We start from the raw sequence: 72,089 nt of genomic DNA, 5'->3' as shown, positions 1-72,089 counted from the left end.
AGCTTGCCGTACCATTGCAAACTCTTAGGGAGAGCAGTTGTGTGTTTTTCCAGGTCAGAAGCCCCTACTCATCGCCAGTTGTAGTGTCTTCCCCAGCCCTGGAGCATACACATAGATTACACCACACGGGAGCTCCGGTTAAGCATTACTTTATATTTTAAGATTCACTCTCCCACTGCGCATTACATCATACTTCCCATAACCATACACTTACACCTCCTTGCATATCACATAGTTTCTGTTCAAGGTCAGCTCCAGAACCCCATTATCCTACTGCTTACAGTACCAATATGCTACATTCATCACTCTTCGAGTAGACATGGTCAAGTAGTCAAGAACTAACTCAAGGTAGGAGGCATTGGACAAGTCTAGTCTTGGAATGGTACAGAGTTCTGAGTACACAATCTGTTTAAAATATTATTTTAATGTTTTTGTTCTCAGAACGCTGAATATGTCAATACAGTTCGTGTATAAGCAGGAGAAAAACGCAATACACAGCAAAATTCCAGTGCAACACAATATTGGAGAACAATAGGGTCCATGGCTATGCACAGTATATATTGTTTGAGGTCACTTAATGATTGTGAACATATGCACAATCCTAAAAGCAAACAACATAATAACACAACAAAACAGTTATGGAAATGATGGCAAGAATAAGCAATGATTGCAAATGTATAATGCTTGTGAACATTAACAAAATATGATTTCCAAACACTGCAAAACAGAGGAGTTTCTTTGGCATAAGTGGTGTTCCTGAACCCCTAAAACAATGCAGACTCAACCCAATTCAATTGCATTAATATACACAGCACCCATTCTCGGGGTTGGTGCCTCTGAGATCTTTAAGCATGTTTACTGAGTTTAATGTTAGTGGTGTCCCTCACCCAAAATGGCATTATCTGGACCCTAGCAGCTCCTGACAATGGTTCCTCTGTAGGGGAATAAACCTCAATAATGAAGGAGAGGCCATAGTCTGGCACCAAGAAATAGATTGTAAGCCTACAGGGACAAAGGGCCACTTTCTCAATTTGGCCGTCTGTCAAGCTGACCAGATACTGGATCAAGGCAACAGGGATGTCAATGAAGAAGTAAACATAATAAGAGCTGTCTCTTCTGCTCTTGTAACAGTAGGTTTCTAGAATAGTGTTCCTCTGGTCTCAGTTGAGGGGCAAAGAAACCTTCAACGAGTTATGTCCATGTCTCTGGAGTCTTTGGGCTGGCTGGGAGTTTCCACACCGGCATGGTCAGTAGCAGAGCAGGTCAGCAGACCTTTATCTGGGTTTTATAGGCTCATTCCTAGCCTGTAGTAAATGGGTGTGGCCTTCCTACACATCCAATAAGCCCAATTGCAGGAGCTCATGCAGTTCCAGATCCAAAAGATGTCCAACATGCTGAGCAATAACCCACTGCAAGTCAGTGCATCTGCCGGATTCAGAGGGTCCAATCAATCAATCAATCATAACACTTGTATAGCGCGTTACTCACCCGGAAGGGTCTCAAGGCGCTTGGGGGAAGGGGGCCGCTACTGCTCAAACAGCCAGGTCTTGAGTTGTCTCCTGAAGGCGATGTGGTCCTGGGTCAGCCGAAGGTGGATGGGGAGGGAGTTCCAAGTCTTGTCTGCCAGGTAGAAGAAGGATCTGCCTCCGGCGGTGGCTCTTCGGATGCGTGGTACGGCGGCGAGGGCGAAGCTAGCGGACCGTAGCTGGCGAGTGGGTGTGTGGAAGGTCAGGCGGTCGTTGAGGTACTTGGGGCCCAAGTTGTGGAGAGACTTGTGTGCGTGGGTGAGGAGCCTGAACGTGATCCTCTTGTTGACGGGGAGCCAGTGCAGGTTCCTCAGGTGGCCGCAGATATGGCTGCGTCGAAGGATGTCCAGGAGGAGTCGGGCGGAGGCGTTCTGGATGCGTTGTAGTCTTTTTTGTAGCTTGGCTGTGGTTCCGGCGTAGAGGGTGTTTCCGTAGTCCAGCCGGCTGGTGACGAGGGCCTGGGTGACCGTCTTCCTGATTTCGAGAGGGATCCATCGGAAGATCTTGCGGAGCATGCGGAGGGTGTGAAAGCATGAAGAGGAGACGGCGTTGACTTGTCTGGTCATCGAGAGGGAGGAGTCCAGGATGAAGCCCAGGTTGCGTGCGTGGTCTGTCGGCTTGGGGGCGGTGCCCAGGGCTGGGGGCCACCAGGAGTCGTCCCAGGCGGAGGGTGATGGTCCAAGGATGAGGACTTCCGTCTTGTCTGAGTTCAGTTTCAAGCTGCTGTTCTTCATCCACTCGGCGACGTCTTTAATCCCTTCGTGGAAGCTGGTTCTGGCGGTCTCGGGGTCTCTGGTGAGGGAGAGGATCAGCTGGGTGTCGTCGGCGTAGGAGATGATGTTGAGGTTGTGTTGGCGTGCGATGGCTCCGAGAGGTCTCATGTAGACGTTGAATAGGGTGGGGCTGAGTGATGATCCTTGCGGAATGCCGCAGATGACTTCGGTGGCCTCGGAACGGGGGGAGGCGGACTCTCTGTGTTCTTCCAGCGAGGAAGGAGATGATCCACTTCAATGCCTTCTCTTGGATGCCGGTGTTGCTGAGGCGTTGGACTAGGGTGCGGTGGCAGACAGTGTTGAACGCGGCGGAGAGGTCCAGGAGGATGAGTGCCGCTGTTTCCCTGTTGTCGAGAAGGGCTCGGATGTCGTCGGTGGCTACGATGAGGGCGGTCTCGGTGCTGTGGTTGGCTCTGAAGACGGACTGCGAGGGGTCGAGGGATCCATTCGTCTCGAGGAAGGCGGCAAGCTGTCTGTTGGCGATCTTCTCGATGACTTTGGCAGGAAAAGGGAGGAGCGAGATGGGGCGGAAGTTTTTGAGGTCGATGGGGTCCGCTGTTGGTTTCTTCAGTAGGGCGCTGAGCTCGGCATGCGTCCAGCTCTCCGGGAAGGTGGCGGTGTCGAAGGAGGAGTTGATGACAGTGTCCAAGCCAGTCATTCTAGGTCATAGATTCTCTCCCCAACTAGGGAGGTCATTTGGATAGCGGGCGGATCGCTAAAAATCTCCACCCACTTAGGATTTCCCCCTTGCCACATTGCCATGGGGGGGGGGGAGGCCCTGGCGGACGGAAAGACCGTTCACCGGTTCTCTGCCCGGTCGCAGAGTCGACTGGACTGATAAGCTGCTAACATGGTGGCGGTTCCTGGGAGACACCACCATCCATATTAGCATATAGGCGGGGTTGTGCCTTTCGTGGTGGCGTTGCTGTCACGGAAAGGCAGGCGGTTTTCACCATAGGGGGCCCATAGCGGGCCCCCAGGGATTCTACGGGGTAGGGGGCACAGGAGGTTACCTATAGTACCCCCCTGCAGTTCCATGCGCAGCATGGCAGGCACCGCGCTGTGCCTGCCACGTTGTGCATGGAAGTGCACAACATGCCTTCTTGGCATTGCGGAGGGCGGTGCTGAGAGCACCGCCCTACGCAATGTCAAGAATGCAGGATGTGCCCAGTAGTGTGGCGGGCGCATCCTAATGCCATCAACGGGACCCCCGCACCTATGGCGGGCGGACCCATTCTCCGGAAGCCTGGGGGCAGACAAAGTCCGCCCGCCATCCTAATGACCCTTATTGAGTCTAGGATGCTCCTAGAATGTATTGGATTGACTACTGTCTTCATGCACGTAGTCTAATACATCTTTCAGGAGGCTGCTTTGGCAGGAAACTTGAGAAGCCCCTTCTAAACACCTATGGGAACAAAGAACCAGCAGAGAAAGAGGAAAGTAGGGATGGAACTGTCCACTGCAAGCAGCATCCATACTCCATCTTGCAACTGTCAGTGTTACAAAAATTAATGTTTACAAATAGTTAAAGGAAGCTTTAAAGTTGAGTGCACCAGCAGTGCGTACAAAGCATTTACATTATGCATGTGTTCTGATGATTGCGATCAACAGTGCAAATGTTATACCCATAGAGTGCATCACATCCCAAACTCAAAACAATACAGTATGTCCCCTGTCTACTGCAAGCCTCTGATTTTAGTTTACACAAGGAAGCCAGAAGGCATCTTGCCTGGTGCAGCCACTGCACTCAAAAACCTAAATTGCTACCGGTAAAAAGACAAAATATCGAATTTAAAATATTGAGATGGCAAAATATCGAGTTTTAAATATCGAGATGACACAATATCGACTTTCAAAAATATAGTGGTGCAGAATATCGATATGCAGTTAAGAAATATCGTTGTTAATAATATTGAAGTTAGTAATATTGTCAGTCATAATATCGTTGCTAAAAATATCGATTTCTTTTTTAGGGTTTTGAAGTCTTAGTATATGTGTTAAAAGTATATATTATTTTTGTAATGTATGTTTGAACTTTATGTTAAATTATGTTTGCGTATTTTAGTTCCGTAGCGGGTTGTGGGTTAATAGGGGACTAGGATGGGAAGTAATGTAATTATAATATATTCATTAAGATTTTTTTAAATTAATTAATTATATGTTAATTGATTTTTGCTGAATTTCATTCCATAGGGGGTTATGGGTTTATAGAGGAATAGGGTGGGAAGTAATTTAATTTAAATTAATTACTTAATCAATTAATTAATTAATATTGTTGTGTTTAATAATTTATATTGTTAATTGTGTTAATTAATTAATTCGTAATTACCTATAAATTAATTATTAACAATTAATAATGTATTGGTAATTATGTAAATTGTGTTTAAAACAGTTATTAGATAGTAAGTATTAATTAATTTGTTAATATGTTAATTGTGTACTTTTTTAGGGGTGCATTGAGGGTTGTAGGATTAGAGGAGTAGGGTGGGAAGTAATTTAATTTTTATTAAAATGTTTAATATTTTTTATATAATATTTATTTAAAGGTATTTTATAGTGTTAATGGTGTGAATTAATTTATATTTGAAGTTTATTCCTTTTATTGTAAATTGTTATTAGATAATTATTTAATTGATAATTAATTATATAATTCATTAACATTTTACAAAATTGATGGTGATGTTTATAGAGGAATATGATGGGAGGTATTTTTTTTAATTAATTAATTGTTAATTAATGTTAATTATATTGCAGGAGTGGGACTACTAAATTAAACCCCTACGCTATCCAACACTTTCCCTACTGCTGCACTCGCTGGAGTGGGAATAGTAATTTTTACACTGCCGCTATCCAACACTTTCCCTACTGTTGCACTCACTGGAGTGAGAATAATGGTTTTTACCCACCCACTATCCAACACTTTCCCTACTATTGAACTTCCTGGAGTAGGAATAGTAATTTTTACAGTCCCGCTACGCAACTCTTTCCCTACTGTTACACTTGTTGAAGTGGGAGTAGTAATTGTATCCCCTACACTATGCAGCATTTTTCCTACTGAAATATTTATATTTTTAAATAATAATTTTAATTATTTAATTTTGTATATATAAAATTACTTTATATATTTATATTACAGGTTTATTAAGATATATATATATATGTAATTATAATTTTAATCATGTTTTTTAACATTTTATAATTAATTGATTATGTATTGCTATTATTAAGTTAATAGATATATTTTTTACATTATATTTATTATTTATTAATTTTAACAATTTTTAAATAATTCTATGTCTTCTTTAATTATATTTATAATTTTATTAATTTCATATTATTTTTAATACATTAAAAAAAACAATATTTTATACAACTATATTATAAACAACGATATTTTTGTATCAATATTTTAGTACTTACCTGTATGGAGATAGGAAGTCGATATTTTGTCCATCAGTATTTTGACCACGATATTCTGATACCTTGATATTTTGACTGACGATACTATTCCAGTGATCCATTCAGCAAGTGGCCTCTCAGAGTACACCAAAGCATAAGGGGCACCGATTTGCACTTCTATGGGTCCCTTTGGATCATGGGCCACACGAATCCATGCAAAAAAAGACAGGAAAACATTCAGTGACAAAGGTAAACTGGTTGTGCTGGATGGGTTAGAGCCTTTAGTCTTTACATTATCCATTTCTATGTATCTGCATTGTTGCAAATAGAGATAGATATCATTAAAAGGTATCACCGAAGCCTCATAAACATCTTAAATAAAATATGCCGCACACTCACTTTGTGAAGTTGCAATGTTTGCAGGCCTATTCTGTGAGATAAATTTCACCCACAAAACTGGGACATATTTCTCAAAAAAACTGTTTGATGTTATTTTAATTTTTTTATTTTGTGCATTCAGGGTAGCAAGAGAATTGTACTTGACAAGGTTTTTTGCTTTTTCCCTACAAATCCTTTTTTGAAGAGTCTGTAAACTGCATACTTAAAAAAAAAAAGCCAACTTCATGATGGTGGAAAAGTTGTTGAATTATTTTTAAAAAGTCACAGTGAGAAAAATGGCGGTTGCCCAATTTCAAGTACTTTAATTTCTAATTGAAAACCGGTCTCTGCCAGTCATGGGCTAACTGGTGTCTTAAATTGTTGACCAGTGCTATTTTATCACATTAGTCAGTCAGTGGTATATTGCTTCTTGTCACCGAACATTTAACGGCATGTGCTGCGATCGGCTGAAAATGTAGCAGCCTCTGTTAATATTTGTTGAAATATCGAAAGTAAACAACAAAACATAGCACAATAGCATGCACAAAACAACATAATGATACAATTAGGACATAACATGGCAATGCAACAAACAAATGAAAACAGAACGCAACAATACACACACAGTACATTGCAACAAAATCACACTGCAATAATGCCGCAAAATCAGCACAAAAACCGAGCACATCCCCACCACAACAAAAATGAATATTCCCAAACATTCTTGTCACACATTATCATCTCTAGAAGCCTGCTTTCCTAATAATAGGAGGTAAAAGGTGTTTACAGCAAGAGCAGCAATACATACTGCCAAGGACATGAAATAGTGGCAGTCAGAAATGTTACAGATCGAAATTGTGCTGAGCCTCCTAATAAATGTGAACCTTGAGATAGATAAATACTATCGGTTGCGACAATAACAATTCTATTTTTTTGTATGGCGCTCGCTATTGCAATTTTGTTATTTCAGGATTTGTGTATAACAAATGTCACTGTTACTTTACTCTACTACGTCATCAGTTTATTTACCGTGAGCTGAGATGGTTCTGACGAGTCCGTGTGTATCTTTTTGGCTCATTCCCATGTTAACCAGGTTTAGTAAATCTGGAAATGCATCAAAAACCATGAGTTGTTTGAGAACACCCACGCAACGCCCATGGAACGCCTCCCTTGCACTGAGTAATGCGATGCAGAAATGTGCACAGCATTGCATCGCTCCAGATTTACGATGCTATTCAAAGTTACTCAAAGTGTCTTTGCGTGGCTTCATAAATCTGACTTCGAGGTTTGCGTCATGTATGTACCATGTTGCGTGGTACAAGAATGAATGCAAACCTCTCATAAATATTCCCCTCGGCATCCGTAGAACTTTCCGATGAAGGCTGACATCCTACTCTTGAGTTTGACTGGTGGTGACTCAGCAGTCCAGGGCTATTATCCAGTCACCCATGTCAGCCTACAGCTGGAAAATGTGCCAGGTTTATTTCTAATGCTAAATTTAGGCAGGTCTGAGATCAAAGCAAAGGAAAAAACAAAAGCAAGCAGCAGAGGGATTTGAAGATTGTGTGCGTATCCAGTGAAGAAATGCTGCCAAACCCGTTTTTCGGGAGTGGCCAAAACAAATACCTCCTGTTCAAAGGTGGTCCTGGTGCATTCTTCAAGCAGTCCATCAGCACCTGTGCACACAAGCAGGCCTCTTCTCACAATGACGGAGTTACCTCACGACATGGTGAAATGTCAACAAAATGCACACAATCGCTTTTATGAGTGCGGCCTGTCACCCAGCCAGAGCTTTCTCGCGAATTAAATGATGAATGAATGGTGCCTTGGCATGAGTCTTCATATACTGCGAGCAGCATCAGTGTGCTGAAACGTAATGCACTTAACCTTATCACTGTTACTCACAGCGATTGCCAAGTGGACGAATGTAGGAACATGGTTAGACTGGGAATAAAAATCCGCCCGGGCACGCTAAAAAAAAGTGCCCCACTTATGCATTTTGCCTTTCGCAAAACACTGCTTTGACAAAATTTTATTTAAAAAAAGAGGGGAGGGTGTATAAAATAGTGCACTGGTGACATACACCTAAAAACAAGGGAGGCGGAGGAGGAGCTTCGCAGCGCCCAAGATGGCCGCGTGAGCTCAGGGCTCCAGTGCACCCCGCCCCCCGATATCTATCCTGTCCGAGATCCTGAGAATAATTGACGGGGAAATGTTGCTAAACGCGTGAGGAGACGACTGCCGTTTTCAGTTTTCCTCGAGACCCCCGGGAGCCCGAGAAACATCGTCTGAAAACTTTGCGGCCTTCAGAATTGGGGCCCGGGACCTGGAGTTGGGGGCGGTCCGGGCTCTAGTGCAACAACAGCGGGGTCTGCCACCGGGAGTCGCCGGTCCGTAACTCCATCTACGGGAATTGTTGGCGCTTCCCTCGCCAGTGGAGAGGGGACATGCCCGTACGTGGTCGCCTTTAGTCGCACCTCTTGGCTTGATAGTGCTCCTTGTGCCTCGACTTGAGGCGCTTCGCTCAGATCACGATCGTTAGCAGTGGAGTGAAGTGACTGGGATCGGGTCGTGGCCGCTGGAGTTCGGGCCATTATACTTGCACTGGCGTACTAGGACGTATCTGAGGATCGTGTACCCCTGTGGTCTGGGGTTCCTCCTGTGTCCGTTCCGAGATGGTGACCAAGCCGGACCTCGATAAACAGCAGCCGAAGAACACCAGAGGTTCCCGAACTGTCCAGGTCAATAAGATGGACCGTTATGCGCAGCCGAGGAACTCCCTTGTCGCCCTCGGGAAGTCGCAGGACGGTGGGGGGGAGTCATCGGGTCAAACTACGGAACTGACGATGTCTGACCTAATGGCGACTATACGAGGGGTCGAAACCTCCCTGGGTAAACGTATGGAGTCGCTGGACCACAAACTCGATACCGTGACCATCGAGGTTAACCTCATCAGAACTGATCTCACTAAGACCAGAGAGCAGGTTAAATCGCTTGATATTAAGACGGCGAGCTTGACTGATGATGTGGCTGAGCTTCAGAGGGAAGTGAGGGGCCTCAAGGCCTCTAGCGAGATGGTGGCCCGCAAGCTGGACGATTACGAAGGACGGGCCTGACGGAACAACGTGCGAGTAATCGGGATACCGGAGAAAGCCGAAGGGCCTGCCCCGGATTTGTTTATGGAGGATTTAATCATGAACCATTTGAAGCCGAAGGGACTCAGTAATTTCTTCACGGTGGAGCGGGCTCATAGGATCCCCGGAGGTAGACTACAATCGGGGGCTTCGCCTCGGCCTATGATCGCCAGGGTCCTGAACTTCAGGGACAGAGACGCTATCCTGCAGACGCCGAGGACCAATGGGCCCCTGAAGTTTGAGAACTCAACCGTGAATTTCTTTCCTGATTTCCCGCAAATGGTACAGAGACAGAGGCAGAGCTTCGGGGGGGTCAAGCAGAAACTTCAAGACTTCAAGTATGCCATGCTGTATCGGGCCAAGCTTCGAGTTGAGGCGGGCGAGAAGGTCTGGTTCTTTGACAATCCTGAGATAGCATCCGACTGGGTTGAGAGCTTGGCCCGCAAGACCCCCCGGGATCAGGACGGTGGAGAAGAAGAAGCTCCATGATGGCAGATACTCTGGGTGACGCAGAACTTTATTTGGGCATGGCGTTAACAGCGGAGTGGGAAAGGCTTTCAGATAGCTCCCACTGTTATAGCTGCATTTCTAAGAGTTAGCTTCAGATTCATGGGGTAGGCGGGGCACCGATATCCTCCTCTGATCTATTTTTAGATAGTCTTTAGTTTTATTATGGGGCGACAGACACACTGCGAGTTGGGGGGTGGTAGCCAAATGCAGGGGTGCAGGGGGGGGGGGAGGGGAGGTCGGTATAAGTGTAGTTTGTATTTTTGTCGTTCTGGGTCTTTTCTTTGCTCAGGTGGAAACGTAGTTTTGCTATTTGAAGTACATGGGTTCGGGGAGAGGTGAGTTTGGGGGATCGGGGATCAAGGTGCTAAGCTGGTACGTCAACGGGTTGGGTGATAAGATCAAGAGGGGGATGGTCAGTCAGCTAGTCCAAAGGAACTCCCCAGACGTAGTCCTGCTCCAAGAGACTCATTTAGTGGGGAACAAGTGTAAGACCATGCACAGAGGTGGTTACAAACTAGTAGTACACGTTGGCTACACGACTGGTTCTGGGGGTGTGGGGATACAGTTCAAAAACTCTTTCCCCTTTTCTGTAGTAGATCAGAGAGGTCATTATGCTGGAGTGTCGGGACTTGTTGGGGGTCATGCAGTCACATTTTTATCGATTTATGTTCCCCCTGCTCTCTAGGCCGAGACGTTCCGAGATTTGGGGGCCATCTTTCTTACCCTTCCTCTTGGTCATCTGGCATTGGGAGGCGATTTTAATTCGGTGGTGGATGGTGTGATTGATCGGCCCCCCCGCGGGTGCTGTCACAGGCGCAGAGATGGTTGTCTGAATTTATGAGTACGTTGGGACTGATTGATTGCTGGCGCGTCCGTAATCCCAGCACGACACACTACACTCATGTTTCAGCTGCACACAGCAGTCTCTCATGCTTGGACTACGTCCTCCTCCCAGCGGCGATGGCATTGTATGTGTCAGAGGTCAGGCATTTGGGGAGGGGTGTCTCTGATCACTCTCCGGTCTGGTTGTGCCTTGCACTGGAGCTTCCGGCTGTGGGCAGGATAGCTCCAATAGAGGCTTGGCGGCTGAAACACCCAGTCATTGCGAAGGAGGTGCGCCACATGTCCGAACGGTACTTCTCTGAGAATGTCGGATCGGTCGATTCCCCCAGTTCGCTGTGGGAAGCATTTAAGGCGGTGGCCAGAAGGGAGGTGTTATCCATTGTCTCTAAGAAGAAGAAAGAAGTGTTGGTTGCGCTGCTCGGGAAGGAGGAAGAGGTTCTCTCCCAGGAGAGGCGGGTGGCTGAGACTCCCACGGAGACCGGCCTCCACCTCTTGAGTGTCTGTGAGGAGGAATATAGGAATCTTGCTAGGGAAGGAGCCTTAGCGCATCACAGTGCAACGCAGTGCCGTGTGTATGATCACGGAGACAAAGCGGGCAAGCTTATTGCCTGGCTCGAGCGAGAGAACGTCCGTCCCAACTAGTGCCTGAATTGGAGAGTCGGTCCTCTGGTAGGCTTACGAACCCGCAGACTGTGGCCGATGAATTTGCGAAATACTTTCAAGAGATCTATGCCGCGGGAGACAGGTTTACAGAAGTCGATAATGGGGGAATGATCAGAGATATAATTATGCAGAGTTTATCTGAAGAAGACCGTGATTTCCTCGATTCTGCGTTCACGGATGACGAAGTTGCTCAGGCTATCCGTCAGGTCAAGTCCGGCAAAGCCACTGGCCCGAACGGCATTCCGGTCGAACTATACAAACTCAGTGCCAATAAACTTGCTCCCTATCTGAGGGCAATGTTTACCGACAGTAGAGACCGGGGTGTACTCCCATACGACCAAAGGGTGGCCAATATCGTGCTCATTCACAAGCCTGGCAAACCTGCGAAGGTATGTTCTTTCTACAGGCCCATTTCCCTCCTGAATGCCGAACCCAAGATCCTGGCCAAATTGTTGGCCACCAGACTGGTGAAAGTGATCTCCTCACTGATACATCCGGATCAGTCAGGGTTCATGCCGCGGCGCAGCACCGTGCTGAATTTGCGCAGACTCCATAGTATATTGGGGTCGGCCGGTCAACTGCAGGAACAGGCGATCATGGTTTCCCTGGACGCCTCCATGGCTTTCGACAGAGTGGAGTGGCCCTACCTATTCGCGGTGTTGGCAAAGATGGGATTTGGCGTGAACTTCATAGCTTGGGTACGGTTGCTTTACGCATCCCCGCTGGCTAGAGTGGTGGTCAACAACAGTAAGTCGGAGGACTTTGCCGTGGGTAGGGGCACCAGACAGGGGTGTCCATTGTCCCCATTGCTTTTCGCGCTAGCTATGGAGCCACTGGCGGCTTGGGTGAGATGGGACCCCTCGATACGGGGCATAAGGTGGATGCCTGAGTGGGAGGACAAGATCTCCCTCTACGCGGATGATGTCCTGCTCTACCTCACGAGACCTAAGACCTCTCGCCGATATTTCCTGGATCTTCTTGAGGTCTTTGGGAGGTACTCGGGACTGGTGATTAACTGGGACAAGTCAGTGATATTTACCCTAGCCGGTGGCCCCCCTGAACTTCCGTGGTCCTGTCCCATTAGAGTAGAGACAGCAGGCTTTAAATATCTAGGGATTTTTGTCACACTTGATCTGAAGCAACGCTTTGATCGTAATCTGGTCGTCCCACTGGCGCGGTGTAAGACAGACGAAGAACGCTGGCGCGCCCTCCCGCTATCCTTGATTGGTAGAGCCACTCTCTTCAAAATGATGTCCTTGCCGAGATTCCTTTATGCCCTACAAAACTCGATGGACCCGGTGCCTGCTTCCTATTTCAAGGGGATTGAGTCTTTGCAGAGACACCTCCTATGGGACAGTGGAGCTCGCATAGCCTTTAACAAATTGACCTTGGCATGGTACGACGGGGGTATTGGTCTCCCTGATCTGCGCAAATATTATTGGGCCTCACAGCTAGCTGCCATCAACCATATTGTGTATGGCGTGCTAGGCGACCCCGGTTACACCATGGATCGTAGCCTTTCCCCTGGTGGGGAGATCGGCAGGGCGCTGCATGCGAGGATGGGCAAGTATCCATTGATTGGTCCGACTGCTCATGCGGTGAGGGTTTGGCATGTGGCCACCAGGAGTCTCGGATGGGCTGGGAGGCTCACGCTTTCCACCCCTTTGTTTAACTCGGAGAAGCTGGGGAGCCTGTGGAAGTCGAAGGGGTTCGATAAATGGCACCTTCTCGGAATCTCCCAGATTAAAGACGTCTGGGGGAAAGATTCTATCCTGCCGTTCAAGACCTTGGCGGCCCGGTATAGTCTGCATCAAAACGAGTACTTCTGGTACTTGCAAGTGAGACACGCCTTGGTCACGCATGTCCCGAAGGGTGCTGAACTCCCTGAGGCTTCCTCCCTTGAGGACCGGGTTCTGGACGGCCACCTGCCTGAGAAGACTACATCCCTCATTTACCAAAAACTGATTAATAATATCGGGGACCCACTCGTGAAGCTTAGGGCGAAGTGGACTGCAGACGGGTTGGAACTTGATGAGGGGGACTGGACTGAGGCCGTGTCCTCTCCCAAGGTCGTGGCAATACAAATGAGATTGCGCCTGGTTCAGCTGAAAATCCTGCATAGGACTTATGTGACGGGCATGCGTTTGGTGCGAATGGGACGGGCTGAGAGTGGAGAATGCAGGAGAGAATGCGGCGAGGTGAAGGACTGGGTTCTTTTGGACCCAGCGGTGCCAGGGCACAACACCTGAAACCTTCGTGGGTAACCTGTTCCGGCGTACAAGTCACAGAGACACGGGACACTTCCTTCGGCGTCAAAGAGTCAAGGTTTATTTACTGCAGGGAACACAGAAGTCACAGGAAGTACATCGAGTGTAGTTCGGGGAGACTGCTTCAAATTGGTTATGTGGATCGCTCCTTTTATACAGTTTTTACCCATAGGCTAACATTGAATACAAAGGTTTACAACTCAGTTCCCACATCGAGCTCCCAGAGGGGTCGCTTTGGTCGCTTTGAAAACACATAAGGTCCGGAACATAACTGCGGAAACATTTGGCGGTTCCCAACTGTAAAAACCCATCTTCCCACCATTTGCAAATTCCAATCAACAATCAAGTAGATCGAAACAGGAACGAAGACAGGTGCAGAGGAAGACGGAGACAGTGGGGAGATCGGAAAGGGTGTAAAAGGGGAGGTGTCGGGAAGCACGAGATACAGGCATCAAAGGGACGTGCCTAATGAGATGCACGGCTGAGACAATAAGTCCGTGCGGCAAGATGAGCCTTGAGCGGCGCCACCTGCCTTACAGCAGCAACCCCCTCGTCATAAAGACACTTTCAAAGGACATGTGTCTTCCGCAAATATCTTGGGAGTCCCAGGGTCGCGAAGCGGACAGCGTCCGTTCGCTGACTACTTGAGGGCAAGAGACAAAATGGATGCCGTATCTAAGATGGAACCCGTGGGTACAGATAAAAAGCCCACGTAACAAACGAACGGCTTAAGTTAGCACAGCGAAACTGCGCACACTTACTAAACTCGTCATTTGCGGTTCATAGATACCAGACTCGACCATATTCGTACGAGTCGGAAACACCACTTACAATTGTCACGGAACCTCAGACGCTCCTTTTGCCCTCATGTAGGCAAGCACTAGTCGGAATCATATTCGATATTCATCAGACCATCAAGATGTCGTTGTAGCATAACTCTGTCCGACCGAGTCCCCTTGGTAACAGGTGGTTGTCTCATACACGTTGTAGCACAAAGGCCACATAAGGCAGGGCCACACTGCACACAAAGGCAACACGTGAACAGGAACACTACCACAACTCCAATGATCATCAGAATCTTCCAACCCCAAGTCGACATCAGGCCCCAAAACCAACCGAGTAACGTCCAATCCCCTACATCCACGTGTATGGATTCGGAGATCTTATGCAACTTCGAGATGGCTTGATAGACAGTAGGAGCATTATCTGGAATGAAAATGCAACAGCTCGAATGGATCACTTTACATACCCCACCGCGATCTGCCAAAACGACATCTAAAACCATACGGTTTTGTAACGTCATAAGTCTCTCCGCCTGAAGTTCTGTGGTGATATTACCAAGGGCACTGGCAGTAACATTAGCTGTCGATTCTACCACTCGAGTCAAATGTCTCAGGTTCCTACTATTAACCATAGGTCCCCAAAACGGGAGGAAACCCTTGAAAAAGTCTCCTGCCTCTTGACCGGCAGTATCCTCTTCGCTAATTACGCCTCGTACAACTCTAGTCTTATGGTAATCGGCATCTACAGTGAACGTCGGAGGCAACAGATTTGCAACAAAACATGAGCCCATGAAGTCTGAGGGCAACCATGTATATGCACGATCATGACAGATGAAGTACGTACCCTTGGCAGCCAGAAACACAGGGGTCGGGGACATTGGCAGAACGTAACTTTCAATGCAAGCACTTACTCCAAGTGAGGCTTGCGAACCACGACCCACAAGACAAAGATTACCAGTGTGGGGTACGACCCATATTGGAGGCGAGCTTTTAAGCTGCTTTTCATTGGTGAACATACTATATTCCCCTCTACTCAGGACCCTATAGGCTTGTACCTCTTCCTTAGGGATGAGAAAAGCATCATGGATCTCATCTTCCAAATCCTGTATTGCCATCGATAGCACCCACTGGTACGAGGCAGGTCCAGGTTTGGGGGAACGTTCTGGAGAGGGGTGGAAACCTAGTGCGCTTCGAAGCATTGTTTGGAATGCTCGAGCTGACCCTTGGGAACTATACGGTAACACCAGATATGGAATTCCCTTACCCGTAGTATGTGGCATCAACCCACACACCCAACAATTAGTAGTGTTAACCACTAACTGATGCTGGTGGAGGAGCTGGATAAAGGAATTGTTGCGGAATTCTACACGTCTAGCCTGTTCGTGTTCCGGTAGGATGTGAAAGGAATGGGGAGAAACAGTAGTAGCAGTAAAAGTAAGATTAGGGTAAGAAGTAGGAGTAGGGGTAGGAAGTAAAAAGTAAGACATAGCGTAATACACCCCACCCGCCAAGAATGCAGAAGCAGTTAAAAACAATACAAACAATTGGAATACAAAACATTTAGTACGACTGAGTTTCTGCAGTTTGACTCTATACGCCTGAGCTCCTTCCAAATCGTTCAGCTTCGAAAATGCCATTTCCCTACGACCGTCCGCAACGTTTCTTGACGCACTTCGTTCTGTGCAGCAATGGTCAATCCCCAGGAGTTCCTAGGAACCGACGGCCTTTAACCTAGCGTCAAGGCCTACTGTCCAGAATGAAGTACGCGCGCGGCCCTACGGCCCTCAATACACAATATGTATTTAATTAGCACAATAATTCAGCTGTGGAAGGAAAAAGATACAAAAAATCTTAATACATGTACAAACAATTTTTCGATGATACGAAATGTTCAAAGTTGATCAGGGGAAACGAGGATATTGCAGCTATCAATTTCAGCAAAGCAAGAAATTTTATTAGTCCTTAATGCGAGAACGCAAAGAATATCGATGTTTCCCGGGACGTATCTGCTCGTCGAACAAAGGATCCGTTGAAGAGACAACGTCTTGCTGATCAGTTTGTTGATTTGGTCTTGAGTCTTTTGCTGACAATGTTTCAACAATGGCTTTCTGCTGCGCTGAGTGTTCACCAACAAGCTGTGCGTCGCTAAAAGGTACAAACGCCGGCAATGTTTCTGTTTCTGTCGACGCAATGCCTTTCCTTACCCACGGGTCTGCCGGCAAAGGAATAGGGACTCTCTTACAATGGGTAGCATGTACCCAATTCTTCCGCCCCTCAAGACGAACGGCAGTCCTCGTGGCCAGGAGCACCTGGTAAGGTCCAACAAAGCGGGGGTCCAGATTCTTCTTGCGTGAGAAATTACGGGTGACAACCCAATCACCGGGCTGGAGCTGGTGGCCTGGACCCTCCGTCTGCGTCGGCAAGGCGTCGTAAACCTGTTGATGAATTAACCTCAGTTTAGCAGTCAAGTCATGTAAGTAGTCAATCAACATCGGATACTCAAGATCAACAAATATTCCTGGCCTAGGAACCCCCCACACATTCGCAGGACGGCCGAACACTATTTCATAGGGACTCAGCCCTATTCGGGAGTGTACAGTCGCCCTAGTTGACAGTAATGCTAGAGGCAAAGCGTCAGGCCACGAAAGTCCAGTCGTAGCCTGAATCTTCGCTAGCTTTAGTTTAAGGGTGCCATTGTACCCTTCAACCAATCCAGCTGACTGGGGATGATTGGCACTATGGAATTTCTGATTAATTCCAAGGCCCTTACACACACTCTTCATCACACTTCCAACAAACTCACTTCCGTTATCTGACCACACGACTCTAGGCATTCCATACCGAGGAAAGTATTCCTTCAGTAGGATTTTCGCAGTAGACAAAGCAGTATTGTCTTTGAGGGGATAGGCCTCAATCCATCGGGAGAATGCGCAAACCACAACCAAAACATATTTCAAGTTATTGCATCGCTCCATATGGATGAAGTCCAATTGGATCACCTCAAAGGGATACGAAGAAGGAGCAAAACTGCCAGGGGGAGTTGGGGTTCCTTTGCCAGGATTGTACATTATACACACCATACAATTCTTCACCAGACGTTCAGCACACTTTGTAATGCCATCATTCTTCCACACATCATCCAACAACTTGCAAATACCTTTCGCGCTAATATGTGCTAACCCATGTGCCATTGTCACAACGGCCAGCACATACGCATCAGGCAACATCCATCTTTTCTTATCTGATAAATCAATCCAACAACCATTCGCATCCAACTTTCCCGTACTTTCTTTCCACTTCGTCTTTTCCGTATCGGTGGCCTCATTCTGAATTGCTTTCACGCTCTCTATAGTATTCTCACACATACTCGATTCTGTAGGCCACCTAACCGAACTCGTCACATACATTCGAGTGCTAAGGTTCCGGGCAGTCTCCTTAGCAATCTCATCTGCAAACGCGTTACCACGACCAACATCATCCGTCACTTTACGATGCGCACTACACTTAACAATCGCAACTTGAGCAGGCAAAGTCAATGCATCCAAAAGATCGTTCACGAGCTGGCCATGCTGTATTTTCGTGCCATGCGACGTGAAGAAACCACGCTCTCGCCACAATCGTCCAAAGCTATGCGCTACACCGAAAGCGTACTGGCTATCGGTGTACACATTCACACGTTTCCCTTTCGCTAATACACATGCTCTAGTAAGAGCAATCAGCTCTGCAGCTTGGGCAGAATTCTGATTCAATCTCGCAGTCTCAACAACAGTATTCAACGTCACAACAGCATAAGCAGTAGTTACATCACCATTCGGCAATTTAAAACATGACCCATCCACATACAGGGTGCCGTCAGGGTCTTCCAATGGGGTGTTTTTAAGGTCCACTCGACCTTTTGTTTCCTCTTCTGTACGCAAGTAGCAGTCATGTTCTGCTACTTCTTCTGACTCTGCACTAATTGGTAACAAAGTTGCCGGATTTAGGACATTACAACGTTTTATGTGAATGTGGCTTGCCAAGAGCGTCAATTCGTACCCAGACAACCTCGCACTCGTTAAGTGCTGAGTTTTCGTACGATTCAAAAGAGTATCGACTGCATGCGGAACCATCACCGTAAGCATATTATCCATGACCAATCCTGCTGATTGTCGGATTGAGACCGCAGCTGCCGCAGTTGCTCTCAAACAACTCGGCAATGCTCTAGCTACCGGGTCTAAGGTCGAGGAAAAATATGCACATGGACGTTGCTTACCACCAAAAGGTTGCGTTAAGACACTCAACGCACAGCCTTCTCTCTCGTGAACATATAACGTGAACGGTTTGCTGTAATCAGGGGTACCTAACACAGGAGCCGAACACAATGAATCACGTAATTCAGAAAAACTTTTCTGACATTCTTCCGTCCATGGTAAAGGAGTTGAAACATCCTTGCACGTAAGAGCCACCAATGGTTTCGCTAGCAATGAAAAATTAGGAATCCATTGCCTGCAGTACGATGTGATACCTAGAAAGGCACGTACATCTCTTTGGGTTTGTGGCACAGCCATTTGCGCAATCGCTGCAATTCTCTCTGGGGTCAATCTCCTTCCCTCCTTTGACAATAAGTGACCTAGATAGGTTACTTCTTGACAACAATATTGGAGTTTAGAAGGTGACACCTTGTGATTTAGCTCACAGAGATGTTGCAGCAACGACACCGTAGCAATTTTGCAAATGTCCTGAGTATCAGCAGCCACCAATAAGTCGTCGACATATTGGATTAAGGCCGCACCAACCGGCAACCGAAACGCATCCAGTTGTCCCTTCAAGGCTTGACTGTAAATCGATGGACTTTCACAGTAGCCTTGAGGAGCGCGTTTAAACCGGAAGCTACGTCCACCAAGAGAGAAACCGAAAAGGTCCCTGCTCTCTTCGGCGATCGGGATGCTGAAAAACGCATTTTTCAAATCAATCACCGAAAACCATGATGCAGTAGCTGGAATCAGAGTCAGTAGCGCCGTGATGTCAGGCACAACAGGGAATTGAGGAACCACAATTTTATTTACCTCCCGTAAATCGATAACAAAACGATAAACAGGCGGTTTGGTAGGATCAGTACGTTTAAGAATGGGCAGTACAGGGCTATTGCACACGTTTCCCCGAGTCTCCTCAATAACATCTTTCTCGATCAAATCATAGATGATCGCTAACAAGGCTCGTTCACCATCAAGGGAGATACGGTATTGGGGAATACGTGGCAATCGTACATTCGATTTCAACTGAACAACATAAGGGGAGATATCAAGTAGGCCCACATCGTTTGGACCCGTCGCCCACAAAGACGCAGGAAGAGAATCCAATTCCGGTGGAAGCTTATCGAGGGACAAATACATGGGAGAGACCACTCTCTCTCCTAACGTAAGCTTTACACCCGCAGGAGAACAATACAAAGTCGCATACAAACGTTTAAGCAAATCCAGACCCAAAAGATTTTCACCACAACCAGTGGTCAAAATCAACGGAGCTTCGAGCTCACGAGGCCCAATCTTAAGGGACAAAGGGCGTGAAACTGGATTGCTAACGGGGGCGCCAGAGAATCCAACGGATACATTTGTTAAGCCAGACAAAGGTGCGCCAGGGAGTTTCGAACGCATAATGGAACTTTTCGCTGCACCAGTGTCCAACAGAAAAGGCTCAACGACGCCCAATGTAGCAACTGCGACGTAAGGCCCTCTCTGATCAACCGGAACTGATACCACTCCCTCTCCTTGTCTTCGGCTGTCCTAGTAATTACTGTCGTCAGTCCCCTGATCGACGTAATAATCGTCTACATTGTACTGCGCAGATCGTCCTTGCGATGATCCACGCTGATCGAAACAATTATTAGAATTCGACGAGTTGTCAGAACGGTCGTTCTGAGTACCACGACCTCTACCGCGTGATGCATTCTGGGAACCACCACGGCCTCCTCTAGACGAATTACCGCTATTACGATCGTTTAAAGCAGGACAATCAAATTTAATGTGTCCCTCCTGTCTACAATAAGCACATTGATTGTACCCCAACGAAGATCTGTTGAAAGAGGAATCATTACGCGACTGCGATCTATTCGATTGCGACTGAGATCTATTCTGCTGAGACGCATTCTGATTAGAACGCGGCGGATACGCTTGTTGTAACAACACTTTAGTTTTCAGCTCTTTTGTCTTTTTATCAGCTCGGTCATTCTCTTCTTTCTCTCTATTTTCATAATATTGTGCCGTAGCCAGAATCTGAGCTGAGGTAGAAACGGCCCACGCACTTTCTGAATTCTTCAATTTATTGCACAAGTCGGGCAATAAGTTCGATACAAATTTATCCACAAACAGCCTTTGTCCACCCTCAGTACCCATATCCTGTCCACTATGATCAACAAATGTTTCCTCAAACCTCGTAAAGAAGTCTGAAACACTCTCATCTTTCTTTTGCTTACAGGCTGACAACTTATCCCAATTTACCTTCATAGCTGGCATAAGCGTTTTCATTAACGTAATGATTCGCTGGGGAAGAAGTTCAATCAACTGGTCGGGTTTAGCAGCAGCCACTTGTCCAGCGTCTGCCGCTGTAATGGCAGCCCAATCACCACCTAATTCATTTGTGTGATCTTGGTGACGAATCTTAGCCCATACCGGTTGCGGTACGACATTGCCAAACAACATGTCGATATCGGCAAGATTCATTACCGTAGCATCCACAAGCTGCGACAATTCTTTGTAATACCCCGCAGGATTTTTGCGAGGATCAGGCAAAGTTTGTTTCACCTGAAGCACTTCCGATCGTTTCCATGGGAGATGTATCCATACTCTCTGGAAATGTGCCGCTATTATGTTATTAACATCAGTATTATCAGCAGGTACCCAAACCGGCGGAACTTCACGCATAGGGTATTGGCCAGACTCAGCTTGTTGGCGTTCAAGATCCTCAACAAACAGTGCGTGAGGAATAGGAGCGAGGCGAAAAGACAGCAACTGCTCAAGAGCACGTCGGACATTAGTATCGACTATCAGTCCAGTTGCGAACTGAAGCCGAAGATTAGACAGGGCGGTCAGCACCTCGTCAGGCGCAACAGCCGCTATCTGATCATGCAGGAGTTTACACATTTCGTCAAACACATATCTCTGAGTCGGTATGTTGAATTGACTAAATGTTTCAAGAACAACTCGGGGTGGATTTCTCTGCGGATTGTCTATCCAACCCATCGCCATATTGTATAGCGCAGCGCGTTCCCTATTACCAGGAAGCTGACTACGCCTCTGAGGTGGACCATCAGAACCAGCGGACCCAAAAACAGGTCCGAGCGACTGAAAGAAGCCAGCCGCAACGGGAGAACTGCGATTACGAGTAGAGGGACAAGAGTAAGACACAGGACTAACAAGAGGAGGAATAGAAACGTTAGCAACAACAGGGGTTAACAACACAGGAGCAGTAGCGTGGGTAGGAGTATGTGGAAGCGGAGGAGCAGTAGGAATAGAAACAGACACAGGAGCAGGAACAGTCGGAAGAGCGGGTGCAGGTTGAGGAACGGGTGGAGGAATAACAGGTGGAAGAACAGGTACGGCAGGGACCACAGGAGCTGCGGTACCCTGTACGTACGGAGGTGGCGACTTCATAAGATAGGACATTAAAGGATCCTCAACTGCCTCTTCCTTCTTATCCGACTCCGTAGGCAAAGCAGGATAGCATTTATCTATGGTCATACGTTGTAGCCTCTCAAACACTTCCTTATCCTTATCCTCCTTATCACGCTGAAACTGCTCAGCTTTCTTCACAATGGTAGCAACATTATCTCGCTCGCTACGTTTATTCTGTCTGATTTCTTTCTGTCGGGCTTCTTTGCGCCACAACCGAAAGGCATCAAACATGGCCGGCCTAGATTTACGTTCGAACAACTTTATTTCCAAATTATCTAAGATCGACGCTTCGAAGCTACCGTGAGGTGGCCAACGAAGATCGCCGTCTTTCTTTGTATATTTTATCCAATAATCGTTAAAAGCAATCGGGCCTAGCCCATGTTTGCTATATAAGTCATAAGTAGGAGTTCCAACCGGAGGTATCGGACACGAGTCCTCCAGCAGGGAATCCGCACCACAAGGTCTACAACAACTGAACAAAGTACTGCGACCAGGCATCTTGCACACTAGCCGAGTTTCACAAACTTCAAGGGTTACGGGATTTACCAAGTCCCAGCAAGAACAAAACCCTCGGTCTTTGGCGGCTGCAGTCGTCAAACAAATACAACAACAAAGTACGCTTAGCAAAGTGTCACCGACAAAAACACTCACACAGCGTGTACAACAAAGCCACTAGTGTTTACAACAAAGACACTCGCTAAAGTGTCTACAACAAAAGACTCTGGGAGCGACCCACAAATACTTAACTCAAAGATCAATGGCGTCCTCAGGAAGGCCCGTCAATCGTCTCGCTATACCAAGGTCTACGCCAGGCGCCAAAACAGGTCTACAGTCAGGGCAGCAGTCCGTCGCAGCCGTCAGGAGGCGGGAATCTTCGCGGGAAAAGTCTTCGGGCCACTTATTTCGACAACAGGATCGATGAAGCGGGGTGCACCTTCCCTCGGAGATTTCACACGAAGTTCCTCACGATCGTCGGGCTTGGACCGGTACCACTGATGCAGCCCCACGTTGGGCGCCAACTGAAGGACTGGGTTCTTTTGGACCCAGCGGTGCCAGGGCACAACACCTGAAACCTTCGTGGGCAACCTGTTCCGGCGTACAAGTCACAGAGACACGGGACACTTCCTTCGGTGTCAAAGAGTCAAGGTTTATTTACTGCAGGGAACACAGAAGTCACAGGAAGTACATCGAGTGTAGTTCGGGGAGACTGCTTCAAATTGGTTATGTGGATCGCTCCTTTTATACAGTTTTTACCCATAGGCTAACATTGAATACAAAGGTTTACAACTCAGTTCCCACATCGAGCTCCCAGAGGGGTCGCTTTGGTCGCTTTGAAAACACATAAGGTCCGGAACATAACTGCGGAAACATTTGGCGGTTCCCAACTGTAAAAACCCATCTTCCCACCATTTGCAAATTCCAATCAACAATCAAGTAGATCGAAACAGGAACGAAGACAGGTGCAGAGGAAGACGGAGACAGTGGGGAGATCGGAAAGGGTGTAAAAGGGGAGGTGTCGGGAAGCACGAGATACAGGCATCAAAGGGACGTGCCTAATGAGATGCACGGCTGAGACAATAAGTCCGTGCGGCAAGATGAGCCTTGAGCGGCGCCACCTGCCTTACAGCAGCAACCCCCTCGTCATAAAGACACTTTCAAAGGACATGTGTCTTCCGCAAATATCTTGGGAGTCCCAGGGTCGCGAAGCGGACAGCGTCCGTTCGCTGACTACTTGAGGGCAAGAGACAAAATGGATGCCGTATCTAAGATGGAACCCGTGGGTACAGATAAAAAGCCCACGTAACAAACGAACGGCTTAAGTTAGCACAGCGAAACTGCGCACACTTACTAAACTCGTCATTTGCGGTTCATAGATACCAGACTCGACCATATTCGTACGAGTCGGAAACACCACTTACAATTGTCACGGAACCTCAGAGGAGGGTACCCTGATTAACATCATTTGGAATTGCTCCTATGTGCAGACATACTGGAGGGCAGTACACGAGGAATTGAGGGGGTTGCTGGGACAGGAAGTGGGCCTTGAGGCACAGAGATGTTTGTTAAATGTGTGGGAGCCAACGGACCTCAATGAATATCAGAAGCAGTGAGTTACGCTGGCGTGTATGGTGGCTAAACGCAATATTGCACAGTTATGGGGGACGCGTCAGCCGCCCCAGATTGGGAAGTGGGTGGACGATCTTGACTGGTGCATGTTTAGAGAGAGCGCGGTGTACCTGGCCAGGGGCTGCCCGCGTAAATGGGGGAAGATATGGGGTGCGTGGAATGCTCACCGCAGGGATATCTGTGAGGCACCTACGTCGAGTCTGGATTTGGACGCACCGGGATCTCCTTGATCTCTAACAGTTATTGTAATGTGACTACTCCTGTACCAAATGGACCTAACGTATGTAACTATTGCTGGCTTCCACCTGAGTGTTATTTCTGTTTGTTACTTGGTTAAATAATAAAAAGAGTTAAAAAAAAAAAACAAGGGAGGCCACTTCTGCTCAGGCCCCCTGCACCTGCTCAGTATGCACACATTATTTGGCAAGCCCAGCGAGAGAATGGGAGTGATACCTCTGCCCTTTGATAAAAGGGAGGTAAAGGATGCCCATCTGCCCCCAGAAAGGCCACTCAGGCCCCCACTGGGCTGCTGGTGGTATCCAAACAACGCAGAAACAACCCAAATCGGCCCCCAGGCTGCTCAAAAAAGCAGCCTACAGCTGGAACTGGACACGGGCCCTCTGGAATTGCCCGAGTGCCTGCGTTAACAATCCGACCCTGTGTATGAATGAAAGACGCAGCACATATGAATTACAACGCTTTTAATGATGGTGCAATGCAGCCAAGAGGAGGGTCCATGAAATATTGTGTAATTTACACTCTTTTGAATTTGGGGAAATTCGATGTACCGAGGTCTTGAGTGCTATGAAGTTGATTACCTCATAGCGCCATGAAACCTTTTTGGTGTACGAGCGCTCTATAAATTCCCCCAACTTCAACTTCAACTTCATGACAGTTCAAAAAACCAAGATGGCGCCCAATCCATTTGGTAGGACTTCCGGCCATACCCATCTAACATTTTAACTGATTGACATACCAATGTCACACAACTGCTGGAAAGTGTAACAGAGCCACAACTGCACAGATGACGCACCTCAGCAAACCAGATTGAATCTGGTTTGCAAGATAATCTCCGAAATCAAGGTTGAAAGTACCCGATTCCATCAGTGCTCCGAAGCCATGCTAATGTCAAAATATGCACGCCACAAAAAGGACATAAACGCGACTAACATTTGCTTTTGTACTTTTATGCTACACTAAATAACTGGCAACTCTACGCACAATCTATTATGACACAGATTTGCATGCCTTGGCACTGTCTCCGGTATTCAGTATCGTAAAATACTATTCTCTCCATCAAATAACTTGACGACTAAAGTGGCAGCTGGTCTCTTCTTGTTCTTGTCTAAGCCATGTTGTGGACAAAGGCCAGGCCACTGTAACATATCTGTCCACAAACTTCAAAGCTGCCATTTCGGAACAGTAATTTATTTCCAGTTTAAAACCAAATTTAGGTTAACTTCAATGGATGTATGACGTTACAACGCATACTTTTACCACGCATGCCTTTACAACCCGGTTTTTAGATCGCAAACCTTTACAACGCATAGCGCTTTGGGGTGCTGGATAGTGAAAAGTTTAATTTACTATTCCAACTCCAGTCCCCGTGGACACTAGGGAAGGTGTTGGATAGTAAATTAAACGTATTCCCTATCCTAGAGCGCCCCCCAGCGCAATGCGTTGTAATGGTTTGCGTTGTAATGGTTGCGTTGTAATGGTAGTGCGTTGTAAAAGTTTCGTTGTAAAGGTTGTTCACCACTTCAATAAATCCTTCCGCACATATTTTTAAATATCTTTAAACAATGAACAATTCCAATTATTCAGTCAAAAATTTCGAAAGTCGGCTATAGTACCCTTCGGTCCACATCACTATTGTCATGTTGTTATGTTATTCAAATTTGTAGAGCCCGCATATCACCTGTGAAGGTATGCTGGCATCTCAGAAGGAGATGGCCAGGCCTGCTTAAGATGGGCTTCCTGGAAGAGGCAGGTTTTCAGTTTCTTGCATAATTCTAGGACAGAGCTGGCAGCCCTGATGTGGAAAGGTAACTCTTTCCAAGCTTTAGGGGAGATGTGGTAGAACGTGCAACCCCAAACGTTGTCTCACCGTATGCGTAGGACATAGGGAAGAAGTAGGCTATCTGAGTGGAGGGGTCTGGAACTCCTGTGGAAATGGATGCGGTTATGGAGGTAGGCTAGTACTTGGTTGTGTAGAGCTTTGTACGCGTGAGTGAGGGGTTTAGAAAGGAAGTGCTTGTGGAAAGGGAACCACTGGAAGTCTTTTATGTTTTTGGTTGTTAGAGTGTGGAGAAGTAGGTTGAGTGGGAGTATGGCTGCTGCATTCTGTTCTATTTGGAGCTCAGACAGCTATAAGACCGGGGTCCAGAGTGAAATGCCTATGCTGAATAGAACCACTTCAGTTTTGTCACTGTTGAGTTTGAGTCAGTTCTTGTTCATCTAGTCCACTATCTGCATCGGAGAAAGTTTGCTTGGGTGGTAGGTGTGTTTCTGATAGTGAGAAGTTGACCTGGGTGTCATCTGCGTAGAAGATAATGCTGAATCCATGGCAGCAAATAATGCTGGTGTGAGGGATCATAAAGATTTTGAAGAGGGTGGGGTTCAGGGAGGAGTCTTGGGAGACGCTGCAGATTAGCTTGGTGGCGTCAGACAGGTAAGGGGCTAGGCTGACTGAATGGGTGCATCGGAAAAGAAGGAGAGGAGCCTCATAAACCGGGCAATTAATTCCGGCCTCACAGAGCCGGCAGATGAGTATGAAGTGTGAGACAGTGTGGAATGCTGCCAACAGGTCTAATTGAATGATGTCTGCTGTGTCACCTTTGTCCATGATGAGGCGGATGTCATCAGCGGCTGTGTTGTGGGCTGTCTTGGTTCTGTTGTTGGATATGAATCCAGATTGGAAGTGGTCTACATGGTGGCTGCATTGAGGTGGTTGACCAGGTGGGCATTGACCAGCACCCCCAGGACTTTGGTTGGGTCAGATAGGAGGGAGAATGGTCTGTATCTGGCCATGGGAAGGGGTGATGGTCATGGAGCTGGCAATGGGGGCATGAATGCTTTAACAAAGGCAAACTTGTTGTTTGGTGGAGTTGGAGCTGTTGTGTATCTACTCACTGAGGCCTAGGTAATTAGAGGCTCTGAGCTGCTGGTGGTAGATCCGGAAGGCCGATTTTCAGAAGTCTCTGACGGTGTTGTCATGGGAGTGGTGCCACTGTCACTCCAGATGCTTTCAGTGACGCTTCATGAAGGAGAGGTCCTCGGTGTACAGCTGGACTGCAGCTTAAAGTGATCTGTGGGGGCGGTTCTCAGAGGAGCCAGGGAGTCTACAAAGAATATAATTGATGTGTTGAGGCCTCCAATGGCTCACACTAGTTGATGTGGTGAAGGAGTCACTGCGAAAGAAGCTCGGAGATCCATTTGTCCTCAGGGAATTTTGTTCCAGTGGCATCATGGGGTCTGCGCGTTGGCGTAATGGGGCCCTTAGTGTGAAAACTGGAGCAAAAACATATATACGGCAAAATGCCAGTGCAACACAATATAGGAGAACAATAGGGTCCATGGCTATTCACAGTTTTTATTGTTTGAGGTCACTAAATGATTGTGAACATCTGCACTATCCTAAAAGTAAACAACACAATAACACAACAATAGAGTTACGAAAATTATGGCAAGATTAAGCAATGATTGGAAATGTATAATGCTTGTGAACACTAACAAAATATGATTTCCATACATGTAATGTAATGTAAGGGAACACTTTTATAGCCCAGCTGCCACCCAACGGTATCCTGGCGCTGGGATTACCAAAAAGACACTGTGTGTAACAGACTTGAAGATCATCTAGGAATTAATTTCTAGGGAAGAGTCTAGTTTTCAACTCCTTCCTAAAGCGCGCTAAAGTGTTCATTCGTCTCAGCTCAATTGGTAGAGAGTTCCAAAGACGGGATGCCGCAAGGCTGAAAGATCTGCAGCCCAGTCTTGCTCTGTTGACATGAGCACTACATACCAGATTGGCTGAAGAGGAGCATAAGCTTCTAACTGGGGAATACCATTGGAATTTCTTCTGTAAAGGCTTGGGTCCAGTTTTATGTATCGCCCTGTAGACGATACACAGCGACTTAAAATGTACTCGCTGCGCCATAGGCAGCCAATGAAGATCTTTTAAGGCAAGCGAGGCTGATGCACTACGTTGTCTAATTAACGCAAGCTTGGCTGCCATATTCTGTATTCTTTTCAATTTTTTCAGCAATGAAGCTGGATCTCCTAGGAGTACGGCATTGCAGTAATCTAATCTGCTCATGATTAGACTCCGTACCACTTGAGGTCTAACTGAGGTGGGTAAAAAAGGGAGTCTTTTTCGGAGAGATTGAAGCAAAGATAGACAGGTGCTCACGGTTTTATTCACATGAGAGTCAAGTTGTAGATTACTGTCAAGTAATTCTCCCAAGTCGCGTGCTCTCTTGTTAGGTAGTGGTCGATTGCTGGTAGAGGGCGAGGGACTCTACTAGAAGCGCAGCAAAGTATCTCCGTCTTATCCATGTTAAATTGTAACGAGTTGTCTCTGAGCCAGTCTGCTGTCTCTCGCATACAGTTATGGAATTTCTCCAGAAGGACTGCATTATTACCCTCAAAGGAGAAGACGAGCTGAGTGTCGTCTGCGTAGTTTATAACATCAATGCCCAAGGATTTAATGAGAGAAATGAGAGGGCACAGATATAGGTTAAAAAGAATTGGACTGATGGCTTAGCTCTGTGAAACCCCAAGTTTTACGGGGCTATCTTTGGAGAAGAAAGGCATCAAAGTCAATGCCAGCTGTCTATTTGAAAGATAGGACTGCATCCAGTTCAGTGCCTTGCCCGCAATGCCAGTCTCCTCAGCCTCCTAATCAGAATCTGATGGGTGACCATATCAAATGCGAGTGACATATCCAATATCACTAAAATGGCTGTTTGGCCATTGTCAGCCCGCATTCTCAGGTCATCCAGGACTGTCACCGAGGTGGTTTTGGTGCCATGTCCTGGCCGAAATCCAAATTGGACCTTGTCCAAGAAATTATTTTCCTCCAGATGTTTCGATAGGGATTTGCTCACTACCCTTTCTAGGATCTTAATCAAGTACGGTAGCAGGGAGATAGGTTTATAGTTAGATGGGCATTGGGGGTCCAGTGTATCTTTCTTTAATAGGGGGGACACCACTGCCTTTCCCAGCAATTAGGTACTATGCCATTAGTTAGAGATTGTCGTGTATCAAGAGGGAGAGAGAGGACCAGTTAGCCAGCCCGTATCCCCGTATTATATATAATTTAATCAAAAAGAGGCTAGCTGAGGTGAAGGGGAAGGGGGTTGTTTAAACAGTATTCTAGTTTAAAGGTATATGTGACTCAGTTTTGTTTTGTCAGACGGTTATGGCACCTGGTAGGTGTGCTCATGAAGCCCTCACCCACCAACCTAGTTGGTGGCATGTTTCATCATCGGGCCCACCCAGTGACACCTAACGTGTCCCGGGTGTGCTACGACGCCTGGAGACAGCGGAGCAGGTATATCACTGTGTGTGCGGTGAAGAATGTCTTGAATGTGAGTTTAAAACGGCTTGGCGGGGGTCCCAGTACCCGAAGGTAGGACAGACTTTAATATCTGGGCCTCCGTCCTGAAGAAAGCCAGCATATCCATAAGGCACTGGCTGAAACATGTTGACGTACCAAGGACGTGGGAGGTCGTAACTCGCCTCTAACGTCCACCTGCCTTATTTTTAACCGCTGACGGAGGCCCAGGTATTAAAGTCTGTCCTACCTTCGGGTACTGGGACCATAACCGTCTGACAAAACAAAACTGAGTCACATATACCTTTAAACTAGAATACTGTTTAAACAACCCCCTTCCCCTTCACCTCAGCTAGCCTCTTTTTGATTAAATTATTAGTTAGAGATTGACAGCAGATTTGGTAAAGATATGGGAAGAGCTCATTCCGGAAGACTTTCCTCATCTTATGTGGGATCGGGTCCAGAGGAGAGCCTGAAGTGATACTCGCTGCAATCACATTCACTGCATAACAGAGGAGTAACTTTGGTATAAGTGGTGCTCCTGAACCCCTAAAACAATGCAGACTTGTTAGAAATGGGATCCCTGGCTGGCCAGGGCTTGCGCCAAAGTCAGTCAGAGACCACCCTTCCCAAGTCAGGGCAAGGGAGTTACACGCCAAGATAACCCCTGCTCACCCTCTAGGTAAAGTGGCGCGAGCAGCAAGGCTAAACTTGGAGGCGATATGAGTTAAGTATTTGCGCACGCACCCCAGCAACAACACCCAAGGCCCACCACAAAGGAAACTCCACAAAAGGTTATATATCAAAATAGCCTTTGTATTACACCAAAACACATTAGATAACACACAAACTTTACAATGTGCCAACAGGCACGGGCAGAATTTACAAGGGATTATGTACAGGACAGGGCCACGTGGACCACTGTCAGGGGTAGGCACTTTTAGAAATAATACTTGTAGGTATAACACTTAGCACATAAACATATAATGACTGTAGCACTAAAATAGTAAATGCAGCACACAACCAGTAATCACTGGTAAAGAGTAAATACCTCCTACGCAACCCTAAACACTGTAGGAAAATCACGCAGGGAACTAGGACCTTATCAGCAGGACCTATAGAAGGAAAACCATCACCTAAGCAGGTCACTTTTAGCAAAGGGAAGGAAACCTAAAAAATCACCTAAGCAGGTCACATTTAGCAAAGGTAATAACATAAACAATCCTCTAAACAAGTCACTCTTAGCAAAGGGGATAAAACATAGAATACCTAAGCAGGTCACTCTTAGCAAAGGTAATGACATAAACAATCCTCTAAGCAGGTCACTTTTAGCAAAGGGGATAAAACATAAACATATTGCACATGAGGCATTAAAACATATTCAGAGGTGCAGGTAGAACACTTGCGCAGGAATCAAATAAGCAAGTAAATCACAATGTGCAGGGTGCCTGTAGCACAACACTAGAACTGTCCCTCAGGCCAACTGGCCCCGCAAGGGCTGAGATGCCCTGAGTCCAAATTGTCAGGGAAGGCTGCGCAGGCAGCACAGAACACAAAGCCTAAACATAGCAACTGTCCACTAAATGCTGGACAGTTGTAAATCAAAGATGATGCCAACGTTGGAGCCTCATGGGCACAAGAACAATGGTGAGGGCAAGTCCTGTGTGGGAGCCTCGGGGCTCTGACCACACTCGTGTCCCCTAAGAGCCTCTCTGGGCTCACAAAACAAATATGCTGGCACTTTAGAGCTTCTGCGCTCTAAAACAATGATGGGCGCTCAGGAGCCTCTCTCAGGGCTCAAGGAACAAGGGTGCCGGCACTCGAGCCTCTCGGGACTCGTAAAAATCAAGGTGCCTCCTCGAGCCTCGGGGCTCGTAAATACAATTAGGGCGGGAGCCTCTCGGGCTCTAAATAAACAAATTGCCCCCAGGAGTCTCGGGGCTCCAATCTTAATTGCAGGCTTTGTTGGAGTCCCTCATGGGGGACTCAGGATCAAAATAATGCCCCCAGAGCCTCGGGGCTCCAATCTCAATTGTGGGCCTCGTTGGAGTCCCTCACGGGGGACTCAGGAGCAACGGCCAATGTCCCACGAGCCTCTCCGGGCTCGAAACCACTAGGCGCCCTGCGAGCCTCTCGGGGCTCTAACACAATCGGAGGGGAGGAGCGGGCACCGGCAATGTGCCCCGAGGCCCTCCTCCCTCCACTCACTCTCCCGGCCCCACTCACCGGCTTCTCCTGGGCAGCGCGGGGCTCCTCTTTACTCGGGGAGCCTCGCTCCCTGCAGCACTCCGGCGCAGCCTCGGCAAGACGCGGCAGGCACTTCCTGCTCCTTCGCTCTTCCCTCCGATGACGCGGCGGGAGGCTCGGCCGGCTGGGCCAATCCCAGCGCGGCTCTTTCGGCAAGCCTCTCTCGGCGGCTCTTTGTCTCGGCCCGGTGCTGCGGCGGTGATCACAGGGCAATGCCGGGTAGGCTCGTGCTTTCAATTAAGATATAAAGCGAGGTGGGCACTCGCTTTGCCAAAAATCGGCAATCCAAGCGGGCAAATGCCGGGTGGCACCGGCTTGGCAATCGGAGCGGTCCCAAGCGCTCTCGCGGCAAAGAAAAGCGCTCCCAAGCGCTAGGGACAAAGAGAAGCGCTCTCAGCGCTACACAGGCAGGGAAAAGCGCTCACAGCCCTAAGAGGCAGAAATAAAGCGCTCCTAGCGCTGGGGACAAGGGGAAGGCGCTCCCCAAGCACAAGGTCCAGCACAAAGTCTTTTAGGCAGGCAGGGGGGCAAGGCTCGGCCCAGAGCCAGCACACTGGGTTTTCAGGCAGGGAGACAAGCCAAGTGGCGGTCCTCCTGGCCCCAGCAACAGCAGCAGCCCCCTCTGGCAAGGTTCCAAAAGCAGAACAAATTGTATGGGGACACAGCCCATTCTTATACTGTAAATTCCTTTGTCTGTAGGTGCAGGGTGGGGGAGAAACCAGTCGCAGCTGGTTTTGAAGTACCCTTGATAGCTCAACCACCCACTTCATTAAATCGCAGGACTAGTGTCATCAGTCGCACTACAGGGGGTGGAGCCAGCATTGTGTGGGGAAAGTCCAGCCCCATCAGGGACCAGGTGCACTCCTCCCAAGCCATCAACATGCTAATCTCACACTCACCACCGGGCAGACCCATCCAGCCTTCCTGGAGCCAGACTCACCAGCCAGCTCCAGCCAATCACACGCCAGGCATATTTTACATTAATGTGCCAAGTCCTAGAAGTGGCATTTCGACACATGACACACACATGCCACATACACCATTGCGAAGCATTCATTCTCACGAGCTCGCACATACCAAATTCGAGTCTTCACTCCCCACGCATCAGGAACTACCAGAGACACAGACATTCCCCATGCATTCCTATGGGAGAGCAGGCCAGCCTAACTACATGCACGCACTTTACTCTGGGACACAGGGAAAAAGTGCGCACAGACCAGAAAATCATCCACACAGATCACAGATCTAAAGCAAAAAGATTAGGGGTGAACCTGTCAGAAGGGCCAAGTCCAACAAGACTCAAAACAAATTCAATTGCATTAATATACACAGCACCCAATCACTGGGTTGGTGTCTCTGAGATCTTTAAGCGTGTTTACTGAGTTTAGAGTTAGTGGTGTCCCTCACCCAAAATGGCATTATCAGGACCCTAGCGGCTCCAGTCAATGGTTCCTCTGCAGGGGGATAAACCTCAATAATGAAAGAGAGGCCATAGTGTGGCCCCAAGAAATATGTTCTAAGCCTACAGGGACAAAGGACCACTTTCTCAATTTTGCTGCCTGTCAAGCAGACCAGATACTGGATCGCGGCAACAGGAGTGTTAATGAAGAAGCAAACATAATAAGAGTTGTCTCTTCTGCTCTTGTAACAGAAAATTTCTTGGACAGTGTTCCTCTGGTCTCAGTTGAGGGGCAAAGAAACCTTCAACAAATTATGTCCATGGTTTTCGAGTCATTGGGCTGACTGGGAGTTTCCACACAGCATGGTCAATAGCACAGCAGATCAGCAGACCTTTATCTGGGTTCTTTAGGCTTATTCCTAGCCAGTAGTAAATGGGCAGGGCCTACCTACACATTCAATAAGCCCCAATTGCAGGAGTCCATGCAGTTCCAGATCCAAAAGATGTCCACAAGAGCAACAAGCTGAGCAATAACCCACTGCAAGCCAATGTATCTGCCAGTTGCAGAGGGTCCAAGCCAGTCATTCTGGGCCATAGATTCTCTCCCCATAGGCGCCTGGGATGGGCCAAGAATGTACTGCATTGACCACTGTCTTCATGCACATAGCCTAATACATCTTCAAGGATACTGCTCTGGCAGGAAACTTGAGTATTCGCTTTCAGACAGCTGTGGAAACAAAGAACCAACAGAGAAAGAGGAAAGCAGGGATGGAACTGTCCACTGCAAGGAGCATCCATCCTCCATTTTGCAACTGTCATTCTTTCAAAAAATATTGTTTACAAATAGTTACAGGTAGCTTTAAAGTCGAGTGCACCAGCAGTGCTCACAAAGCATTTACATTATGCATGTGTTCTGATGATTGCGATCAATAGTGCAAATGTTATACCCATAGAGTGCATCAACATTCCAAACTCAAAACAATACAGAAGGACCCATGCCTACTCAAAGCCTCTGGATTTAGTTTACACCAGGAAGGCAGTAGGCACCTTGCCTGGTGCAGTCACTGCACTCAAAAACCTAAATTGCTACCACCAGTCAGGGTTTGTGAAGAGGGGGTCAAGTGGGGTTACAAGTTTGATATTACAGGGTAGGAAGACCAATGCAGCATGTGGCCTCTCAGAGTAAACCAAAGCATGAGGGACACCGATTTACACTTCTGTGGGTCCCTTTGGATCAGGGGCCCCAGGAATCCAGGCACGAAAAAGACAGCAAAACATTCAGGGACAAAGGTAAAATGGTTGTGCTGGATGGTTCGGAGCCTTTAGTCTTTACATTATCCATTTCTATTTATCTGTATTGTTGTAAATAGAGATAGATATAATGAAAAGGTATCACCAAAGCCTCACAAACAGATCAAATAAAATATGCTGCACGCTCACTTTGTGAAGTTGCAATGTTTGCAGGCCTATTCTGTGAGATAAATTTCACTCACAAAATTGGGACATTTTTCTCCCAAAAAAAAGCTTGATGTTATTTTAATTTTTTTATTTTGTGCATTCAGGGCAGCAGGAGAATTGTACTTGACAAGATTTTTTGCTTTTTCCCTACAAATCCTTTTTTGAAGAGTCTGTAAACTGCACACTTAAAAAAAAAAGTCAACTTTATGAAGGTGGGAAAGCTGTTGAGTTATTTTTAAAAAATCACAGTGAGAAAAATTGTGTTTGCCCAACTTTAAGTACTTTAATTCTAATTGAAAACCAGTCTTTGCCACAGTCATAGGCTGACTGGTGTCTTAAACCGTTGACCATTGCTATTTTATCACATTAGTCAGTGGTATATTGCTTCTTGTCACAGATCATTTAATGGCATGTGCAGCTTTCAGCTGAAAATGTAGCAGCCTTTGTTAATATTTGTCGAAATATCGAAAGTAAACAACAAAACATAGCACAATAAGATGCACAAAGCAACATAATGATACAATTAGGACATAGGATGGGAATGCAGCAAACCAATCAAAACAGAATGCAACAATACATACACAGTACATTGCAACAAAATCAATCTGCAATATGCTGAATAAAAACTGAGCACATCCCCAACACAACAAAAAACACACAATGAATATGCCTAAGCGTTCTTGTCAGATAAAATCTCCAGAAACCTGCTTTCATAATGCGGTGGTAAAAGGTGTTTGCAGCCAGAACAGTAATACATACTTCCAAAGACATGAAATCGTGGCAGTCAGAAATTTTACGGATCGAAATTGTGCTGAGCCTCCTAATAAATGTGAACTATTAAACAGTTAAAAACTATCGGTTGTGACAAAAACAATTCCACTTTTTATATAGACCTTGCTATTGCAGTTTTGTTTTTTCATTATTTGTGTATAACAAGTGTATCTGTGCCAAGAGATGCGGTGGATATTGTTAGGGTAAAGAAGAATTACCCCTGGGTATCCATTTAGTTGGATTTAATGCCCTCACACACCTTTGCAGGTGTCATGCTTCATCATTTGGGCCTGCTCCTCGTTGGGTCGGCGGTGCAATACCCAACGGGCAACACCTCAAAGAGGGGCTCTTTAGCGGAGATCTTTTTCCAACAGGTGAAGTGCGGGTGTGGGGCCAGTAAAGAATGTACGTTATAAGGTGATTTAAATAAAGCTAAGGGTACCAATGAATGATTTATTCTGGTGGTCCGCTGCTTTAATTAAAAAGAGAATCTGGAAGGTGAGCCTGGAGTATTATGCTTCCTGAGATCTTCCAGAGTGTGCTAATGTCCGGTCAACATGTTTCTCGCTAATGTTTACTAACAGGCCATTCTTCAGGACCAATGGAACTATTTAGCAGGTATCTACGGAGTGACTGTCTACAGGAATCCCTAATGTATTATGAGTATACACTAGTGTGAGTTAAAACCATAAAATAACTGGGGAAAACGGGGGGGGGGGGTTAGTTGTATCCCTATGTTACCGTTCTTTCCGTGAATAGCCTGTCTTAAGCTGTCATTACCTAACAAGCATTTATAATGCAATGATTTCGCCTTTGGAAAAGTTAGAGCTATTGGCATTGTAAAATTTGTATTTATGTGTTGGTTTTGAAAACAGATAAATAAATGGCATTGTCATTTACATTGCCATTAGCTTAATCTCTACAGTCACTCTGCAGTCCCTAGCACTCCATAGCACTCCCTAGCCCTCCCTAGTCACTCTGCACTCCCTAGCACTCCCTAGTTACTCTGCACTCCCTAGTCACTCTGTACTCCCTAGCACTCCCTAGTCACTCTGCACTTCCTAGTCATTCTGCACTCCCTCACACTCCCTAGCACTCGGCACTCCCTAGCACTCTGCACTCCCTTGCACTCTGCACTCCCTTGCACTCTCTAGCACTCCCTAGCAGTCCCTAGTCACTCTGCACTCCCTAGTCACTCTGCACTCCCTAGCACTTCCTAGGCACTCTGCACTCCCTAGCACTCCCTAGCACTCTGCAGTCCCTGGCACACCCCAGCACTCTGCAGTTACTCTGCACTCCCTAGCACTCCCTAGTCACTCTCCACTCCCTAGCACTCTGCAGTTACTCTGCACTCCCTAGCACTTCCTAGTCACTCTGCAGTCCCTAGCACTCCCTAGCACTCTGTAGTTACTCTGCACTCCCTAGCACTCCCTAGTCACTTTCCACTCCCTAGCACTCCCTAGTCACTCTCCAGTCACTCTGCAATCCCTAGCACTCCCTAGTCACTCTCCACTCCCTAGCACTCCCTAGTCACTCTCCACTCCCTAGCACTCCCTAGTCACTCTGCACTCCCTAGCACTCCCTAGTCACTCTGCACTCCCTTGCACTCCCTTGCACTCAATGCAATGGTTTCGCCTTAGGAAAAGTTAGAGCTATTGGCATTGTAAATGACAAAATTTGTATTTATGTGTTGGTTTTGAAAACAGATAAATAAATGGCATTGTCATTTACATTGCCATTAGCTTAATCTCTGCAGTCACTCTGCAGTCCCTAGCCCTCCATAGCACTCCCTAGCACTCCCTAGTCACTCTGCACTCCCTAGCACTCCCTAGTCACTCTGCACTCCCTAGTCACTCTGCACTCCCTAGCACTCCCTAGTCACTCTGCACTTCCTAGTCACTCTGCACTCCCTCGCACTCCCTAGCACACTTCACTCCCTAGCACTCTGCACTCCCTTGCACTCTGCACTCCCTTGCACTCTCTAGCACTCCCTAGCAGTCCCTAGTCACTCTGCACTCCCTAGTCACTCTGCACTCCCTAGCACTCCCTAGGCACTCTGCACTCCCTAGCACTCCCTATCACTCTCCAGTCCCTAGCACTCCCTAGTACTCTGCAGTTACTCTGCACTCCCTAGCACTCCCTAGTCACTCTGCACTTCCTAGTCACTCTGCACTCCCTCGCACTCCCTAGCACTCTGCACTCCCTAGCACTCTGCACTCCCTTGCACTCTCTAGCACTCCCTAGCAGTCCCTAGTCCCTCTGCACTCCCTAGTCACTCTGCACTCCCTAGCACTCCCTAGTCACTCTCCACTCCCTAGCACTCCCTAGCACTCTGCAGTTACTCTGCACTCCCTAGCACTCCCTAGTCACTCTGCACTCCCTCGCACTCCCTAGCACTCTACACTCCCTAGCACTCTGCACTCCCTTGCACTCTCTAGCACTCCCTAGCAGTCCCTAGGCACTCTGCACTCCCTAGTCACTCTGCACTCCCTAGCACTCCCTAGTCACTCTCCACTCCCTAGCACTCCCTAGCACTCTGCAGTTACTCTGCACTCCCTAGCACTCCCTAGTCACTCTGCAGTCTCTAGCACTCCCTAGCACTCTGCAGTTACTCTGCACTCCCTAGCACTCCCTAGTCACTTTCCACTCCCTAGCACTCCCTAGTCACTCTCCACTCCCTAACACTCCCTAGTCACTCTGCACTCTCTAGCACTCCCTAGTCACTCTGCACTCCCTTGCACTCCCTTGCACTCCCTTGCACTCTGCAGTGGCGTGGAGTTCAGTGTTGCAGAGTAGAGAGCAGTGATGCAGAGTAGAGTGGTGTAGAGCAGACTATAGTGGCATATAGAGTGCAGTGATGCACAGTAGATTGGCAAAAAGTGCAGTGGCATAGGGTGCAGTGTTTTTAAGTAAAGTTGGCAGTGTACTGGCATAGAGTAGAGTGGTACACGGTAGAATAGAGTGGCGCAGAGTGGAGTGGTGCAGCACAGATTGAAGTGGCGCAGAGTAGATTGTTTCAGAGTAAAGTGAAGGGGTATATGGAATGGTGCAAGGTAGAGTGGAGTGGTGCAGGGTAAATTGCAGTAGCATACAGTGCAGTGGCGTAGAGTGTCGAGGTGCAGAGTAGAGTGCTGTGGCACATAGTGCAGAGCAGAGTGGCATAAAGCAGAGTGACGCAGAGTAGAGGGCAGTGGCATGAAGTGGTTCAGAGTAGAGTGGGGTATTGTGGAGTACGCATGGTGTGGAAGACCACACCTTCAATTGAAATGATTATTATATTTGCACTGATGTATAGTTTTACTGATAAAAGTATACAGTGCACAGTGTGGAAATGACATCACCTAGTGTATTGATTTATTTGAAGTGTATTAAAATATTTATTTCCGCCACACTTTAGAATTCCCCCAGTAGGCAGCATGATTGTAACATAAATTCTCTGAATTTGAAATTAAAAAAATGAAAAGTAAACACCAAGCTCCCACGGAAGCGGGGCCTGGTGTTTGACTCTGTCTTTGAATGCAGAGCAAATGTGACAAGGGTAAGAGATTTACAGGCCTGGTTACAGAGAGGCAGCACTGGAAGTGGGGGGAGTTGCTGTGACAGGGTAAGGGGACAAACTCAAACTGGACAGCCTAAAACAAATAAAGCCAACAAGAAAATGTGAGCTACCAACTAAAATAACAATGGTAAGCAACGGGTAGGATGCATCCTCAGGGAAGCTTTCCGAATATCCCCAAGATGTCTGCAGTCTAGCTAGCTCCGACCTAAAAAATGAGCAAAGTATTTTCCCATGTGTGCCCACTGCCTACTGTATATTAATATTTCCCAAATATTCCTATTTGATGTGTTTCGGGCATCCGACAAAGGCATGTCACAGTTTATAAATAGTACTAATGAGTACTATGTAACATACTCCAAACTGCCTTTGTAAGTAGGCCCTCAGACACGTCAAGGAGTAGTGATGAATCGAGACTAGGGGTAATGAAAGAGCATTAAATATCCCGGGAGATACTCGATACGGTCAGTAGACGGTATGGAGCGAAATGAATCAAATTGCGTCATAAATGGGCTGGACAGGCAGAATGAGCATCGCAGCGGCAGTGGAAAGAAATGTGCCAAGAGGAAAAGGTGGAATAAAGAGAAGATGGGAGGAGAAGAATTGGGAAAATGAAATTAATATGAAAACATCTGTATAAAAAACAGAATCAAATCTCGCATTTAACAGCGCACTGGAAAATAAGTCTGTCTCATCAAGAGTTCTACGACGGGAGCTCAATTTTCAAGATAAAAAACGCACTACTCTGGGGCAGTGGCTAAACGCAAAATGACCCCCACCTCGGGATATGTTTACGGGTCCCATAGACTTCCGTGTCTCATCGATAGTCATGAATCTTATACAAAATATGGGAGGGGGTACCCTAATCGGCGTGGTCCCCTCAGCACCGATTTAACGCTCCGGTACGCCATGCGATGGGAACAGAAAACGGCTGAAGGAATGCTACACACACACACATATATATCCAGTGTAAAGGTTTAGTGAGTACATGATTGAGCAATCGGACGTTGCTTGCCACTTGCCACCCCTGACGCACACTGGCTTTAGGTTTGTGCACAGGTATTTGCAGTGATTGGGAGTTCTAACCCAGGCATACTCAGGATCCCCCAGCAGTTAGTAGTAGGGCGGGAGCCTTCGCTGTTGTTTACTCAGCTTGTATTTACCAAGCTCAGTGCTGCCCCGTAGAGTCTAATACTGAGCTAATCGCGTTGTGCCTGGGCGAGGGCCTGGTTACGCGTCTGTAAGAGGGCGGGTCTGATAAACAGGCGTGGAGGCGGTAGTGAGGTTTAAAAGAAACAGGTTTATTGAATACAACGGATGAGGTGACGGGAGTTGGTAGGGAATCTTCAAACTTGTCGTCTTCTTCTTCTTCCTCTGTGGTCTCCGGGGAGGTGTCAGGCGATGAAAGGGCTCGGGTGGTTTTCGTCAGATCTTCAGGACGTGGTGGCTTGCCCCGGTGGCTCATAAGAGAAGGGAAATAAAGAAGGGTTTCGTGAGAACTCTAAATAAAGTTCCTGGAATAGCAGCAATACCGTCACCACACCTTTCGTGACTAGGGTCTGGAAAAATGAATGGGGTAACGTGTGGGGGAAGGGAAAGTGGGAGAAATCAGGATAGAGGAAGTTCAGGATATTTGCAGAAGCTTTATAGTGCCTAGGAAGGTAGTGAGTGCTCATACGTAAGGTCCTTCATAGGGTCAGGGCGAGATTCGACAATAGTGCACAGTGCCAATAGAAGTAAATACCGTCAAGAATAAACGTAACGCCATGCACTGTAAAATACCCTGTGTGGATACTCGTGGTTTGGCGTTTTACACAATTGCACAACGCCCTTATCAAACATTGGTCATGAACGCTCAATCTCCCTCCCAGTGTCTTCTTCCTCCCGCTTCCCGATACAATTCCCTCGAGTCTGTATTACTCACCAACCCTGCCGTAACTCTTCCTAGAGTCACGGCCGCTCTCCAGCATCCACCGGACACCACCAGTCGTCACACCAGCTGTCGTCTTCGACGTCCTGTTCGGGGCTGAACTGGGTCTCCTCGGGTCCCGCGTCTTCGGTCTCCTTGTCTGTACTCCTTTCTCCGTCTTCGGCGTGGACGACGGTTGTCTCCGCCCTTGCCTCTTTATGGCGTTCTGTCATTCGTTCTGCCGTACCGCATCCGGGTAGTTCCTCCTCCTCTTCCGGGTTACGGTACTCAGCGCTCCCGTCTTCCTGAGGAGAGACAGTAAAGGATCGTGGGTGTTGCAGTCCACTTTTAGTCCATGGCAAGGTACGATTGTCCTCTAAAACGGCCACTTCCTCACATCCCCTTTCCCTTGCTGTCCTTCTACTAGAGTCTGTACTTTGGGGATATCAAGATAAGTAGTCAGCATTGCCTTGTTCCTTTCCTTTTCTGTGTTTGGTTTGAAATCTGTATCGTTGTAGAGAGAGAAACCATCTAAGTACTCGTTCGTTATGGCCTTTATTTCTGGCTAGCCATTCTAGAGGGGCATGATCACTAAAGAGTGTAAACTCCCTCCCTTCCAGATAATACCTTAAGGATGCGATGGCCCACTTGATGGCCAGGGCCTCTTTTTCAATAGTCGCATAGTTTTTTTCTTGTGGGAATAATTTGCGACTGATATATAAGATCGGTTTCTCCCCATGTTGAGATTCTTGTGATAGAACAGCTCCTAGACCTTGGTCTGACCCATCTGTCTGTAGAATGAATGGTCGGGTATAATCAGGACTGATCAGAACAGTATCTGACGTTAGAGATTGTTTCAAAGTGTTAAAAGCTCTTACTACCTCAGCCGGGGGGACTTCCAGGATTTTTTCAGTTTGACTGTTTTTCTGTAGCAGATCCGTTAGAGGAGCAGCCAGCTGAGAGAAATTAGGGATGAATCTTCTATAATACCCTAACAGCCCTAAAAAGGCTCTCAAATCTTTTCTGTTTCTGGGGAGTGGTATTTGTGAAATGGCTGTCAGTTTTGATTTTTGTGGTCTTATCACTCCTTCTCCTAGTAAATAACCTAGATATTTTACTGTCTGTGCAGCCAAATGACTTTTAGCAGGATTTATCCTCAATCCATATGACCCTAGAGTTTGGACCACTTGAGATAAATGTGACAGATGTTGTTCCCAGTTATCACTGTATATCACAATGTCATCAATATAGGCCCCAGCATAGTTGGTATGGGGTCTCAACAATATATTCATGGCTCTCTGAAAAGTTTCTGGTGCCCTGTGTAAACCAAACGGCATTACCTTGAATTGATATAATCCATCTGGGGTGGAAAATGCAGTCTTTTCCCTATCTTCCTTTCTGAGAGGTATTTATCAGTAGCCCTTACATAGATCTAAGGTGCTAATATACTTGGCTCTCCCTATTCTCTCTACCATTTCGTCCACCCGAGGGAGGGGGTAGGTATCAAAGTCAGAAATCTTATTCACTTCACGGAAGTCTATGCAAAATCTGACTGACCCATCAGGTTTGGGTACCAGTACAATGGGCGAATTCCATTCGCTCCTAGAAGGTTCAATAATATCCATTTGTAACATGTTTTGTATTTCTTCTCGTATCACCTGTCGACGTGCTTCAGGTATACGATAGGGTCTTAACTTAACTCTTTTCCCCGGTGGAGTTTTTATGACATGTTCGATCAAAGTAACCCTCCCAGGTTGTGTGGAAAAGACATGGGACAGAGTTTACAATTTCTGAATCAACTCTTCTTTCTGAGGGTTTGGTAGCTCAGCATCAATACTCTGTTGAAACAAGGGAGTTGAGGACTCTATCACATGTACCGTTGTCGGTGCGGGTCCTTCCCACTTTTTAAGCAAATTAATGTGATAGATTTGGGTTATATGTTTGTTGGCATCAGTTTCAATGCGATAGGTAACAGGAGTGACCTGTGCAATGACTTTATAAGGCCCTTGCCATTGTCCCAACAGCTTTTGATCTGAGGTGGCCATCATGAGTAACACAAGATCTCCTATCTGAAAAGACCTAGTCTTAGTCCCTTTATCGTATTGCCCCTTTTGGTCACTCTGTGCATTCTCCAGATTAGTGCCGACAATATCTCGAATTTGTCTCAAATGCGTCTTTAAGTTTGAGACATACTCCGGAAGGGGCTTTGTATTGTCAGGCTCCTTTTCCCACTGTTCTTGAGCCATGTCAAGTAAAGTACGGGGTTTGTGTCCGTACAATAGCTCAAAAGGAGAGTATCGGGTACTTCTCTGTTCCTTACATCTAATGGCAAAGAGTGCTAATGGAAGCATATCCTCCCACTTCCGGGCTTCTAACGCCAGTAACTTTTTCAGCGTGGTCTTAATGGTGGCGTTGTATCTTTCCACCAAGCCATCTGTTTGGGGGTGATAGGCTGCTGTTTTAATTTGTTTCACACCCAACTGAGTACAAATGTCTCTCATCATTTTAGAAACAAAAGGAGTTCCCTGATCTGTTAGAATCTCTTTTGGAAATCCCCTCCTAGCAAAGATTCCAATCATAGCTTTTGATATATTAGCAGTATCTGGTCGTCGAAGGGGTACTGCTTCTGGAAATCGAGTAGCATAATCCACAAGCACCAATACATAACGCCAACCACTGCGTGAAGGCAACAAGGGTCCTATTATGTCCATGCCTACTCGACTAAATGGCTCATCAATAACAGGAAGGGGATGCAAAGGTACTCTGGGAGGTTGGTATCGACTATCTTTTTGACAAATTGGGCACTCCCTACAGTATTGTTTCACCTGTTGGTATATTCCTGGCTAGTAAAACCGTTCTAGAATGGTTTTCTCCGTTTTCTGTGCGCCAAAATGTCCCCCCAATAAATGACTATGTGCTAGATATAACACTTTATCTTGAAATAGTTTGGGGACTAACAACTGGGCTTTTTGACTGGGACCCCCTTTCCTATATAGTAAGCCCCCTTTAACAAAGAAGTATGGACATACGTGTTGCGGCTCTTCACTCTCATGGGCTTTACTCCATGCTTCTTGGAGTATGGGATCCTCTCTCTGAGCAGCATGAAAATTCCTGTCTGTCTCCCAGGGATTCTCTTCAGGGATAATCGGCATAACTACGGGAACTTTCCCTTTCTCCGCCCGTCTTTGCCTTCTACTCTTCCGTTCTTTAGACGGGGGCCACTCCTTCCCCGTATCGGTGGAGAAAGGTGCAGTGGATAACCAGTTGTCTTCGGACTTAGGAGCGTTTTGTAGTAATTCGGTCAACTTGGGATAATCATTCCCTAGGATTATTTGTTCCGGTAAACGTGGTATAAGCCCCACAGTCATGGGAGTACCATCATCCTGAGAATGTTGAATTTGTACTTGAGCAGTGGGGTAGGGTTTCGTGTCGCCGTGAACACATTTAATAGCCACCATTCCTTCTATGGGTCCTAGCGTATTCCCCAAATCCTGAGGTCTGACTATGCTTTGTAAGCACCCCGTATCAGCTAAAGCAGTTAAAGGTTGTCCATTTACTGACACGGTACATCTGTAAGGGGGTGATTTTCTTTCTTTAGGGGAGCAGTAGTAATTGCGAACCATTCCTATCTCCATAGGTTCTTCCTTCTGTGGACAAAATCTCGCTATATGACCCATTCCTCCGCACTGAAAACATTGTGGACCTGTAGTTGGTGGACGTATAGGGAATGGAGCACTCAAAGGGGGAGGACTTGGAATGAAAGTCAGGGTTTCAGGTTTCTTTTGCATAGTAGGCCGGGGATGTCTAACTCCAGTATGGCTTCCGGTTTTCCCTGCAGTCTCGTCTTTTCCTTTTTGGAAGTCTAAAGCTCTATGATAAGCACTTGCTATTTCAACAGCGGTTTCTAGGGTGAGGTTAGCCTGTTGTCGCACCCATCTTTGAATTGGGGGGTGTAGTGAGGTCAGATATTGTTCTAGATAGATCTTGGCCATGATTCCGTCCTTATCTGTAGTAGCAGGTTTAAGCCATCGATCCGTCATATCCTTTACTCGGAAATACAGAGCACGTGGGGTTTCTTGAGGCCCTTCTTTCATTTGCCTCAACTTCACCCTATATGTTTCTTCATCTATACCTAATCTTTCCAAGATACACTTCTTAATGTCAGCATAAGGTACTGCACCTTGTAGAGTTGCTGCCTGGTATGCAGCTTGTAAGTCACCCGATAACAAAGGTCCTAAGTATTGGCCCCATTTTTCTGCCGGCCAGGAGGCTGCGGTGGCCATTCTCTCAAAATTATTAAAGAAAAAATCAGGGTCTTCTCCTGCTACATATCTTTGTAGCACTACAGAAGGTAGGGTGGTTGGGCCTTTTTGTTGTCCTAGTACTTCAGTAAGTTTGCCCATAGCAGCCTCATGTGTTTGTCCTTGACCCGAAATAACTTTTTGGATCTTTTCCCGGTCTTCTTCAACAACATTTAGAAATCGTTCCATGATTTTTCCCAGGTGTTCCTGATTTTCGGCCATCTTTGCCATGGCGGCCTCCATCTTGCCTTCAGATCTCACTTCTGACACCACGTGTAAGAGGGCGGGTCTGATAAACAGGCGTGGAGGCGGTAGTGGAGGTTTAAAAGAAACAGGTTTATTGAATACAACGGATGAGGTGACGGGAGTTGGTATGGAATCTTCAAACTTGTCGTCTTCTTCTTCTTCCTCTGAGGTCTCTGGGGAGGTGTCAGGCGATGAAAGGGCTCGGGTGGTTTTCGTCAGATCTTCAGGATGTGGTGGCTTGCCCCGGTGGCTCATAAGAGAAGGGAAATAAAGGAGGGTTTCGTGATAACTCTAAATAAAGTTCCTGGAATAGCAGCAATACCGTCACCACACCTTTCGTGACTAGGGTCTGGAAAAATGAATGGGGTAACGTGTGGGGGAAGGGAAAGTGGGAGAAATCAGGATAGAGGAAGTTCAGGATATTTGCAGAAGCTTTATAGTGCTTAGGAAGGTAGTGAGTGCTCATACGTAAGATCCTTCATAGGGTCAGGGCGAGATTCGACAATAGTGCACAGTGCCGATAGAAGTAAATACCGTCAAGAATAAACGTAACGCCATGCACTGTAAAATACCCCGTGTGGATACTCGTGGTTTGGCATTTTACACAATTGCACAACGCCCTTATCAAACATTGGTCATGAACGCTCAATCTCCCTCCCAGTGTCTTCTTCCTCCCGCTTCCCGATACAATTCCCTCGAGTCGGTATTACTCACCAACCCTGCCGTAACTCTTCCTAGAGTCACGGCCGCTCTCCAGCATCCACCCGACACCAACAGTCCTCGCACCAGCTGTTGTCTTCGACGTGTTTTTAAGTAAAGTTGGCAGTGTACTGGCATAGAGTAGAGTGGTACACGGTAGAATAGAGTGGCGCAGAGTGGAGTGGTGCAGCACAGATTGAAGTGGCGCAGAGTAGATTGTTTCAGAGTAAAGTGAAGGGGTATATGGAATGGTGCAAGGTAGAGTGGAGTGGTGCAGGGTAAATTGCAGTAGCATACAGTGCAGTGGCGTAGAGTGTCGAGGTGCAGAGTAGAGTGCTGTGGCACAGAGTGCAGAGCAGAGTGGCATAAAGCAGAGTGACGCAGAGTAGAGGGCAGTGGCATGAAGTGGTTCAGAGTAGAGTGGGGTATTGTGGAGTACGCATGGTGTGGAAGACCACACCTTCAATTGAAATGATTATTATATTTGCACTGATGTATAGTTTTACTGATAAAAGTATACAGTGCACAGTGTGGAAATGACATCACCTAGTGTATTGATTTATTTGAAGTGTATTAAAATATTTATTTCCGCCACACTTTAGAATTCCCCCAGTAGGCAGCATGATTGTAACATAAATTCTCTGAATTTGAAATTAAAAAAATGAAAAGTAAACACCAAGCTCCCACGGAAGCGGGCCTGGTGTTTGACTCTGTCTTTGAATGCAGAGCAAATGTGACAAGGGTAAGAGATTTACAGGCCTGGTTACAGAGAGGCAGCACTGGAAGTGGGGGGAGTTGCTGTGACAGGGTAAGGGGACAAACTCAAACTGGAACGCCTAAAACAAATAAAGCCAACAAGAAAATGTGAGCTACCAACTAAAATAACAATGGTAAGCAACGGGTAGGATGCATCCTCAGGGAAGCTTTCCGAATATCCCCAAGATGTCTGCAGTCTAGCTAGCTCCGACCTAGAAATGAGCAAAGTATTTTCCCATGTGTGCCTACTGTATATTAATATTTCCCAAATATTCCTATTTGATGTGTTTCGGGCATCCGACAAAGGCATGTCACAGTTTATAAATAGTACTAATGAGTACTACGTAACATACTCCAAACTGCCTTTGTAAGTAGGCCCTCAGACACGTCAAGGAGTAGTGATGAATCGAGACTAGGGGTAATGAAAGAGCATTAAATATCCCGGGAGATACTCGATACGGTCAGTAGACGGTATGGAGCGAAATGAATCAAATTGCGTCATAAATGGGCTGAACAGGCAGAATGAGCATCGCAGCGGCAGTGGAAAGAAATGTGCCAAGAGGAAAAGGTGGAATAAAGAGAAGATGGGAGGAGAAGAAATGGGAAAATGAAATTAATATGAAAACATCTGTATAAAAAACAGAATCAAATCTCGCATTTAACAGCGCACTGGAAAATAAGTCTGTCTCATCAAGAGTTCTACGACGGGAGCTCAATTTTCAAGATAAAAAACGCACTACTCTGGGGCAGTGGCTAAACGCAAAATGACCCCCACCTCGGGATATGTTTACGGGTCCCATAGACTTCCGTGTCTCATCGATAGTCATGAATCTTATACAAAATATGGGAGGGGGTACCCTAATCGGCGTGGTCCCCTCAGCACCGATTTAACGCTCCGGTACGCCATGCGATGGGAACAGAAAACGGCTGAAGGAATGCTACACACGCACACATATATATCCAGTGTAAAGGTTTAGTGAGTACATGATTGAGCAATCGGACGTTGCTTGCCACTTGCCACCCCTGACGCACACGGGCTTTAGGTTTGTGCAAAGGTATTTGCAGTGATTGGGAGTTCTAACCCAGGCATACTCAGGATCCCCCAGCAGTTAGTAGTAGGGCGGGAGCCTTCGCTGCTGTTTACTCAGCTTGTATTTACCAAGCTCAGTGCTGCCCCGTAGAGTCTAATACTGAGCTAATCGCGTTGTGCCTGGGCGAGGGCCTGGTTACGCGTCTGTAAGAGGGCGGGTCTGATAAACAGGCGTGGAGGCGGTAGTGGAGGTTTAAAAGAAACAGGTTTATTGAATACAACGGATGAGGTGGCGGGAGTTGGTATGGAATCTTCAAACTTGTCGTCTTCTTCTTCTTCCTCTGAGGTCTCTGGGGAGGTGTCAGGCGATGAAAGGGCTCGGGTGGTTTTCGTCAGATCTTCAGGATGTGGTGGCTTGCCCCGGTGGCTCATAAGAGAAGGGAAATAAAGGAGGGTTTCGTGATAACTCTAAATAAAGTTCCTGGAATAGCAGCAATACCGTCACCACACCTTTCGTGACTAGGGTCTGGAAAAATGAATGGGGTAACGTGTGGGGGAAGGGAAAGTGGGAGAAATCAGGATAGAGGAAGTTCAGGATATTTGCAGAAGCTTTATAGTGCTTAGGAAGGTAGTGAGTGCTCATACGTAAGATCCTTCATAGGGTCAGGGCGAGATTCGACAATAGTGCACAGTGCCGATAGAAGTAAATACCGTCAAGAATAAACGTAACGCCATGCACTGTAAAATACCCCGTGTGGATACTCGTGGTTTGGCATTTTACACAATTGCACAACGCCCTTATCAAACATTGGTCATGAACGCTCAATCTCCCTCCCAGTGTCTTCTTCCTCCCGCTTCCCGATACAATTCCCTCGAGTCGGTATTACTCACCAACCCTGCCGTAACTCTTCCTAGAGTCACGGCCGCTCTCCAGCATCCACCCGACACCAACAGTCCTCGCACCAGCTGTTGTCTTCGACGTGTTTTTAAGTAAAGTTGGCAGTGTACTGGCATAGAGTAGAGTGGTACACGGTAGAATAGAGTGGCGCAGAGTGGAGTGGTGCAGCACAGATTGAAGTGGCGCAGAGTAGATTGTTTCAGAGTAAAGTGAAGGGGTATATGGAATGGTGCAAGGTAGAGTGGAGTGGTGCAGGGTAAATTGCAGTAGCATACAGTGCAGTGGCGTAGAGTGTCGAGGTGCAGAGTAGAGTGCTGTGGCACATAGTGCAGAGCAGAGTGGCATAAAGCAGAGTGACGCAGAGTAGAGGGCAGTGGCATGAAGTGGTTCAGAGTAGAGTGGGGTATTGTGGAGTACGCATGGTGTGGAAGACCACACCTTCAATTGAAATGATTATTATATTTGCACTGATGTATAGTTTTACTGATAAAAGTATACAGTGCACAGTGTGGAAATGACATCACCTAGTGTATTGATTTATTTGAAGTGTATTAAAATATTTATTTCCGCCACACTTTAGAATTCCCCCAGTAGGCAGCATGATTGTAACATAAATTCTCTGAATTTGAAATTAAAAAAATGAAAAGTAAACACCAAGCTCCCACGGAAGCGGGGCCTGGTGTTTGACTCTGTCTTTGAATGCAGAGCAAATGTGACAAGGGTAAGAGATTTACAGGCCTGGTTACAGAGAGGCAGCACTGGAAGTGGGGGGAGTTGCTGTGACAGGGTAAGGGGACAAACTCAAACTGGACAGCCTAAAACAAATAAAGCCAACAAGAAAATGTGAGCTACCAACTAAAATAACAATGGTAAGCAACGGGTAGGATGCATCCTCAGGGAAGCTTTCCGAATATCCCCAAGATGTCTGCAGTCTAGCTAGCTCCGACCTAGAAATGAGCAAAGTATTTTCCCATGTGTGCCTACTGTATATTAATATTTCCCAAATATTCCTATTTGATGTGTTTCGGGCATCCGACAAAGGCATGTCACAGTTTATAAATAGTACTAATGAGTACTACGTAACATACTCCAAACTGCCTTTGTAAGTAGGCCCTCAGACACGTCAAGGAGTAGTGATGAATCGAGACTAGGGGTAATGAAAGAGCATTAAATATCCCGGGAGATACTCGATACGGTCAGTAGACGGTATGGAGCGAAATGAATCAAATTGCGTCATAAATGGGCTGAACAGGCAGAATGAGCATCGCAGCGGCAGTGGAAAGAAATGTGCCAAGAGGAAAAGGTGGAATAAAGAGAAGATGGGAGGAGAAGAAATGGGAAAATGAAATTAATATGAAAACATCTGTATAAAAAACAGAATCAAATCTCGCATTTAACAGCGCACTGGAAAATAAGTCTGTCTCATCAAGAGTTCTACGACGGGAGCTCAATTTTCAAGATAAAAAACGCACTACTCTGGGGCAGTGGCTAAACGCAAAATGACCCCCACCTCGGGATATGTTTACGGGTCCCATAGACTTCCGTGTCTCATCGATAGTCATGAATCTTATACAAAATATGGGAGGGGGTACCCTAATCGGCGTGGTCCCCTCAGCACCGATTTAACGCTCCGGTACGCCATGCGATGGGAACAGAAAACGGCTGAAGGAATGCTACACACGCACACATATATATCCAGTGTAAAGGTTTAGTGAGTACATGATTGAGCAATCGGACGTTGCTTGCCACTTGCCACCCCTGACGCACACGGGCTTTAGGTTTGTGCAAAGGTATTTGCAGTGATTGGGAGTTCTAACCCAGGCATACTCAGGATCCCCCAGCAGTTAGTAGTAGGGCGGGAGCCTTCGCTGCTGTTTACTCAGCTTGTATTTACCAAGCTCAGTGCTGCCCCGTAGAGTCTAATACTGAGCTAATCGCGTTGTGCCTGGGCGAGGGCCTGGTTACGCGTCTGTAAGAGGGCGGGTCTGATAAACAGGCGTGGAGGCGGTAGTGGAGGTTTAAAAGAAACAGGTTTATTGAATACAACGGATGAGGTGACGGGAGTTGGTAGGGAATCTTCAAACTTGTCGTCTTCTTCTTCTTCCTCTGTGGTCTCCGGGGAGGTGTCAGGCGATGAAAGGGCTCGGGTGGTTTTCGTCAGATCTTCAGGACGTGGTGGCTTGCCCCGGTGGCTCATAAGAGAAGGGAAATAAAGAAGGGTTTCGTGAGAACTCTAAATAAAGTTCCTGGAATAGCAGCAATACCGTCACCACACCTTTCGTGACTAGGGTCTGGAAAAATGAATGGGGTAACGTGTGGGGGAAGGGAAAGTGGGAGAAATCAGGATAGAGGAAGTTCAGGATATTTGCAGAAGCTTTATAGTGCCTAGGAAGGTAGTGAGTGCTCATACGTAAGGTCCTTCATAGGGTCAGGGCGAGATTCGACAATAGTGCACAGTGCCAATAGAAGTAAATACCGTCAAGAATAAACGTAACGCCATGCACTGTAAAATACCCTGTGTGGATACTCGTGGTTTGGCGTTTTACACAATTGCACAACGCCCTTATCAAACATTGGTCATGAACGCTAAATCTCCCTCCCAGTGTCTTCTTCCTCCCGCTTCCCGATACAATTCCCTCGAGTCTGTATTACTCACCAACCCTGCCGTAACTCTTCCTAGAGTCACGGCCGCTCTCCAGCATCCACCGGACACCACCAGTCGTCACACCAGCTGTCGTCTTCGACGTCCTGTTCGGGGCTGAACTGGGTCTCCTCGGGTCCCGCGTCTTCGGTCTCCTTGTCTGTACTCCTTTCTCCGTCTTCGGCGTGGACGACGGTTGTCTCCGCCCTTGCCTCTTTATGGCGTTCTGTCATTCGTTCTGCCGTACCGCATCCGGGTAGTTCCTCCTCCTCTTCCGGGTTACGGTACTCAGCGCTCCCGTCTTCCTGAGGAGAGACAGTAAAGGATCGTGGGTGTTGCAGTCCACTTTTAGTCCATGGCAAGGTACGATTGTCCTCTAAAACGGCCACTTCCTCACATCCCCTTTCCCTTGCTGTCCTTCTACTAGAGTCTGTACTTTGGGGATATCGAGATAAGTAGTCAGCATTGCCTTGTTCCTTTCCTTTTCTGTGTTTGGTTTGAAATCTGTATCATTGTAGAGAGAGAAACCATCTAAGTACTCGTTCGTTATGGCCTTTATTTCTGGCTAGCCATTCTAGAGGGGCATGATCACTAAAGAGTGTAAACTCCCTCCCTTCCAGATAATACCTTAAGGATGCGATGGCCCACTTGATGGCCAGGGCCTCTTTTTCAATAGTCGCATAGTTTTTTTCTTGTGGGAATAATTTGCGACTGATATATAAGATCGGTTTCTCCCCATGTTGAGTTTCTTGTGATAGAACAGCTCCTAGACCTTGGTCTGACCCGTCTGTCTGTAGAATGAATGGTCGGGTATAATCAGGACTGATCAGAACAGTATCTGACGTTAGAGATTGTTTCAAAGTGTTAAAAGCTCTTACTACCTCAGCCGGGGGGACTTCCAGGATTTTTTCAGTTTGACTGTTTTTCTGTAGCAGATCCGTTAGAGGAGCAGCCAGCTGAGAGAAATTAGGGATGAATCTTCTATAATACCCTAACAGCCCTAAAAAGGCTCTCAAATCTTTTCTGTTTCTGGGGAGTGGTATTTGTGAAATGGCTGTCAGTTTTGATTTTTGTGGTCTTATCACTCCTTCTCCTAGTAAATAACCTAGATATTTTACTGTCTGTGCAGCCAAATGACTTTTAGCAGGATTTATCCTCAATCCATATGACCCTAGAGTTTGGACCACTTGAGATAAATGTGACAGATGTTGTTCCCAGTTATCACTGTATATCACAATGTCGTCAATATAGGCCCCAGCATAGTTGGTATGGGGTCTCAACAATATATTCATGGCTCTCTGAAAAGTTTCTGGTGCCCCGTGTAAACCAAACGGCATTACCTTGAATTGATATAATCCATCTGGGGTGGAAAATGCAGTCTTTTCCCTATCTTCCTTTCTGAGAGGTATTTATCAGTAGCCCTTACATAGATCTAAGGTGCTAATATACTTGGCTCTCCCTATTCTCTCTACCATTTCGTCCACCCGAGGGAGGGGGTAGGTATCAAAGTCAGAAATCTTATTCACTTCACGGAAGTCTATGCAAAATCTGACTGACCCATCAGGTTTGGGTACCAGTACAATGGGCGAATTCCATTCGCTCCTAGAAGGTTCAATAATATCCATTTGTAACATGTTTTGTATTTCTTCTCGTATCACCTGTCGACGTGCTTCAGGTATACGATAGGGTCTTAACTTAACTCTTTTCCCCGGTGGAGTTTTTATGACATGTTCGATCAAAGTAACCCTCCCAGGTTGTGTGGAAAAGACATGGGACAGAGTTTACAATTTCTGAATCAACTCTTCTTTCTGAGGGTTTGGTAGCTCAGCATCAATACTCTGTTGAAACAAGGGAGTTGAGGACTCTATCACATGTACCGTTGTCGGTGCGGGTCCTTCCCACTTTTTAAGCAAATTAATGTGATAGATTTGGGTTATATGTTTGTTGGCATCAGTTTCAATGCGATAGGTAACAGGAGTGACCTGTGCAATGACTTTATAAGGCCCTTGCCATTGTCCCAACAGCTTTTGATCTGAGGTGGCCATCATGAGTAACACAAGATCCCCTATCTGAAAAGACCTAGTCTTAGTCCCTTTATCGTATTGCCCCTTTTGGTCACTCTGTGCATTCTCCAGATTAGTGCCGACAATATCTCGAATTTGTCTCAAATGCGTCTTTAAGTTTGAGACATACTCCGGAAGGAGCTTTGTATTGTCAGGCTCCTTTTCCCACTGTTCTTGAGCCATGTCAAGTAAAGTACGGGGTTTGTGTCCGTACAATAGCTCAAAAGGAGAGTATCGGGTACTTCTCTGTTCCTTACATCTAATGGCAAAGAGTGCTAATGGAAGCATATCCTCCCACTTCCGGGCTTCTAACGCCAGTAACTTTTTCAGCGTGGTCTTAATGGTGGCGTTGTATCTTTCCACCAAGCCATCTGTTTGGGGGTGATAGGCTGCTGTTTTAATTTGTTTCACACCCAACTGAGTACAAATGTCTCTCATCATTTTAGAAACAAAAGGAGTTCCCTGATCTGTTAGAATCTCTTTTGGAAATCCCCTCCTAGCAAAGATTCCAATCATAGCTTTTGATATATTAGCAGTATCTGGTCGTCGAAGGGGTACTGCTTCTGGAAATCGAGTAGCATAATCCACAAGCACCAATACATAACGCCAACCACTGCGTGAAGGCAACAAGGGTCCTATTATGTCCATGCCTACTCGACTAAATGGCTCATCAATAACAGGAAGGGGATGCAAAGGTACTCTGGGAGGTTGGTATCAACTATCTTTTTGACAAATTGGGCACTCCCTACAGTATTGTTTCACCTGTTGGTATATTCCTGGCTAGTAAAACCGTTCTAGAATGGTTTTCTCTGTTTTCTGTGCGCCAAAATGTCCCCCCAATAAATGACTATGTGCTAGATATAACACTTTATCTTGAAATAGTTTGGGGACTAACAACTGGGCTTTTTGACTGGGACCCCCTTTCCTATATAGTAAGCCCCCTTTAACAAAGAAGTATGGACATACGTTTTGCGGCTCTTCACTGTCATGGGCTTTACTTCATGCTTCTTGGAGTATGGGATCCTCTCTCTGAGCAGCATGAAAATTCCTGTCTGTCTCCCAGGGATTCTCTTCAGGGATAATCGGCATAACTACGGGAACTTTCCCTTTCTCCGCCCGTCTTTGCCTTCTACTCTTCCGTTCTTTAGACGGGGGCCACTCCTTCCCCGTATCGGTGGAGAAAGGTGCAGTGGATAACCAGTTGTCTTCGGACTTAGGAGCGTTTTGTAGTAATTCGGTCAACTTGGGATAATCATTCCCTAGGATTATTTGTTCCGGTAAACGTGGTATAAGCCCCACAGTCATGGGAGTACCATCATCCTGAGAATGTTGAATTTGTACTTGAGCAGTGGGGTAGGGTTTCGTGTCGCCGTGAACACATTTAATAGCCACCATTCCTTCTATGGGTCCTAGCGTATTCCCCAAATCCTGAGGTCTGACTACGCTTTGTAAGCACCCCGTATCAGCTAAAGCAGTTAAAGGTTGTCCATTTACTGACACGGTACATCTGTAAGGGGGTGATTTTCTTTCTTTAGGGGAGCAGTAGTAATTGCGAACCATTCCTATCTCCATAGGTTCTTCCTTCTGTGGACAAAATCTCGCTATATGACCCATTCCTCCGCACTGAAAACATTGTGGACCTGTAGTTGGTGGACGTATAGGGAATGGAGCACTCAAAGGGGGAGGACTTGGAATGAAAGTCAGGGTTTCAGGTTTCTTTTGCATAGTAGGCCGGGGATGTCTAACTCCAGTATGGCTTCCGGTTTTCCCTGCAGTCTCGTCTTTTCCTTTTTGGAAGTCTAAAGCTCTATGATAAGCACTTGCTATTTCAACAGCGGTTTCTAGGGTGAGGTTAGCCTGTTGTCGCACCCATCTTTGAATTGGGGGGTGTAGTGAGGTCAGATATTGTTCTAGATAGATCTTGGCCATGATTCCGTCCTTATCTGTAGTAGCAGGTTTAAGCCATCGATCCGTCATATCCTTTACTCGGAAATACAGAGCACGTGGGGTTTCTTGAGGCCCTTCTTTCATTTGCCTCAACTTCACCCTATATGTTTCTTCATCTATACCTAATCTTTCCAAGATACACTTCTTAATGTCAGCATAAGGTACTGCACCTTGTAGAGTTGCTGCCTGGTATGCTGCTTGTAAGTCACCCGATAACAAAGGTCCTAAGTATTGGCCCCATTTTTCTGCCGGCCAGGAGGCTGCGGTGGCCATTCTCTCAAAATTATTAAAGAAAAAATCAGGGTCTTCTCCTGCTACATATCTTTGTAGCACTACAGAAGGTAGGGTGGTTGGGCCTTTTTGTTGTCCTAGTACTTCAGTAAGTTTGCCCATAGCAGCCTCATGTGTTTGTCCTTGACCCGAAATAACTTTTTGGATCTTTTCCCGGTCTTCTTCAACAACATTTAGAAATCGTTCCATGATTTTTCCCAGGTGTTCCTGATTTTCGGCCATCTTTGCCATGGCGGCCTCCATCTTGCCTTCAGATCTCACTTCTGACACCACGTGTAAGAGGGCGGGTCTGATAAACAGGCGTGGAGGCGGTAGTGGAGGTTTAAAAGAAACAGGTTTATTGAATACAACGGATGAGGTGACGGGAGTTGGTAGGGAATCTTCAAACTTGTCGTCTTCTTCTTCTTCCTCTGAGGTCTCTGGGGAGGTGTCAGGCGATGAAAGGGCTCGGGTGGTTTTTGTCAGATCTTCAGGATGTGGTGGCTTGCCCCGGTGGCTCATAAGAGAAGGGAAATAAAGGAGGGTTTCGTGATAACTCTAAATAAAGTTCCTGGAATAGCAGCAATACCGTCACCACACCTTTCGTGACTAGGGTCTGGAAAAATGAATGGGGTAACGTGTGGGGGAAGGGAAAGTGGGAGAAATCAGGATAGAGGAAGTTCAGGATATTTGCAGAAGCTTTATAGTGCTTAGGAAGGTAGTGAGTGCTCATACGTAAGATCCTTCATAGGGTCAGGGCGAGATTCGACAATAGTGCACAGTGCCGATAGAAGTAAATACCGTCAAGAATAAACGTAACGCCATGCACTGTAAAATACCCCGTGTGGATACTCGTGGTTTGGCATTTTACACAATTGCACAACGCCCTTATCAAACATTGGTCATGAACGCTCAATCTCCCTCCCAGTGTCTTCTTCCTCCCGCTTCCCGATACAATTCCCTCGAGTCGGTATTACTCACCAACCCTGCCGTAACTCTTCCTAGAGTCACGGCCGCTCTCCAGCATCCACCCGACACCACCAGTCCTCGCACCAGCTGTTGTCTTCGACGTCCTGTTCGGGGCTGAACTGGGTCTCCTCGGGTCCCGCGTCTTCGGTCTCCTTCTCTGTACTCCTTTCTCCGTCTTCGGCGTGGACGACGGTTGTCTCCGCCCTTGCCTCTTTATGGCGTTCTGTCATTCGTTCTGCCGTACCGCATCCGGGTAGTTTCTCCTCCTCTTCCGGGTTACGGTACTCAGCGCTCCCGTCTTCCTCAGGAGAGACAGTAAAGGATCGTGGGTGTTGCAGTCCACTTTTAGTCCATGGCAAGGTTCGATTGTCCTTTAAAACGGCCACTTCCTCACAGCGTCCTGTGCGTTACAGGCAACTCGACAATTAAAGACGTAGCAAGGGAGCCCTAGGCCCCAATGCAAGACAAGTAATTGCCCAGACGTTGATCTCCTGGTTTAAAATTAAAAAATACTAAAAGTGGCCCTCTCGGACTCACGAGGTCCCGGTGCAACTGCACATGCTGAACTATTTATAACTGCGCCCCTGTTGGCAATACAGAAACCATGGTAGGTGGATAATAAACCCGATCCTCTGTGAGTGTGCAAGAGGGCTCTGCATTTCACGATTAAGGAGTGTGGTTTTCCGCTTTATATATCAATTGAGAACTGCTGACTTAAGTTGGCATAATCCTGAAATACATTTTTGTGTTTTTTAAGTGAGATTGATTTTCGATCATCATAGCCACTGCCCTGGTTTAATCCGCACGCTCCCCGCCTTCCCTACCCCAGCCCCGCCACCTCTTGGCCTGCCCAGCCGTCAGTGGTGAACGGGGCTGCCCTCTAGTGCACAGTCATCGGTTCTCACCTCTGTGCCATCCTCTGGCTCCCAAAGGCCAGCTCTCCGGGGCGCTCCTTGGCCCTGGTGCCCCTGGTGTCTCTGGAGGCCCAGCACGGTGGGCGAGAGGGAGAGCACCGGAATGAAGAGCTGCCATACCTCGGGCTCTGCGCTGGCCCCGGGGTCCCTGCGGAGCCCCCTCTCCTCGCTGGTCGCACCTGCCAGAGTCAGAAGGCCCGCCATCTTGCTCTGCTTTCGCTCAGGATTGTAGGATTGTGAGCCCCAACCCTCTCAGCTTCTTAAAGCCTGTTTCTTGGGGGAGACCCGGGAGAATGGGAGGGGGAACTCGACGGGGGGCGGGGTTGCTCCCCAGATTCGATAGATATGCTAATGTGATCATCTTCCCCCGGTGTGTTGTGCCAAGGCGGGAGGAAGCCTGGCTGTCTCCTGTGACCCCTGCCAGGAGAGGAGCTGAAATGTAGGCTTTGTTATGGGACAAGACCCCCTGCTGTGGGGTGCAATGCTTTCCAAACTCATTAGCATATGAAAGAGACACCGAGGGTCCTGCGTCAGCACATTCCAGCCTGAGCCCCACGGAACCTCACCTGCTGTCTAAACTGAACTATACAGCACTTTCGACTCGAGTGACGACTGGCCAAAAAACGTTGTATGCAAACATGCACATAACACATGCAGATCGCGTGCCCTGTAGGTGCACGGCAATCTTGTGTAACACATTATACAAGCAAACTGATTGTTCAGACCTTTAAAAAGCTTCATCATCTGCCGCGTGCACGTTGAACTCTACTCGCCACACCTGGTTTCATGATGGTGGCCCGCAGGCAGTATGGTCAAGTTTTAAATCGGGGAAGTGGTACCTTCAGTGGCATAGAGATGTTATAAAATGTCCCAGATGGTTAGGACATGTTCAAACCATACCATAAATAAACGTGGGGGAGCGCGCATTCACCTGCTATTTGCTTCATGTGGCTTCATGCGCCCCCACACTTCCCCCTTGTACCAGCAATCGCTTGTGCGCCGTGCAGCAAACTACTCTTCCCAACCTGCTGCGCCTAGGCCTTACTTTCTTTGTAAATCTTGCTTAGTACCAGACATGACACCCCTCCCTATGCGTGAGACTACCGATTTCAAGGCTAGTCTCCCGCCTCCCGATTCCTGCAAGCAAAACGAGTAGTATAGAATTAGTAGAGTTGTAGATAGTGAGTAGTAGATAGAGAGTGATTAGTAGAGTGTGAGTAGAGAGTAGTAGAAAGTGAGTAGTAGAGTGAGTAGTAGAGACTGAGTAGTAGAGTGAGTAATAGTGAGTAGTAAAGTGATTAGTAGAGAGCGCGAATTAGTGGAGTAGAGAGTGTGTTGTAGAATATTAGAGTTAGTACTAGAGAGTAATAGAGTTATTAATAGAGAGTCAGTAGTAGTGAGTAGTAGAGTTGTAGAGTACTATAGTGAATAGTGAGTATAGTGATTAGTAGAGTGTGAGTAGATAGTAGTGGAGAGTGAGTAGTAGAGTGAGTAGGGAGTATTAGAGAGTTGTAGAGTTAGTAGTTTAGTACTAGAGGGAGTAGGAGAGGGAGTAGGAGAGAGTAGTAGAGAGAGTAGTAAAGAGCGAGTAGTAAAGAGCGAGTAGTAAAGAGCGAGTAGTAAAGAGTAAGTAGTGGCGTGAGTAATAGTGAGTAGTAGAGAGTGTGTAGTAGAGAGTGCGTAGTAGAGAGCGTAGTAGAGAATGCGTAGTAGAGTATTAGAGTTAGTACTAGAGAGTAGTTGAGATTGAGTAGTAGAGTGAGTAGGGAGTATTAGAGAGTTGTAGAGTAAGTAGTAGAGTAGTAGAGTGAGTAGTGAGAGTAGTAAAGAGTGAGTAGTAAAGATTGAGTAGTAGCGAGCGAGTAGTAGAGAGTAGTAGAGTTGAATAGTAGAGAGTGAGTATTAGAGGGAAGTAGAGAGTGAGTAGTAGAGAGTAGTAGATAGTGAGTTGTAGAGAGTGAGTAGTAGAGAGTAGTGGAGAGAGTAGTAGAGAGTAGTGGAGAGAGTAGTAGAGAGAGGAGTAGAGTAGAGTAGTGGAGGGTAGGGTGAGGGTGGAGTTTTATGGTGAGGATGGAGTTGGAGGGTGGAGTCGTAGAGGACTAGTGCTATGGGTGTGAGAATATCAGTGCTTTGGAGGAATAAAATACAGATTATGTTTAAGGATAGATTAAGGATGCTGAAAAGGAATGAGCAAATGTTTCACAGCAATAAGGTTAACCTAGTTCTACACAAACCAACAAAAAGCATTCTGTAAAAAATGGGAATGATGCGTCATGAAACAACTGAAAACTGTCTTGCTTGTAATCAAGTTCAAACAAACCCACTGCCACGATTTGTATACAAGCTCAGAAATATCGTTTAGAACACAGTGACATAAACAACTTCAGCGCAATGTTTCCTTTTTTTAATGCGTTTGAACAGTGTTTGTTTTGGGAATCGGATGCACACACTTCCCGCAGTGAACCTGAACAGAAAAAGATCCAGTAACAAAGAGAAGACTATTTCAAGAGCTCTCACGGCCACGTGGTTGAAGCATTCCTGAAAGGTGAGTATTTCTCAACAGCCTGTCAGTCGGAGATCTGATGAACAGACCGCCGAGGCAACAGGAACCTTTCATCTGAAATGCTCAGCACACAGAGGAGACACTTCGGAAAAGGGTCAGGTTGAGGCAATTAAGCAAATCAGCCAGGATTGTTAGCACGATGGACGCACAAAGAACACAGCTCTTCCTGGAGAGGACACGTGTTAAATTAAGTTTAGGAAAAACTTCGGAAATATAAACACACTACATGCGTGCATCTAGCCCGCAAAGCGTCCTGCAGAGGGCCATAAGCACGAGCATCTATGAGGCCCTTGGCTAGAAAGGCGGATGCACAAACCAGGATTGCAGAAAAATGTATCTTGTAATCACGTGATGATGGCACCACTTGAAGCGCAACGCGTCGAGGTCCAACAATTCACACTCACCAACTGCATTTTACACAACACCCCTCTCTCTCGAAACAGGACACAAAACTGGATCTACAAAATTTCATTATTGTACTTCGGCACCAGACCACTTAAGAGGCGTGGGAAATTAAAACTAATGTAATGGAAATGGAGCCCCGCTCTTGATGCCAACAAGTACTGAAACAGTCTTCCTCAAAGTGGACATGTTCACTGCAGGGGAAGTTCACCAGCACGCGCTTGCCTCAAAGGAAAGGCAGTCATGCAATTGCAGCACACCCTCCAAGGCACTCTCGCGCAGCAGCGCACTGCCTCCCGCATGCCGACTTTTTGCAGGACTGTGATAAAATGATGACGCATCACCACGCCAAATGGTGCAGAGAAAGCGGCGTCCAACTGCTGCCCCATTCAGGCCGCAGCCTGCAGCGGGCTGCACCGTGTGGCTACGGGGGGTTACAACTGCCATAACAACCCTTTGGCCTGCTCTGAAACCCCTCCCCGAAACCGAAAATGAAGCTGTCGGGAGTACAACGTGGAAGAAGTAAACAGACAAGCATAAAGCACGGGCACACGGACAGCGGGGGGGGCGGGAACGGGCAAAAAGGCAGCGGGAGGGGGGTGCGGGAACGGGCAAACGGACAGCGGGAGGGGGGCGGGAAAGGCACGGACAGGACAGCGGGATGGGGGCGGGAACGATCAAAGCACTCACCTGGACCTGGACTTCCTCCGGCGGCGGTCGGCCGCAGAATGACCAAATGAAACATGGACTACAAAAAAAATAAACCCCGCCCACCGCCGCACTGACGTGACAAAAGGGGCCGTATGAGAAAAATTCTCAGACACGCCCACGAGTCGCCTCGCAGAATGACGGTCGCCTTTGTTTTCCAATGGCTAGCCTCCATTTATGGAGCTAGTCAATGGGAAACAGAGGCGGGACAAACATCCATACTGCAAAACAAAAGATTTCGCCTGCGCGAAACGCTGCTTGCGCAGCTTTCGACAGGCGAAACCAAAAAAAAGTATAATGTTCAGATAACAACAGTATCCAGCGGGTAAAGCTTCAGGTTAGGTCTTCCACCGCAAGGTTGGGAGTTCCTGAGCTACTCGTCTAGCGCCTACCCCTCGCCGCCGGATCCAGCGGCGAGGGGTAGGCCCAAATGATGAAGCATGACACCTGCAAAGGTGTGTGAGGGCATTAAATACAACAAAATGGATACCCAGGGGTAATTCTTCTTTACCCTAACAATATCCACCTTATCTCTTGGCACATACATTCCCCCTCTTTTCAGGAACAGCTCAGCAATTCTTGATTTACCTTGATCTTGTGGGCACTAGCTGCAGCTGGACCTTCTACTTACCTCTAAGTAGTAATAGCCCGTTTCTCCTCTCTTTGTACCTATACTGTTACTTTATCATCAGTTTATTGACTGTGAGCTGAGAAGGTTCAGACAAGATTCGACCTGGCACTGAAAGTTACTCAAAAATCTCAAGAGCGAGCACTTATCTCCCCATTTTCTATTTCAGGCATTGCCTCCTGAGAACTAAGGGGCATGTTTATGCAGATTGTGGCGCATGTCAGTGCAGCAAGGTGCTGCCCGGCGTCACAGGGAAAGGGCAGGAATGCACTGTATTTACGGCATACGGCTCATTCTTGTCCTTTCCCCCTGCCCTGGCACCCTTTTGCAGCCTAGTGATAATGTGTCAATGCAGGCACCCTTGCACCATGGTGCAAGGGTGCCCCGGTTGCATGTAGAATTGTTTTTGTGCAGGAAGGGGACTACTCCTGCACAAAAACAATCCTGAGGGACATATTCCTCTATCTATGTGTGCTGGAGAATGCAGCACACGTCAAAAGAGGAAAGAACGAGGAGAGATAAAGATATTTCTACTCGTTACAGCTCTCCTGGGGAGGTGTATCTTTTTGGCGCATTCCCATGTTTACCAAGTTTGGTAAATCTGGAAATGTATCAAAAACCATGAGAGTTGCTTGAGAACACCCACGCAATGCCCATGCAATGCCTCCCTTGCACTGAGTAAACGCAGAATTGTGCGCTGCATTGCATTACTCCAAATTTATGAAGCTATTCAAAGTTACTCAAAGTGGCTTTGCGTGGCTTCATAAATCTGACTTCGAGGTTTGCGTCATGTATGTACCATGTTGCGTGGTGCAAGCATGAATGCAAACCTCTCATAAATATTCCCCTCAGCATCTATAGAACTTTCCTAAGAAGGCTGACATCCTACTCTGAGTTGGACTTGTGGTGACTCAGCAGTCCAGGGCTATTATCCAGTCACCCATGTCAACTTACAGCTGGAAAATGTGCCAGGTTTATATTTAATGCTAAATTAAGGCAGGTCTGAGATCAAAGCAAAGGAAAAAACAAAAGCAAGCAGCAGAGGGATTTGAAGATTGTGTGAGTATCCTTTTTTTTTTTTTTAAATCTCTTTATTAACAAGTTTTTACAATTACTTTTCCCCCTCTGGAACAGAGAGGGGGTGAGGAACAGATTCCAAAAGTAACTCAACAATGCTTCCACCATGGGAGTAAGAAATAACAAATATATAAAGTTAAAGTATACACATCATATGACACATTATATCTTATATTACACCTGAAAACTCCTCCTTCATACCTTAATATTCACACAATCCATACTGAGCTCAAAGTCAACCAATCCGTTTGAACTTACATATTTACATATAAACAAATTATACATCACTTTATTTCGTATTGATACCATTGCCCCTCCCTTATATCCCCATATCCTTTTGGACATTATATACATGTTATATACACTTTATATACATTTTATACTTCTTCCTTCCAATTCGTTATTGGCTCCCATATTTTCAATCCTAGTTTCCTTGAATTCTTTCCTCTTCTAGAATATATTGCTTTTTCAAGATTATATATACTTAGGAGCTTGGCTAACCATTGTTGGAATACTGGTGGAGATTGTTCTAGCCAGGCTGAGGCAATGCATAATCTAAAGACTGCCATGGCAACAAAGATGAAGTAGTTGCCCTCTTCATATTCATTATCCGAGTCTACCCCCAATAAAATAATTGCAGGTGTTAAATTGATAGATAATTTCAATGCCCTTTGAAAAAATGTTTCTATCTCTTTCAATATTGTCACAAGACATGGGCATGTTGCAAAAATATGAATAACATCTGCCTCTAAGCTTCTGCATCTAGGACAATTTATGCCAGTAGTCGCTCCCCATTGTGCAAGTTTTGCTGGAGTGTAATATAACCGAAAAATCGTTTTATAGTGCTGAGCCTGCAGCGACGCAGAGCACAAAATATTCTTTCCTAGTTCTACTGATATATTAAAGCACTCCTGCTCTATGTCCAACTTCACCGACCAATTTTGCCCCCATTTAACCATGTCATCTGTTTTGGATTCGAGTAGCTCTGCGTAGAACCTTCTGATTGTACAGTCTGCTCCATTATGTATTACCTCCAGTATACAATTTTTCTCAAATCCTCTCCCTCCCCCCTTTTATTTTGAAGGAAACTTCTTACTTGTAAATATTTAAAAAAGTGTCTTGTTGACAAATCATATTCCGCCTGTAAGTTTGTAAATTGTTTCATCCCCTGTGGGGCCATCAGATCCCCCACTTTTATTATCCCTTTTCGATACCATTCTGTATACACTAAGTCAGAAAATATATCTTCAGGGAATAGTGTATTCTCTCTTATCCTCGTGTATCTATTAAATTTCCCCAGTCCAAATTTCTTCACAAACCCCTTCCAAATATTATGTGCGCCCAAAATGGTCTTGAATCGTGTTCTTTTAAAATAAGCAGTGTCAAAATGTTTCAAAAATATATTTTTAACTTCTTCTCCCATCAGTATACCATATATAGCTAATGAACCCAAGTCATCTTCTCCTTCCGCTTCTGCGCCACCTATTAACCCTGTCATATATTGTAAGGCTGCAGCCCAATAGTAGAGTTTTAGGTCCGGTAGGGCCCATCCTCCTCTGTCACGTGGAAGTGCCATAAATCTTGCAGCTCTCCTAGTTTTGCCTTTAGACCAGATGAATCTATTAATCATTCGTTCAGTTTTTTTGAACCAAAGGTTATCAAACCACAGCGGAATTGTCCTAAACAGATATAGGAATTTCGGCAGTATTAACATTTTAATGATATTTACTCTGCCAGCCAGTGTAAGATGTAGGTTATTAAGTCTATCTAGCTCTTTCCCCACTTTACGTATAATGGGGTCTATATTTAACTCTACTAGCTTTCCTAATTCTGTAGTTATAATTATACCCAGATACGTTCCTGTTTGTACCACCCGTGAATCCTCACATATAGCCTTATTATTTTTTATAATTTGTGTTTTTCCAGTGTTCAGAGAGTATCCTGACACTTTCCCAAATTCTTTAGCCTCCAACTCCACATGTCTAATAGCCTCTGTGGGTAATGGTGTTACAACAGCCACGTCATCGGCGTAGGCTATTATCTTACAGTCCCCCCTAAGTGTCGCCACTGGAGGTATACTCATATTTGCTTCTAATCTACGTATCAACGGATCTAAATATACTGCGAATAGTAGCGGGGAACACGGGCATCCCTGTCTAGTACCCCTATTTATTTTTACTTGTTCCGTTGTTCCCGAATTTATTCTGATCGTGGCTACTGGGTCCCTGTACAAGGTCTTTATTGCTGTAAGAAAACCTTTTCCAAACCCCATTCTTTTCAATACACTCCACAAATATACCCAGGATACACGATCGAATGCTTTTTCAGCGTCTAGCAATAAAACCGAAAACGGCTCCCCGCTAGTCTCCATTTTATCCATAAGAGTTATTAATTTTCGTGTATGATGCGTAGTCCCTCGTCCAGGTATAAATCCGTGTTGGGTAACAGTTACTAATGGTGTTATTACACTGGCAAATCTTATTGCCAGCGCTTTTGAATAGACCTTAGTGTCAGTGTTCATGAGCGTAATTGGTCTATACGATCCCGGTTCGGTGGGTATCTTTCCTTTCTTTAAGATAACGACTATTTCAGCCCCGGACCAGGAGTTTGGTATTGACATTCCTTTCTGTGCTTGTGTCATAGTACGTACCATATCTTCCCCTAACTCCTCCCAGAACACCTTGTAAAACTCTAGTGGAATCTTGTCTGGCCCTGCCGCTTTTCCAGATGGTAAACTCTTCAAAGCACCTTTTATTTCCTCTTGGTCTAGTGGGTTATCTATCCTGTGCTTCTCTATTTCATCCAGCTCAACCCCTTCACAGTGATTCAAATATTCCATTATATCTTTGGGATCTTTTACATCGGTTTCATTATATAAATTTGCATAAAAATTCCTAAAGACTTCTCTTATTTGTTTCACATTTGTTACAATTCCTCCTGCGCTGTCCTTTATTGCTTTTATCTCTCCGAGTGATACCTTCTGCCTTACTCTAATGGCTAACATTTTACCAACCCTTTCACTCATCTCATAAGAGTTCTCTCTGTTGACCACATATTGTTTTGCCGCCTTCACTGCTATATATTCTTCTGCTTCCATTCGCAGTTTCGCGAGCTTCATACGAACAGGATCTGATACACCTCCATTACTACTCTCGTCTGGTCTATTACTTAGTTCTTCCTCCACTAATAATAATTCCCTCTTTAATCCATCATTTCTCTCCCTCTCCTGTTTCCTTCTCCTAGCCCTGAAGCTAATAGTCTCCCCCCTCACCCCTGCCTTAAAACAATCCCATACTATCCCTACGGCTGCTGTATCTCTATTTGTTGTCATAAACTCATTTATCCAGCTCTTCATGTGTTTAATATATGCCTCATCCTCCAACAGTGCCTTTTCAAATGTCCACTCTGAGACCCTCCTTGCCACTACCAAACCCTTTAAGGTGACAATTAGGGGATTATGATCCGCGAGTAATCTTGGTAATCTCTCAATTCCTGCACCATCTATGCCTTGACTACTAATTAAAAAATAATCTAATCTTACACTAACTTTATGTGGTGCTGAGTAGTACGTGTAGCCGTCTTGTCCTGGATTAAGAGTATCCCAAACATCCAATAGCCCGTTATTCCTAGCTAAGGAACAAACTGCTTGGAACACTCTTTTCTTCCTTCCTTTATACCTAACCGGAGGTCCCAGCCCCAGACCCAATCCCCCTGCGCCGTTAATATTAAAATCCCCTCCTATCACTACATATGGGGCCCAAGTCGCCAGCTCAATATCAATCTCTTCAAAGATTTCCGAATCATCTCCTGTAGACCCATAGATAGAACCTAGGGTTACCCACCGTTCTCCTATCAAACATTCTATTAAAGCCCACCTTCCCCAAGCATCCTCCCATTTTTTCCTGGTAGTAATGTCTCTTTGTCTTGCCATTACAGCCACCCCCCTGTTTCTGGCCCCCTGCCTGGAGTGTGCTATAACAGTAAGACCTAGCTGGTCAAGCAGTTGAATTTCGGACGCCTGTATATGCGTCTCTTGGAGTATTAAAAAATCTAGTCTTAGGCTTTTAATCAAGACAGCCACCTTCTGCCTTTTTAATTTATCATTTAAACCGCAGACATTCCACGTCATTATTCGAGTACTCATCCTGGTTTTCTGGGTAATCTATCCTTAGTTATACCTATACTAAAATGATTCCTTAAACAAATTGGGCTAACAGCCAAATACAACTCACATAGTTTCTCTGTTTTATTGATCCTTATATTCCAAGTCACTTTACCTCTGCAAAAATACCAGTTTTTTTGTTGTTGTTCCTCTCCCCCCCCCCTTTCCCCCCCCCTGAGCCCCCACCCTGACTATCCCACCCCCCCTACGGGCAAATAGGTCCATAAGACCTATGTGTGACAGCTGTGACTGTGCGGGGCCACCGTGACCCCTCCCCCCCCCTTCCTTTACCAAACTATACAAACAAGGTGAAACCTTCTTACAGCGTGCATATATACATTTTCCATACAGTGCATTTCTCTATTCTTTGTTCTTCTTCTCAATTTTTATACAGACATATACATATTCTAACTTCTATTTTCCTTTGGGAACCAGAGCTACCGCTCGCTCTCTTTCAGCCTGCGTGTGAGACTGTGATTGATTCTGAGAATTCCTTTCCTTTAACCATGTCAGAAACTCAGCTGCTTTAATTTCGGAGTAGAAAATTTTGAACTGACCATCCCTTACCACTTTCAGTCTGCTGGGGAACATTAGATATGCCTCACATCCAATCTTTTGAAATGGTGATATCAGTTCCCGCAGCCTCCACCTCCGTTCTACCGTTACATGGCAGAAGTCTGGCCTAGCGAAAAATTCAATATCCTTATACCTACATTTAGCCTGTGGTTTCGCCTTCGCCATTATCTCCTCTCTCAAGAGATAGTTTCCTACGTAAATAAGTATCGCTCTAGGCTTATTTGAAGCATCCCCCTTACGCTGTGTGAAAGGGAACCTATGAGCACGCTGAATCTCTGACTCCCAGTCCCAACCTTTTATATCAGGAATTGCACCCTTGAGAAGCTCTATGACAAAGGCTCTAACATCCTGCCCTTCTCTTCCTTCCGCAATACCCAAAAGTCTGATGTTGTTTCTGCGCTGCCTATTCTCAAAATCTTCCATCTTCCATAACATATCGGTAGTGGTCTTCTCTTGTTCCTGCCTAAATTCCTTCCAACCCTTTATTTCATCTTCCAGCCCCCCTGTTCTTTCTTCTACCTCTGCGACTCTCCCTGCCAGATCTACATATAATTTATTTACTTTACAGAGAGAACCTTGTATCTTTTTGCTCTCTTGCCTGGCTCTACGGCTTTCCACTCTCGCCTCAGTTTGTATTTGCTTCAACATTGTAAACATCATTTCAAACCCTTTTTGTGGTGTTTCCCCCTGGGGTTGGCTCTGGCTCTGGCTCTGGTTCTGGCTTCCACTATTTCTAGATCCTCGTTCCATACTTTGCTCATGTACCCCTAAAGTGTCCATATTTTTATCTGCTGACCCCCCGGCAGACTCTTGGTACAGCTGTGACGTAGCCGAATAGTCCCAATCAAGTCTCTTTGCAACATCAAGATTCATAGAACTCACAATGTCTTTTACTTTACTTCGTTTTTTAGTCAGAATTTTTGATCTACGCTTTGCAGATAATTCTTGGACTAAAGCCTCTCCAGACTCTGATGTGGCTACAGTTTCTGTCACTAACCCCGACATTGTTTGGTCGCTCTCCGTCTCTTCAGCGCTAGAGGAGTCCTCTGAATCCCCCTCCTCTTCTCCAACCACCTCCTCATCCTCATCACCCTCTCCCTCGTTTACGGAAAAAAAACATTCATCAGTTGGAGAACCTGGTATTACCACTGTGCCATCAGTAGTTAAAGTAGCCGTATTCTTTCCTACTGCCCCTGTGACTGGGCTATTCATATTAGGTGCGGAGTTCATCTCTCCTTCAATAACTGCCAGATTTTTAGTGCTTACTTCATCCAGGGTAGCAGCTCTGGATCTCTCTGTTAAAGCTTCTGACAGTACCTCTGTTAGTGCAGGGATCCTATTGGCAGCAGCAGCGAGCATAGAATTTCCCTCAGCCTGGTGGGTAACACTGCCGACATTATCTACCGCTTCTTTTTCTATTTCCTGCGAAGCCAGCATTTCTTCATCACAAGTTTCTTTAACCATTTGCTCCGCTTGGGTATCACTCTCTCTAGTGTTCCCTTGCTCCTGCCCCTGCTTCTGTGTCATTACCCCTACTGGCAGTGCAGCAGCCTCCTCACCCATTCCTTGCACATTCACAACATCAGTTACCTCTACGGTTGTCTTGGGGCAGTGAGGATCCGTTGTTGTTGTGAGCCCGCCTTCAATCGAGTGCTGAGCTGTGAGGGCACTCGGTAAACTTGCAGCAGACTCTGCTGGGATTGACTCGGCAGCTAATGTCCCCTCCAATATCCCACACGCACTGACCGTACCAGCTGACGAGAATGCCTCATATACTGAAGGTTGTCTCATGGCTGCCTGTGCTGAGGTTTTTCCCTTATTAAATGCCGCCTTGGTCTTCTCCTTCTTCTTCTTCTTTTCTCCCGCCATGATGTCAGTCTCGATGATCCTGCCGGCGCTTTTACCCTGCTCAGCAGCAGTGCGCAACTCCTCCCGCTTTTCCTGCGACCGCATCAGCTTCTTCGCTCGGAGGTTAGCTGCCGGAGCGTCTGACTCGCTCCAGGCAGCTTTCTCTTTCTCGTCCCTCAGGCTCTTGGCAATCTTCGGAGCCATTGTCCGCCACAAACTGAATACGGCGTCTACCGCCCTTCGATACCGCTTCTGTCTCCAAACAGAAGCCTTCACCATCAGCTGACTTGCTACATCCAATGACCGCACCAACACTGATCCCGTCGTTAAGGAGGCTGTAGTCTTCGTGTACGGAGTGTATTCCGTTACAGTACCAGTCGAGAAAATCACTTTCAAACTGTGCAGCATGTCTTCTTGTCCTTCTTTTCCACACGCATGGGTCTATGCTTCCGAAAAAAACGCAGTCCGCTGATCCGAAAAACGCGCATCGCCTTTCAGCTTTTCACCCGGTAAGCTGTCTCAGGGGGAGAAGGGAGAACACGTCCTCTCCCTACAGCCTGTCAGCGGCCATCTTGCCCCGATCCAAAGCCACTAGCGATTGTGTGAGTATCCAGTGAAGAAATGCTGCCAAACCCGTTTTTCGGGAGTGGCCAAAACAAATACTTCCTGTTCAAAGGTGGTCCCGGTGCATTCTTCAAGCAGTCCATCAGCACCTGTGCACACAAGCAGGCCTCCTCTCACAATGACGGAGTTACCTCATGACATGTCAACAAAATGCACACAATCGCTTTTATGAGTGCGGCTGTCACCCAGCCAGAGCTTTCGCGCGAATTAAATGATGAATGAATGGTGCCTTGGCATGAGTCTTTATATGCTGCGAGCTGAAACGTAATACCCTTAACCTTATCACTGTTAATCACGGCGATTGCCAAGTGGACGAATGCATGATTGAAAGACGCAACACGTATGAATGACAACCCTTTTAATGATGGTGTAATGCAGCCAAGAGTAGTGTCCATGAATTACTGTTTAACTTACACTCTCGTGAATCTGGGAAAATGCGTTGTCTCGAGTCCTTGCATGCTATTAAATCGATGACAGTTCAAAAAACCAAGATGGCGCCCAATCCTTTTGGTAGGACTTCCGGCCATACTCATCTAACATTTTAACTGATTGGCAGACCAATTTCACACACCTGCTGGAAAGTGTAACAGAGCCACAACTGCACAGATGGCGAAGCTCAACAAACCAAACAGAATCTCGTTTGCAAGGCATTCTCCAAAATGAAGGTAGAAAGTACCCGACTCCATAGGGCTCGGAAACCATGCAAATGTCAAAATGTGCACTCTACAAAATCGCACAGAAACGCTACTTACAATTGCTTGTGTACTTTTATGCTACACCAAATAACTGTCAATCAATAATCTATTATGACACAGATATGTATGCCTTGGCACTGTCTACGGTATTCAGACATGTAAAATGTTATGCTATCTCGCAAAGAACTTGACTCGTTCTTGTCAAAACCATGTAGTGGATAAATGCCAGGCTACTGTAACAAATCTGTACCCAACCATCAAAACAGTGATTGCTTTCCAGTTTAAAGCCAAATTGACGTCATCTTCAATAAATCCTCTCACACATTTTTAAATATCTTTAAAAAATGAACAATTCAAATTATTTAGTCAAAAATGTCTTAAGTCGGTAATATTACCCTTTGGGCCACGTCACTATTGTTATGTTGTTATGTTATTCAGAATTGTAGAGCCCGCATATCACCCGTGAAGGTATGTCGGCACCCCAGAAGGAGATGGCCAGGCCTGCCTGAGATGGGCTTCCTGGAAGAGGCAGGTTTTTAGTTTCTTGCATAATTCGGGGTCAGAGCTGGCAGCCCTGATGTAGAAGGGGAACTCTTTCCAAGCTTTATTTGGGGGCGATGCGGCAGAAGGTGCAACCCCAAGCGTTGTCTCACGCAGGCGGGGGACGTGGGCAAGTAGTAGGCTATCTGGGCAAAGGGGTCTGGACTTCGTGTGGAAGTGGATGAGGTTTGGAGGTAGGCTAGGACTTGGTTGTGTAGAGCTTTGTACGCGTGAGTGAGGAGTTTACAAAGGGAGTTCTTGTGGATAGAGAACCACTGGAAGTCTTTTATGTGTTTGGTTGTTAGAGTGTGGAGAAGTAGGTTGAGTGGGAGTTTGGCTGCTGCGTTCTGTACTATTTGGAGCTGAGACGGCCATAAGACCGGGGTCCAGAGTGAAGTGCCTATGCTGAATTGATCCACTTCAGTTTTGTCACTGTTGAGTTTGAGTCAGTTCTTGTTCATCTAGTCCACTATCTGCATCAGAGGAAGTTTGCTTGGGTGGTAGGTGTGCCATCTGAAAGTGAGAAGTTGAGCTGGGTGTCATCTGCATAGGAGATAATGCGGAATCCATGGAAGCAAATAATG

The sequence above is a fragment of the Lissotriton vulgaris genome, chromosome 8, assembly GCF_964263255.1.
Source record: "Lissotriton vulgaris chromosome 8, aLisVul1.2, whole genome shotgun sequence".
Taxonomy (NCBI): Eukaryota; Metazoa; Chordata; class Amphibia; order Caudata; family Salamandridae; genus Lissotriton; species Lissotriton vulgaris.
Note: the sequence above shows the minus strand (reverse complement) of the source record.